The 72,089-nt window shown below is 35.3% G+C and overlaps 4 protein-coding genes across 8 annotated transcripts; 2 read left to right on the forward strand and 2 right to left on the reverse strand.

The window, feature by feature from the left end:
- Positions 1-26,058: 26,058 nt before the first annotated feature.
- On the forward strand, positions 26,059-29,724 carry LOC114277121 (auxin-responsive protein IAA14). Its single transcript, XM_028218964.2, has 5 exons — positions 26,059-26,501; positions 26,967-27,199; positions 27,879-28,014; positions 28,714-28,775; positions 29,365-29,724. The coding sequence occupies exons 1-5, from the start codon at positions 26,200-26,202 to the stop codon at positions 29,400-29,402; spliced, it is 771 nt and encodes a 256-aa protein (XP_028074765.2). The 5' UTR covers positions 26,059-26,199; the 3' UTR covers positions 29,403-29,724.
- Positions 29,725-34,733: 5,009 nt separating this feature from the next.
- On the reverse strand, positions 34,734-38,091 carry LOC114277116 (uncharacterized). The gene is made up of 8 exons (XM_082880516.1): positions 37,703-38,091; positions 37,418-37,552; positions 36,951-37,330; positions 36,687-36,826; positions 36,173-36,366; positions 35,581-36,055; positions 35,355-35,504; positions 34,734-34,913 (listed from the first exon to the last, which is right to left on the reverse strand). The coding sequence occupies exons 1-8, from the start codon at positions 38,089-38,091 to the stop codon at positions 34,734-34,736; spliced, it is 2,043 nt and encodes a 680-aa protein (XP_082736642.1).
- A 14,273-nt stretch (positions 38,092-52,364) lies between these two features.
- Positions 52,365-58,774, reverse strand: LOC114277122 (uncharacterized). Of its 5 annotated transcripts, none has more exons than XR_014335059.1 (4): positions 57,490-58,649; positions 55,258-57,178; positions 53,741-54,493; positions 52,365-53,435 (listed from the first exon to the last, which is right to left on the reverse strand). XR_014335059.1 is itself a non-coding variant. In XM_028218966.2 (3 exons), the coding sequence occupies exons 1-3, from the start codon at positions 58,121-58,123 to the stop codon at positions 55,795-55,797; spliced, it is 1,782 nt and encodes a 593-aa protein (XP_028074767.2). In that variant the 5' UTR covers positions 58,124-58,649; the 3' UTR covers positions 55,190-55,794. The 5 variants fall into 5 exon arrangements, 2 of the variants coding, with proteins under 2 accessions (XP_028074767.2, XP_028074766.2); XR_014335060.1 differs by having other exon boundaries at positions 53,741-54,558; XR_014335058.1 differs by having other exon boundaries at positions 53,741-54,627.
- LOC114277123 (phospholipase A1-Igamma2, chloroplastic) lies at positions 52,500-54,765 on the forward strand. The gene is made up of 2 exons (XM_028218968.2): positions 52,500-53,924; positions 54,215-54,765. Exons 1-2 carry the CDS (start codon positions 52,624-52,626, stop codon positions 54,456-54,458), a joined length of 1,545 nt encoding a protein of 514 aa, XP_028074769.2. The 5' UTR covers positions 52,500-52,623; the 3' UTR covers positions 54,459-54,765.
- Positions 58,775-72,089: the final 13,315 nt, after the last annotated feature.

The raw sequence follows: 72,089 nt of genomic DNA on the forward strand, positions 1-72,089 counted from the left end.
TGTTTGAATAGACCTGCGAGCCTATGCTCTAGTGACTGTATGACTGATTTGGAACCCTCGTAGGGCAACTCCCTATTATGTGTCCGAGAATCTCGCGTAATGTATTACTGTATGCCACATGCCTATAAGAAGGATTTATTTGGAAGTTGCTATACTGACTGTGATGTTTACCTCTCGATGTGACTAATTGCGTTGCCTGTAAACTTAATGGGAGGAACACGTTGTATATGACTTGTACTGCTTCGATATGAATTATAATGATACCAGACCCTGATGTAAGATTGACAATAAATGGACTCAGACTAATTGCGAAACTACTGACTATGTACTAAAATGACTGGAGTATGAACTTCTGTACCTCACCTGGAAATGATAAGAATGGAACTGCTACCTGATCTGATCTGATAGAATCGCGGGTTGATGAAACCCTTTGCGTAACCAATAGAACTTCTGTTTAATGCTTGTGCTTCGAAGTCTTATTTATTATGATTGGACAGAACTTGCATCTGAAATGACCTAGTCGAACTTTCATCGACTTGAGAAAACTCTTATTGAGAGCTATTACCTGATTTGCTTCCAATATGGGGAAAACTGGGTGCCTGCCATGTGATTAATCACCCGGTATTACCGCATAACTATGAACTTGTTTGATTAGGGAATGATTGTTTTGGCGATTACCGTACTTCAGAACTGATGGGATTTGTTGACAGCAAACTAGTTTTGATTATAAACCCTCACTATCTGGAAGTATATGAAATCAGTATGACTGTTTCCGTATTGATACATAGTATGATCGAATCTGTGAGAACTGAAACTGATGGATAGTATGTGAATGATTACTTCAGAACCTTGCCTACTGTAATGGGAGTAATGTACAAATTCGCCTTATGTTTCCAATAACTCCCAAATGAACTGGACTGACTGTGATGGATTACCGAATTAAGGACAAATTGAACAAAGACCGGATGAATGACTCAGAAGTGAATGAATCGAATCTCTGTAACTTAACGGGGGAAATTACTTATGAAATGAGGCCAGTGCAATCTATAACCCCGATAAGTACTTGGTATAAGTAGTGTGATTACCACTACAGTAAAGTTGTGTGCAACTGTATTCATGTTCTGTGTCACGAAATAAGTTTTGTTTTCTGTAATGCTATATGTTGTATACTGATTAAGGGGTCAACCTCTGATATGTATTCGTGACTCTTAATATTATGTGGTATATGTTAGCTGCCCGGTATTGGAGGTTCCTTATGGAACTTGTATTTGTCTGCACTCTGTTACCCGTACCGGAGGCCTTGTTACGAGGGCTCAGCTTCTGCTCTGTATCCGAATCTGTTCCTGACTCTAAAACCTGACTAGGTCTAAGACTCCATTATAATTCGGACCCTAATCTCTGTATGCAATTTATGATTCTATTTCTGTGCACTGCTAAGAGTGAGATTGGGTCATGAAACTGTTATGAATATGATTATGCTCCTGTTAAAGAGTGAAAGCTACTGTTATGTTAGGCGTTATCTCTGTTGCCGTATGTTAACTCGAGTTTAGAGGACTAAACTCTTTATAAGGAGGGGAGACTGTAACAACCCTCACACTGTTTACCGACTAAACACTGTTTACCGACTAATGACTGACTCATTACTGTTAAACTGAATTGATCATGACTGATAATTGAGCTGATTAAAAGTACTGAACTGACTGACTGGAGTCTGGAATTAATTGACTGACTGTATCTGTTTAAATGCATAATCTATCTGTTTGATTGTTTGATTATCTGTTCATGTTTTATGTTTAAACTGCTAATTGAAGGCCTTATCGGCGGCCGAACCGGGAATCGATTAATGTTTTATAATCCTCATAATTAATGTGAGTTTATGGTGTATTTACTTGAAAACTGATTAGGTATGACTAAATTAGATTAAAACAAGCTAATTAAAGAGTTAGGCTTAATTACCAAATTGCCATTGTTAGTGGGCCTCTTATTATAACATATTAGAGCCTTGTGCACACTTGAAACAAACATTTCCTCAGCCTTGTTTGATGCTCTAGCCGACCTTAGAGAGAGAGAGAGGAGCTAGAAGAGTTGAGTTCAACTTGTTTCATGGTGAATTGGCTAGAATTGCTTAAAGAATCGAAGGTTGATTACTAATTTGAGCTCCCTCACTTCTAATTCTACACCTAAGGTAGATCATTCATCATCTTAATGGTGTCTTTGAGTTGTTCTTGCATGATTCATGCTTCATTGTAGAACTAAGTCATGAATTGGTTCATTGTTGTTGAATTGAAGCTTAATGGTTGCATGCATGTACATATATTGAAGTTTTGAGGTTGTAGTTCATAATACCTCACATGCATGTCCATCTTTTGGTCATACTCCATGAGTTCATCTTGTTTTTGAAGGTTTGAGCTCTTTTGAAACAGCACTAAAGCTTTGAAGATGATTTAAGATCATGCATGTCACATTTGAGTTGTTGTTCTTGAAACTTGGTTTGAAATCATGTTTAATTGAACTACCTTTGGGCTTTGATTTCTCAAATTGATCTTTGAAACATGCTATACTATGAGTTTTGAAGTGTTTTCCAGAAAATTAGCCCAAAAGGATCGAATTTGATGCATTGGAACTTGATTTGAGCATTGGAGTTCAAATCTGGATTTTTCCAGATTTTGGTCTCCCGCTCGAGCGGGGAAAGTGGCGCTCGAGCGGGGAATTCGGGCTCCCAGCATCTTGCACTGTTTTACAGTTCGCTCGAGCGGAGTAATGTACGCTCGAGCGGAGACCTTTGTTGCATGACCGCTCGAGCGGGGAAACTTGAGCTCGAGCGGGACTCTGTTTTTCTGAAAATGTTTTAAATGTGCATCTTTGCATCCTTATCCCATTCTAGGCGTTCTTAGGCCTAGTTTAAGACATCTTGTTGAGGATATAGATGTAGAACACGCCGAGACATTAGGGATTAAGTTGTTAATCTTTCCCAACTGTGTAGCTTAGTGTGTGTTCAATCTGTTAACTGTGTAGGGTTGGCGACTGGGGAGACACGCTCTAGCTTACTATAGCCCAGAACTCTGTGAGTAACATTTGTGTAAAGATATGTTCAAACTGATTATCTTCTGAACAATTTAACTGAACTGTTTCTGAACGGTATTGTTAACTGAATGAATGAATGTATGACCTATATTCTGAACTGTATTGTGGCATCCTTAGCAACTACTGTTATTGACAACTACTGTTACAGAGATCTCTGTCGGTTCCCATGTTGGAACCACTACTGTTTACTGATATGATGGCCATCATTCACTGTTTGGTCTATTAAGACCCGGTCTATTAAGACCTACTGTACTGTTTAGCTACTGGATGTACCACATATGACTGTTATAATCTGTGAAACTTGGAGCAAAGTGCTGCACGGAACTAAGTGCTACAAAGTGAGCCACCTCTAGAATCTGTGCGAGACACCTCTTGAATCCATAAGAACTGTTACTGTTACTGTTACTGTTACTGCTACTGTACTGCTACTGTACTGTTACTGTTACTGCTACTGTACTGCTACTATATTGTTACCGTTACTGCTACTGTACTGACACTGCTACTAGTACTGCTAACGGATGTGCCACGTACGATTACTATGATTTCTAAATGACTGTTACGGCATCAATATGAGCCACAAACTGACTGGCCGATATATTGAATCAATGAACTGTTTAAATGTTGAAAAGACATTCATCCTAAACCTCTTTACGTATTATGTTATTCACTGGGTTTTAGCTCACTGCTCATATATATATGTAGGTGTTCAGGCACTGGACCACTGCTAGGAGCGTCAGGCAAGTTTTAGTTTTGTCAAGCCAGCCTATGTGCCTCACTGCGAGGTTCCGAGCCTATCTGTTAAGGCTTAGGGGTGTTTTACAATTCCCCCTTCTGCACTGTCTTACTGTTCTGTAGTAACTGAATGGATTGTATAGACTGACTGCTTACCTTACTGTTATCAGGGGATTAGGTCCCCGTACTGTGTGACTGTAAATTTTGTATAGACTGTACTGTTGTATGTGAATGCATGAAAAATCTTTTGGCATACAGACTGTCACAGCTCAATGGACACTATTTACTTACTGTATTGGCTTCTGCCAGGCCCTGTACTTTGTTTTACTGTATTACTGTTCTGCAGGCCTTCGGTAATCCCGGATTACTGGCCGGTTACGGTGCTAAACCCATAGGCCGGGTTTGGGTCGTGACACCAGCCCGGCCCGTTGACAATGTGAATATTTACATTAACATATTAACATTCATGTTGATAGGAGTGTAAAATTGACCAGCGGGCCGTAGGCGGCCCGAAAGTTGCCCGCGCGCCCGGCCCGGCCTGTTTACAATGTGAATATTCACATTGACATGTTAACATTCATATTGATAGAAGTGTAAAATTGGCCCGCGGCCTGTGGGCGGCCCAAAGCCCGCCCGTTGCCCGGGGCGGGGCGGGCTGTAAATATTCATATTTTAACATTCACATTGGTAAGAATGTAAAATTGGTCCATGGCCTGTGGGCGGTCCAAAGCTTTCCCTTGGGCCGGGGCAGGCCCGGTCCGTTGACAATGTGAATATTCACATTGACATGTTAACATTCACATTGATAGAAGTGTAAAATTGGCCCGCGGCCCGTGGGCGGGCCCGACCCAGCCCGTTGACAATGTGAATATTCACATTAATATATTAACATTCACGTTGATAGGAGAGTAAAATTAACCCGCGATCCGTAGACAACCCAAAACCAGCTCGCGGGCCCGGTCCGACCCGTTTACAATTTGAATATTCACATTGACATGTTAACATTAACATTGCTAGAAGTGTAAAATTGGCCCGGGGCCCGGAGCGGGTTCGACCTGTTGACAATGTGAATATTCACATTGACATGCTAATATTCACATTGATAGGAGTGTAAAATTGGCCTGCGGCCCACCCGAAGCCCTCCCGCGGCCCGGGGCAAGCTCGTTTGGGCCCGGGCCCGAGCCCAGCCCGAGAACTTGGGCTAGGACCTGGGCCATCACTTTGAAGCTCGGCCCGCATAAGGCCCATTTAAGGCTCAGCTCAAGGCCCAGCCTGCTAGAGGCCCGGTGTCTTTTTTGTGGAAAATAATAAAATTTTGAGAGAAAAAATTAAAAAGAATTAAAAAAAATGGCAAGGCTCACCCAAGCTCGACCCAAGCCCAAGTCTAGGCCCAAGTCCCTTGGCTCGACCCACCAGGGCACCCAAAGCCTGAATACCTTTGTGCCAGGGCTAGGGCCTAGGCCTAATTTTTTTGGCCCGTGGGCCGGTCCGGCCTGGCCCGAATTTTGGCAAGCACCTACGAGGCTTTACATGGGTTGGCCCCGGCCCGAGTTAGGCCGACCCCCTACACATTGATGATATGAATATTTACATTGACAGTGTGAACATTCACATTGACGATGTGAACATTCACATTAGGGGTATTTTTGTAATTATGTCACCCATAGGATGTGAACATTCACATTAGAGATATTTTGATAATTATGTCACCCATAGGACTTATTGAAACATAAGAAAATAATGTGGACTAAATGGAACATAAGTAAATGAAAATGATATTTTGGTTTTCTTACCTCAAATAAGAACATTCACATTGACGGTGTGAATATTTACATTGACAGTGTGAACATTCACATTGACGATGTGAACATTCACATTGACGATGTGAACATTCACATTAGGGGTATTTTGGTAATTACGTCACCCATAGGACTTATTGAAACATAAGAAAATGATGTGGATTAAATGGAACATAAGTAGATAAAAGGGTATTTTGGTCTTCTTACCTCAAATAGGAACATTCACATTGACGGTGTGAACATTCACATTAGGGGTATTTTGGTAATTATGTCACCCATAGGATGTGAACATTCACATTAGGGGTATTTTGGTAATTATGTCACCCATAGGATTTATTGAAACATAAGAAAATAATGTGGACTAAATGGAACATAAGTATATGAGAATGATATTTTGGTCTTCTTACCTCAAATAGGAACATTCACATTGACGGTGTAAACATTCACATTAGGGGTATTTTGGTAATTATGTCACTCATAGGACTTATTGAAACATAAAAAAATAATGTGGACTAAATGGAATATAAGTAGATGAAAATGGTATTTTGGTCTTCTTACCTCAAATAGGACCTAATGGAATAGTAAAAAAGAATATGGGTTGGATGGAATAAAGCTCTTAGAAAAAGATTTATCGAAAAAGCTCCCATAAATTTTCTACACTCAAATCATAATTCTAATACTCACAAACTCAAAATACAACTTTATTCTCAAATCATAATTCTAAAACTCTACCAAACGCATAGTTTCACTAAGATTATTTCACTTATATTTTATGTATGATTCTACAATAAATTTAGTGTTCATAGATTTATTGAAATCAATTTTGTTGTTATTGATTGTGTGTTGCTTCTAGATTAAAGTGAAAATTTGGAACTAAGGCCAAGTTTGCCAACTCAAAAATAATTTATCTTTTTATCTTTTTTTATCACATCACCTCTCTACTTTTTTACATATTTTTTTGTAAAAAGACAAAAAGTACACTTATTTAGGTCATCCCAAACAGCTCTTAATTAATAGTAACACTTTTCATGGTTGAAGGATGGTTAATTATAAATGGTATGGATCGGACTGGACCATGCTGTTGGGCCTGTGGGGGCCCACCACAGGTCCCGTTTTGATAATCTGAACCATTCAATGTGTAGAAATCGTCGAGTACTATATGCCTGTAAAAAATCACGTTGATCGGATATCAATAGCTATGTGATCAAAATAGTTTTTTTGTCAATTGTTAATTTGTTCACCGTCCAATTTTTTTAATACGAAACTGATTTGATCATATAACTATCGATATCCGATCAAAGTGATTTTTTACAAGCATATAGTACTCGACAAGTTCTACACATTGACGGTTCAGATTACCAAAACGGGACCCGTGGTGGGCCTCCATGGGCCCAACAGCACGGTCCAATCCGATCCCAGACTAGACAGAAGCCATACCCAATTATAAATAAGATTTCTTAGACCTTGTTTAGAAATTAACTATTTTAGTAGGGTGTTTTTATTTTTTTATGAAAAAAATAAATAGAGCAATAGAGAAAGTGATATAGGGGTGTTTTGAGAAAATAATAAAAAGTTGATTTTTGACTCTTTACCAAGTTTTTTGATTTTTTTGAAAAGTGATTTGAGAAGTTGGTAAAAAATTACTTTTTTACTTTTTTATTTATGGTGTCACATCACATTAAAATGGCCAAAATACCCCTACCAAACTTAGGAAATTTACTTTTTGACCCATGTGGTTGTTTGAACAATTACGTAATTTCATGGAGGGCAATTACGTAATTTCACCACCTATGTTTTTGTCCCTTCTCAAGTCAGCCTGCTTGCTTTTTAGCCTTCGTTTGGGAAGTGGATTGACTTTTTGGTTTTTTGACTTTTTTAGCCTGGGGCTAAAAAACCTAATTTGGGAAGAGTTTTTGACTTTTTTGACTTTTTTGATTGTTTTTGTAAGAGAAAGAGTGCAATGATTATGGGTTGAATGTGATGTTTTATCTTATTGGACTAAAATAACTTATTTTATCTTATATGACTATTTTAACCTAAATCTTGCTTCCCAAACGGAGGCTTATGTTGCTAGTGCCTTTTTAGCAATGCTGCAAAACGCAGCTTCTTGCTCTCTTCTCAAATGGCCACATAACAACTTACAGTGATTTTTGATTGTTTTGGCTAAAAAACCAAAGTCTCCAAGCGCGGCCTAAAGAAAAATTATTAGGAAACTGAAAAAAAAAAAAAAAAAAAAAAAGAAAAAAAAAAGAGGGGGAAAAAGTCTCGAATTGAACACAGTGAGAAGTTAATTGTTGAATAATCCGTACCCCAGTGTACGAATGATTGGTTGTACACAAACATAATTAAGAGCTTCGTAGAAGAATCTTACATTAAACTATGTATGCAATTTTAATAGAGATACACATACAATATAGTGAAATTTCGTGGACATACTTGCTGTTATATGTTCCCTCCACCAAACCGACCCCATTAATTGAGGGCAAGTGACAGAGGGAAGCAGCCGCATGTGAAAAAATGCAAATTTTATTTATTTTTTTAAGGATAATTTATCTTTGTTAAAATTAAAATTTAGAAAAAATAAAATTACACTACAATAAATTAAAATTTTAAAAACAAAAATTTAACAATAAAATTACTTTTATGAACAAAATATTTTTATTATTAAAAGTGTTATTGTTGTATTTTAAATAAATTACACATTGCCCTTTTTATGTTTGGTCACTTTTTCACTTTAGTCCTTAAAGTGTTTTTTTTCTCACTTTGCCTCTTTATATATATATATATATATATATTAGTTTACTCCTAAAGCTAACTTGTGTTAAAAATTAAATAGAAAATGACACATTTGACAGTCATGTGACTTAAATTTTTTTTATTAAATATAACTCATATATCTGGCATAAACTCAAACCCCAATATATTAATTTATTTTTGTGTTATGTGACAATTATTGTGGCATTTTCTGTTTAATTTTGAACAAAAGTTAGTTTTAGGAGGAAATCGAAAAAAAAAAAAAAAAAAAATGAAACATGAAGGACCAAAGTGAGAAAAACAAACTTTAAAGACCAAAATGAGAGTGACCAAATATAAAGGGGATAAAGTGTAATTTATCCTTATATTTTTAGCAATGAAATTGAATATTTAGTGATGAAAAACTATCTGTATGGGATCAAATATTTTGTTTTAAAAAATATTTTTTTTTGGGACCAAATTATTTTATTCTTAAAAAATAGATTTATTAGTGACATTTTTAAAATGGAAATTTTATTTATAACTTCCTCATCATAAGTTTTAGTATTTTTTTTTTTTAATCAAAGGTTTTTTGGGACCAAATTTATTTGACTTTTGGTCAAAAACTAAGTGAAAAATTATTTATTTTTTTCAAAATTTCGTATTTATCATAGATCTTGTTTGATAGATCTCGACGAAATGATTCCAAAAATATATATTTTACAAAAAACTTTAAAATACAACTTGTCTACCATGAAGAGAGGTGGTGTTGGAATTTCATAGTACCAATTGTTAAAAGGGCATTCTTGACATTTATGTTGAAATTTGTTCTTATCTTCGTGAAATTTCAAATCTTAGGGACTTTAACTACCAAATAAATTGTGGTCGTCCTTAAACTCTTACATAAGTATGTAGAGGGATCACTTCTAATTTTTCCTTTTTTGGATTGTCACTAAAAATTATTTTTTTGACTTTTCAAGACTACCTTATAGCGACTATTCTTGCAAGAACTAAAATTGGTCTCCAAATATTTTTTGTACCAAAATTTTTATTTTTGAGAGCAAAAAAGTTTGGTTTCTAAAACTCTTTTTTTTTTTTTTTTTTTGAATGGCAAACAAAAGACTATATTAATATATAAAAAGAGTACAAGGTACCAAACAACATCATTTGCTAGCACCCCCAAAGTTGGTGAAAAACCAACCAAAAAAGCAAAACAAACACCTCAATACAAAGCCCACAGCACAGTATAACAAAACAGAAACCAAGGGCACAGAGCTGCAAACAGAACATATACCAATCCCACAGATCTGCAAACCCACAGACCCACAGAGCTGCAAACAAAATCATATATGCAAACAAACTCAGCCACCAAATCCATAGAGCTACAAATAGAATAGATACAGAGCCAGACCATAAACAGCTGTTGCTGCACACCAGGAGACATGGTTTTCATTGTAAATTGCAACGAATCCTGCCACCTAAACAAACTCTAATCTGCCAGATGTTGTAGATAAAGTCATTAATAGTAAACTGACAATCCTTAGAAGAAGCTTTCAGCCAAACAGCTAATCTAATAATAATTGTCTCCTGCAACTCCTCCATATTTGGCTGAACATTATTGAACAAGCAATCATTCCGATGTTTCCAAATGGAGCTGAGAGCAACTAAAGGGATAGCTTTCCATATCCTCCTTTCAGCTTTCATGAGGCAGTTCCCAGCCCACCAATGCAATAAGCAGTCAACAAAACCAGGCACAACCCATATTATTCCCCACCACTGTAATTGACCAATCTAGACCTTCCAAACCATAGGGCGAGAAATGAGAACATGTTCGACAGATCTGCCTCAGATTTACCAAAAACACACACAGTGGATGCTCATTCACCCAGAACTCCAATCCATTGAAGGAAAACAGAAGTTTTAAGTTTATGTTTCCAAGCTAACCACCAAAAAAATTGAACTTTGGGAGGGAGATAATTAATCCACACCAACCTACTAGAACTCTCAAATACACCAAAACCCAATTCACAGTGCCTATAAAGAGATGCAACAAAGGACTAACCTGTTTGATATGAAAGCCACCTTGGTTTATCTTTTTTACCCGAACAAAGTACAGGTGTTGCTCTTAACACTTCAGTGAGTCGGGATGCCTCATCACCCTCCCACTGTAGCAAAGGTCTTCTTAAACTGAGACCCCACATCTTAGAGCTTCATTTGTTATCAACAAAGAACTTGAGGGAAGCATTTTTAACAGTGGATAGAGAATAAAGTTTAGGGAATCTCTCTTTTAGACAAAAGTCACCACACCATTTATCTCGCCAAAATCCCACTCTGCTCCCATTACCCACTTTAATATGAAGATTGTCAACAAAAAATTGTAGAAGGGGGTTTCTTTGCTCTGCCACATCTAGTATATCAGCCCATACCTTAGACCATCTTATGCCAACAGTTTGATTTGGAAGCCATGCTCATTCTTTAATTTTATATCTATTGCAGACCACTTTTTTCCATACTGCCTCATCTTCATTGGAAAATCTCCACCACCACTTTATTAATAGGCAAGTATTAACCTCTCTGATTCTCCTAATTCCCAACCCACCTTGACTAATGTTTTTGGTCACCTCTTTCCATTACACTAGATAAATCTTTCTTTTCAATTCTGTGCCCCCCCCAACAAGAAAGCATCTTGTAATCGATTGATTTCCTTTGCAACACCTTCTGGCATCTTGAATAGTGATAGATAACACACAGGCAAACTGGACAGCACTGACTTGATTAGTGTCAGTTTGCCAGCAAAGGAAAGAAACCTCATTTTCCACCCAGCAAGTCTAATTTTGATCTTGTCAATGACAAGTTTCCAAACCTTCTTTCTGGTTGGAGAAGCACCCAAAGGTAAACTAAGGAATTTCAGTGGCATACTCTGGGTTTTACAATTAAGCAAAATAGCAAAATCCTTGAGAAAACTATCAGAAATTCCTACCCTACAAACCACACTCTTATGAAAATTAATCTTAAGCCCTAAGACCATTTCAAAACATCTTAAGATTCTTTTCAAATTCATCACCTCCTGCACATCAGCTTCACAGAATAGTAGTGAATCATCAGCAAATTGTAGATGTGAACAACCACCCCATTGACACCAATATGTATCCCTTTAATCAATCCCAACTCCCTAGCTCTGAGCAGTAGAATATTAAGGCCTTCAGTTGCCAAATTAAACATAAAAGGCGATAATGGTCACCCTGTCTGAGACCTTTTTGAGGACTAAACTCTTTAGTTGGTGACCCATTCACAAGTACTGAAATTCTAGAAGTTGAAATACACTCTTTCATCCAAGAAATCCATTTAGAACCAAAACCAAAATTTGATAACATGGAAAAAAAAAAACCCCCAATTGATGGAGTCATAAGCTTTCTCAAAATCAAGTTTGAACAACAACCCCTTCTTCTTGGCTTTCTTCCACCCATCTATAATTTCATTCGCAATCAAAATCCCATCCAAGATATTCCTTCCACCCAAAAAAGCTGATTGAGTTTCACTAATTACTTCTAGCAAAACTGGTTTTAGTCTACTTATAAGAACCTTAGACAACAACTTGTATATTGACCTAATCAAGCTTATTGGCCTATATTCATTTAGATTGAGAGCATTGACCTTCTTAGGAATTAATGTGATGAAAGAGCTATTCATCCTATAAGCCAATCTACCCATACTATAAAACTCCTTCATGAAAAGCATCGCCTCTTCTTTAAACACCTTCTAGTTCTTTTGAAAACACATGAAGTTGAAGCCATTTGGACCTGGTGCCTTATTCTCATTGCATTCTTGTACTACTGCCCATATCTCTTCCTCCAAGAGCTTTGCTTCCAACTGCTGAAAACAAGCACAACAGCTGACACTCTTGAAGTCACCAATTAATACAGGTCTGATACTTCATTCTTCTGAAAAGTGCCTATTAAAATGAACCCATACCTCTTGCTTTAATTGCTCTGGATCCTCAACCACCCTCTTTTCAACTTAAATAAAATTCAATGCATTCTTATTCTACCTACTGCTGGCCATCACATGAAAAAACCTTGTGTTTTTATCCCCTTTTAAAGTCCACTCCAATCTTGACTTTTGCAACCATTCTCATTCCAGCATTCTGCTGAGCTTCTACATTTTACTTCTTACCTCTCTTTTTAACTTCAACTCTGCATCCAACAAGAGTCTATTTTCAGCCAATAAATCCAAAGAATGCAGCTGACTCTCAACTTCTTTAATTTTTTCTGAGACATTACCAAACACCTTTTTGCTCTATTTCTTTAATGCTAACTTCAATGCATGTAATTTCTTTTACAATATGAAACCTGCTCTGCCATTTATTTGTGTCTCTTGCCAAACTTTCACTAGAAAGGATGCAAAATTAGGGTACAGTAGCCACACATTTGTGAACTTAAAAGGTTTGGGTCCCTAGTCCCTATCATCCTCCAATAGTACTAGAGGGCAATGATCAGAAATGAGTCTAGGTAGTCCCTAAAGTTTGAGCTTGAATCTTTCTAACCACTCAAGACTAAGCAGGAATCTATCAATTTTACACCATTTGTTTCCATCAATTGCATTGCACCAAGCGAATTTCCTACCCATCATTTGTATCTCAATCAACTTACACCTATATAAGAAATCATTGAAGTCTTTCATACCCCTATCCCTTCTTGAACATCCCACTCTATCATCCACAATTCTAATTTCATTAAAATCACCACCTACACACCAAGGTGTAGGGAAAGATGCTTTCAAGTTCACTAGACTTTCCCATAATCTCCCTCTCCTCACAGTATCATTAGGAGCATACACATTGATAACAACACATTCAAAAGAGTTGAAAACGGTACCTGCAAGCATAATGAAACTTCTGTTACTGCAACAATTTGAGAGCTGGAACACCTTAGGGTCCCAAATGCAAAGCAACCTCCTTGCCCAACCCTTAGCATCAACAACCAGGAACTCCATTTTATCTCTAGGCCATACTTTTTTAACATCTACACTTGAAAGGCTTGCTTTTTTTGTTTCTTGAAATAAAGCCAAATCAATTTTCCTATCTAACAAGAGCTTCCTAATTTTTCTCATCTTCTCAGGCCTTCCAATGCCTCTGATATTCCAGCTTAACCACTTCACAGCAACAAGTCTAATGCTCTTCAAACACACCCAGTGGGAACTGATTATGCTGCCCCATTAGCCCTAACTCCAATTCTTTCTTCATTCATCTCCTTCATCTAAACAATTTTTTAAAGCACTTCCTCATCTTGCCCCATGCAGTCAATCCCTAAGCTTTTACCTAGAAGAAGTGTGAGTTGAGCCTCATGTAGTTTGCCTTTGAAGCAACTAAGATTAGATTTACCTGAAACAGACTTCAACACAACAACAGCTGCACCTTTGTGGTTACTTTTACAGGATCCAACCCCCCCATGCCCTAATCTTCTAGTAAACCCAGAAAATCCTCCAACTATCATGGAATTTCTAGCACCCACTTTTCCTTTCCCTTTATTATTTCTAGGCTTCTTCTTATTAGAAATATATTCACTAATGGATACACTAAGAGTATCACCATCATCAGACTTAGAATCCAATACAATAGGCCCAGGCTCAGCCCACCCATTTGGTTGGCAAATATCATATCCATGATGTTGAACTGTACCTGGCCCATTGATCTGAGTACTTCTATGTTTATGGCCCAAGAGAACTTCAAAATTGATACCTGATCTAGCCCTCGAAGACCTACTCAAACTTCTCACAAAACTTGGTATATGGGTCTGTCTACCTACTTTTAGAGTCTCATCATTACACCCCTGCTGCAAGCCTTCTTTTTCCTTCATCATTGTCTCTGCCTCACGTGTGCCATCCTCAATTGCTTTTCCAAGACTCTCTGCATTCTTGCTTTTGTCAACTTCAGTTGATTTCCCAATGTAATCTTCAGACTCCTCAACTATTAGGATCTCCATCAAGCTACCAGCTACTTCTATCTCACCTTATTCTTCTCCCCTAGTTAGCAAATCCCCTTCAGCCAGCTCATTGTTATCTTCCACATCATCAACCACCACAACTGCCAAGTCATCTTCATCTTCCTCTTCTCTGGGAACATCAATGGGTTGCACCTCACCATTAACATTAGAGCTGACATACTCACCAACACCTTTAACTCTGCTGCATGTGCAAGTCGCTTTTACCTCCTTGACAATGTGCTCTTCACAAACTCTTATAAGATATATTCTTCCCTTGCAATCCAGATTTATATTTGTATTTATTGGCTCCATGACTCTTGTGGCAATCTTTATCTTTCCACATCGAAAAGTTACACCCTCACAGGTATCTACATCAAAATAAATCACCTCCCTCATAATCTTCCAATCTTTCTGAAGGTATCTGTATTCCATACATTGAATGGTATTCCATAGCAGCTCAGCCATACAAACATCTCTTGCTCACGATATAGATCTGTTGACCATTCCTTTATGTACTCATTCTATTCCTGAAACCAGACAATAAGCTTGCTTCTATTGATTCTCATATCCTCTTTTGACTGGAAAGTTATCATAACATCACGACCTCCACCCTCTCTTACTAACACATCAGTCATTTCTTTTTGTTTGAGTTCTTCTTTGATTGTCAGAATAGATAATATTGGTTTGAGCCTTAGAATGATGCTTTCATACAACCATCAATTGCTTATCTCCTCTATATTACTAGTAATGTTATGTTTGTCGACTGAGGTTGCTCCTTTTAGAACCTCTACAAACGATCTTTTATCAATGGGCTGGTTCAAACTTTTTTTCATAGAGTTTACTGTTACATTTTTTCCCTCAAACGTCCTCCTTATTGCAGGCTTCAACCGTTTGTTTTCTCCATTGTCCTTCCCATACTTTGCAATTTTTACGGTCAGTTTCTATCATCTATCCATAGCCCATTTGCTTTTTGTGCTGCCACATTGGCTACAACATGGCAATCAAAACGCACAAAACCAAATCTTATGTTTGATGATCTCCTTCTCTTTTGAGGAATGAATACATCCCTAACAACCCCAAACTTAGTGAACAACTCGTGCAAACCTCTTGGATTCATTGCTTCAGGTATATTGTCCACGAATAGAGTGAATAGACCTAATCTTCGTCCATCAATCCTTACTCCTTGGTTCCTTGATCTTCCTCTCTGCTTCAACACTGGAATCCACCCTCCTTGCTCCCTTTTGCCTTCCATTTCATTCTTAGTTGTGAGTACTGTAGACACCCTATTTTTAACCGACCTTAAGACTCAGACATCACCAACTGAGCGCTCGGTGATGTTGCATATTGTGCTCATTCTGAGGTTGCGGAGTCTCGGCCGCGAGCCTTGCCTCCGAATTTCGGGGCTCTTTTGTGCTTTGCCTTGGTTTGCGAACCAGGTCCTGTTTTCTCTGTTTTCTCTTCTTGAAGAGAGGGAGAGGTCTCATAGACCATCTCTCAGTGGCCGTAGGCTACGTTTCGTGGTTGTTAGCCATTTTTCTCGTTTGGAGTCCAGTTTTTGGTTTTCTGAGCCGTCGGCCGTGTGCCTCGGTTCGGGACTGCTTAACTACCTTCGTTTGCTCCGATTTTTGGCATACACCTTGTTTCCTCCCTTTAGAGGGACACTGTGGCCCGGGAGACCACTTTCGTGGTCATACGCCACTTCCGGTGCCTAACAGCCTGTTTTCGGGGCCTCGGACTGCGCGTTTTGGCCCTCGAACCCTCATTTTGCATCTGTCTTGGTCCATTTTTGGTAGGGACCCTATTTTCATTGTTAGGGAGGTTGTAGTGTGGTGGGAGGCCACCTTTTCTCCTAGGAAACCAGTTTTCTCTTTTTCTCTCTCCTAAAGCCGATTTTTCTTATAGAAAGCTGGTTTTTCTCACTTTTGAGCCACAATTTCTGGCTTTTCATACCATTATTGTGTTGTGCTCATCTGGGAGGCCACCAATATGGGTAGGCCGACCAGTAATTCTTCTTGACCCTTTTGAACCTTGCTAAAAAGCTAGTTTTTCTCTCTCTTGGGTCACATTTTCTGATTTTCTACCATACAGCTGTGTTGCACTCATCTGGGAGGCCACCTTTCTGGGGTGGCCGGCCAGCATTTCTCCTTGAACCTTTTGACCCCTAGTCGGTCGACCAGGGGGAGTGGCCGGCCGACCACCTAAGCTGGTCAGCCAGCTTTCAGCTTTTTGCTCTTTTTGAGTGCAACACAGCTGTGCCAGCTGTGAAGTACTTAACCCTTCCTTCGGGGTTTTGACCCTCTTTTTGGTCTTTTTAAGTTGGTTTTGGCCCTTTTGCTTAGCTTCTTAGAGAAGCTTGACTCTTTTGTCAAGCTTCTCTAAGAAGCTTTGACCCTCTCTTAAGGCTTCTCCAAGAAGCCTTAGCCTTCTTCCTCTATAAAACCAACACTCCCCCTCTATTTGCAAGGGTTAGAAAGTTTTGGCTGGAGCATACATACAACTCCATCTATCTCTATACTTCAAGCCTCCAAACCCTAATATTCTTACACCATTTGCACTACACCTCATAGCCTACCACCTCCACCATCCGTTCCAGCACCTTGGAGGTCATTTGCAGAGGTTGAGAGCTCACATTCTTGGTCCAGAAGTTTCTGCATTGCTGTGCTAAAAGGGTAAGTCTTCATTTACCCCATTTTTGAACTATTTTGCTCTATACTTTAGCTCCATTTGCAAGCATTTTTGAGATTTTTCATTAACTGAAGAAAGTCATGTTTTGACCTCCTCTTTAAGTTTGATTGAGGTCACTTTTCTATTTGGAGTCATCTTCTTCCTTGCACGCTTCATTTCCTCATGCTTTGAGCCATGCATTTGAGCATTTGCATTGGCCTTGTTTTGGCCTCTTAGCCACTGAAATCCAGTGGATTTTCAGTGGCTTTGATGTGTCTTTGAGCTCCAAAATCATAGAGGGGTGACCCTCTCACCCCTCATTCTCTTTACTAGCTTTGTTGGCCTTCCAAAGGAGCTCCATTTTTAATGTTGTGAAGTCACATTCTAGGACTTATTTTGTGAGTTTTATGGTCTGCATTAGCTCTTTCCGGAGCCCTTTTTGCCATATTTTATGTCTATGATGCATGTGTAAAGCAATCCTATTCAAGGCTTTTCAAAGGGGCCTTTCATTGCATGCTTCCTAGACCAATTCCAGGGCCTATTTAGTGAGTTTTAAGGTTTTCATAACTCATTTACAAAGGTGGTTTTGACCTTTTATGTGTCCATCATATAGGTGTAGAGTAACCCCTTGCATGGCCTTCCAAAGGAGCTCATCATTTTTGCATGCATTGACTGAGTTTCAGTGATTATTTGGGCATATTTTGACATGACATACATCTGTTTTTGGCTGGTTTAATGAGCTTTCATATGCTTCACATAGTTGTAGAACAACTCATGGTTCACTAGTTTTCTTTGCATGCTTTGTTGGACCTTGATTTTAGCACATTTTGGCCATGTCTTAAACTGATAATGTGCTTATTTTGGACTGCCCTAGCTTTGTTTTTGGGTCTTGTGGTTGAACGATGCTCGTTTTGCATGCTTATAGTTCAATACCCATGCTTAACTTTGAGGTTTGAGGTCCATCGCATGCATATACTGAGGTATTTTTATGCCTTGGGGTCATTTTTCATCACATTTCAGAGCTTATACAAATTTCATGTTGCCATGTTTTCATCTCTTTAAATGTGTTTGAGAGTCGGACTCGTATGCCTTATTTACCGACCATTGAATGAGCTCCATTCCATTGCATTCCGAGCCATCATTTTAGGCCATTTTCCCACTGTTTCAGACCTGCCTAGGGTCTTTTTGGGGTTGGTTTTTCCTTTGGTGGATTGCTTTGGGTACCTCTAGTGTAATGCATTTCACTAGTTTTGGTACCCGGGCCCCCTAGCTTGCATTATGTGCCATATTTGCATATTTTGGGACCATATTTCATGTCGTTTTAGAGCTGTAATTTATGCTATTCCATGCCATCTTTTATCCCTTGTCATGCTTTGGTAGAGTGGCATTCCATGCCTTAGGTTCGGTCCTTGGTATTCGTGCATGTGTGCAGACATTTCAGTTATCTCATTTTCATCTAATGGCCACTGATGTGAGTGTGGTTGAGATCCACTCATGTTGGTGTAAGTTCATCGTGCATTGTGTATGCCATTTCGGTCCATAGCATTGTGTATGCTGAGTTGCATGTTAGAGCATTGTGTATACCATGTTACATCGAGCATTGTGTATGCCATTTCATAGCATTGTGTATGCTAGGTTGTATGCTAGTCGCATTGTATATGCCATCTCATTTGCATCGTGTTTGGGATAGGAGTTAGCTCAAGCACGAGAAACGAGGGACGTTTCGTATTCCGAGTGACGGAACGTGTCTCAATTCCCGGTCGCCGACACTTCGGATTACCCATGATGGAGTTTAGGTCTTGTTGTGTTTATATGTGCATTCATTTCACATCGAGTCGTGCAATTCGACTCCTTGGCCATCATGCATCGAGATGCGTGATTGGTGGCACGAGGATTGAGGACTACACTCCCTGAAGAGTAGTCATGCATACATATGTGAAAATACTTTGCCATGCCCCTTTCTTGCTCTTTGTTGCAGCAAATCAGAAATCAACAGCCTTCCGAAGCCTCGCACAACATTCCGGGATTAAGTGGAAACAGAGGTGAATCGGGGCATCACAATGGATTTCCGCGCCAAGCAACTCAAGCATGCATCTTTCATCATTCGGAACAGAGCCGAGGCGGTCCATAGCTTGCATGCTAATTTACTTGCTTTCCTAGTTAAACTGTTAATTAATTAGGATTTTGTACTTATTCGGACTGTAATTATTATTCAGACTGTATTATTTATTCGGACCCTCCGAGCTAATAAGTGTGCGTGCGTGTGATGTATGTCTTCCAACCCCACGTCTTTCTCCTTTTTATTTACCCGCTTATGATGGTTAGATTAGGGCATGTTTCAATTAGCATACTTATGCTTGCATGTTTGCATCATTCATCTGTATTGCATGCACCGGGCTCGGCGCATCATACTAACTGCATTGTATTTTCAATTCCAAGTTGAATACATGTTAGCTGTAGCATTTCATATGCCATCCTTAGAATAGCTGAGCCTACTATAGTTGCATTTTGCATGTGTTGTATTAGGCATTTCAGCATCGTTAGGATTCATGTATGGATTTCTAACATAGCTTTTGTTTTAGCTTGGAGTACTCGGTAAGTTTTGTGCTTTAGCATCCTTGCATGTGTGTGAGTGACTGCCATGATAGCATGCTTACCATGAGGCTATGTGCTTATGTGATATACCTGCCTGAATGCTTGTGGGTGAAGGTTGGGTTATTTGGATTGGAACAATTCATCGATTGTGAGTTTTAAAGCCCACTTGAGAGTGGCAAATCCACGTCTTAGCCTACTTACGGGTAGCACCATCAAACCATTTTCAAATAAACAAACATGAGATATTTTGTTCCAATTCAGGCGATCTGGTCTATATTTATATGTTGTGCGCATCACATAGTAAATCCAGGCTAATAACCGGAATAAGAACGCATAATGTTTTCAAAACTAGATATCATGGTTAGTAGAGGCCGATCTTTGATCGGGCGAGCGGGGGTGCTCACGAAGTGACCTTTCCCAATCGTACCCAAGTTCCCGAGCCGAGACAACTTTGGTGATGACGGACACGTGGCCTTAGGCAACGAGTCAAAGTTTCCTAAATTTCCAAAAATAAAATATTTAGGTGGCGACTCTGTATTTGGCAAAGCAGTCCATGTTTGGCACTTCTTTCAAAAAAATTTATTTTTAAAAACGATTTGTCGGATTTGGACTCTTTGATGATTCATCGGTCTTGCATTGCACTCTGCGAGATTAGATACAGGACCGTGACTTTGAGTCCTGAACTGTAGTGAGCCCATATGAACAGAACGGGGGATTCATCCTCTTGGGACGTTCGAGGACGTCTATAAGTACCAGAAAGGCTTGCCGAAGCTGGTGCTCTTAGAAGTTATGTGGTTCAACTTATACGTCCATGAACAAGATAACAACAATACTTCACTATGTAGGAAACAAGTTTACAATAATTAATTGTCTCTCACACTCTCAAATCCCCTAGAATATACCCAAATTGTCTCTCACACTCTAAAACTCGTATTTGTTATAATGTTAGTTTCATACTTTTGACATAATTATATTTTTTCAAATTTTAATTCACATAATAGTTAGATTATTTTTTTCATCAATAATTTGTTAGTCGTATGAATGGAAAAAAATATTATTTTCATTTATTTTCTACTAAATGTACATTTATTTATTGATTTCAATATCTATCCACCATCTACATTAGTTTCTACAGAAAATATCCATCTATTTTTTTGCATAGGTTTGTGATCAAATCATGTGGATATTGATATTTGACCAATTTAATCTTCTACATGAATGATTCGTTTAGTGAACTCTACAAAATAAACAATGTAGATTACTAAAATAAATCTAATAAGGGCCATAAAAAAATAAACTACAACACCTATTCCATTTTGATAGAGTGAAGAGAAACCTTCCTTTAAATTTAAATTTCACATAGTAAAAAATGAAAAATCAAATTAAAACAAAATGAAAAGAAAAGTAGATGTCATAAGGCCAACATTATACTACTCAACCCAAAGTTGCCCTATTTTCTTTTGATATAATTAAATTTATATTTCAATGACATGAACAAAAGAGAATGAGTGAGAATCTTATAATCAGGCATATTGTCTAGTGTTTGTGTAGCATCATTTTGTGGTGTGAAATTGTAAATTTAATTTTTAAAGAGAGAAGTTTAACAATTTATGTGATATTTATTTCTTTCCAATGATGGAGGCAGTATATAGATGGAGTGAGGCTTCGTTTGTGAACAGACTATTTTAGTAATTTTTTAACTTTTTATGAAAATATATACAAAAAAATAAAGATAGTGATGTAAAAACTTATAGTAATTTTTGACTTTTTGACTAAAATGATTACTCCTCAAACGAGGCCTAATAAAGCTTGTTGGCCTTTGTGGTTGTTGCCTTTGAAATTATTGTTGGGCTAATAGTCACAAAGATATAATATAAGTGTTATAATTAGCATTCCATTAATTATTTTGAACTTCTTATTTTTTAGTTTTTTTTTATTACAATAATAATCTTAAGTGAAATTACTAAAAATGACATTAATAATTTTGGGACACTTAATCTCACAATTAAGCCCACATGCCTATTACATCATGAGTTAGGACTTATGAGAGTATCCACCTCCACCACCACCCATTCATCTTTCCAAAATCTCACCTTCAAAATCTATCCACCCTCGAAACCTTGAAAGCATTTTGGCGGCAAAATTCTGGCGACAACGATGGTAACCATTTGATTAAATACATTTGTTCGGCAATGATAATGAGTGAATTTTTTTTTAGCAACCACAATTCCATGAGACGAAAGGAGTACAACAATAAAAACTTAGAAAATATTCATAGTTTTGATGGTGTTCTTAACTCAGAGAAGATTGGCCTTATAAATGTAAGTTTCTTGAAAAAAATTACAAAAATAATAAAAACTGTTCATTATTTTTTTGGAACTGAACTCCCGAACATATGGTTGAAATTCGGAAATATAGGCCTGAACATTATTTATTTATTCGGGAATAGATAACCGGACATTTCTTATTTGTTCTGGAACAGATAACCAAAGCAGCAATAGAAGCAAACAAACAAAGGAGGTCGGACCACACTTGGGTGGTCAATCGGTGGGTGAAATCCTACTCAATTTTGCTTACACAGAGAGCATACAAATACAGTGAGGCCATGGATGAATCATATAAAACCAACCAAAGAAGTATGAAAAAGGATTCTGTTGTGTGTGTGAAAAGAGATAAAAGAAAAAAAAATCAAATAGATTGACAGATCTCATAATGAAGTAGGGAAAAAACTTCTTAATCACCACAAATTTTTTTCATTGGTTTTGGGAAGTTCCACCCTTATGAATTTTGTTAGGATTTTGAAAGAAATGCTTTTTGGGGTGTAGGGCATGTGGGGCGTGCATTTGAATGGGTGAAATATTTTATAAGGATAATTTTTGTATTATTTGGGAGGAGAAAATAAATTTTTGGGGTTTTACAATTTATAGCTCCAAAGAAATTAGGGGTCCAAAATAGTTTAATTACTTTCTTACTTGTTCATTATAAAAAATAAAATAAAAATTCTCAAAATGATTTACATTCGTGAACGGATGTGAGTTCTTTCACGGGGATGTAGTTTCTATGAGAATCTTATTTGATTTAGAAGGTAATTAGAAATTATATTTCATTCTAAAACAACATAATGAAAATAAAATTTGAATAATGAAAATAAATTGTTTGTCACAAAATTTATTTGAGCTGATTTCTGAGAGTTCATGGCAACTATTTGGTACAAAATTCAAAAATTAGACTTACTTTTTAAACTTAATGGTGAGATAGTGTATTAAAATATTTAAAACAACACTATTTCTCTCATATCTTCTCTACTTATCAATCAATTATAGTACTTAACATTATTGGGTCTAAAAAATAAGTTTGTATATAATTTTCTTAACTTTTAAATAAGTTTAAAAAATTAATTATTTAAAAATTAAGAGAAAAGTGCTTTTAATTTTTAATTTTTAACTTATAATAAATAATACCTCAAATTAATCGGTAAATACCGAGTTATCCCAAAAAAAAAAATTACATCAAGCATACTCATTGCGAAAACTTTAAATTGTTTGAATCATTTAAATAACTAAAACTCAACTTAAAAAAATGAAAATGAAAATTAAAGTGAAAAAACAAAACCACTTCCAAATATATTCATACAAGAAAAATGCTTGGGAGCACTAATTAGTGCTCCCACTAATTAGGTGGCAGTGGGTCCCGTCATTAATGATGTGATGTTTTGGTTTTGAAGTTGTATTTTTTTTTTTTTTACTTTTTTAATACATTAGTGCTATTAGTAGTAATATTTTTAATAGAATGAATCATTGTTGATTCATACAAGAATGATAACTGTCACTTTCAAAAAAATGATTTTCACTGTCAAATACACGAAAGAACTGTACTTTCCTATTTGTTTATTAATAGTAAGATATCAAAGATACTTTTTAAAACAATTCAATGATTAAGACTTGAGAATCCAGACCTCTCATCAAAATCACCCATTTCTTTACCTATTCTATATTTTTTCCGCTCTACTTATTTCCAAAATAGTCATCGGGAGTTTAGAAATTAGTTATTTTAATTTTTTTTAATAAAATCACGTGTAAAAAAAATAGATAATGATATGACAATTTATAATAATTTTTAACTTTTTAGTTATTTTCTTTGCTCGATTACATAAAAGATTAAACTAGGGAATTAGATTTCCTAGACATAATTTATTTATTTATTTTAAAATAATGTGCAGTTTCAAATCAACTATTATATAGTAAGCTCTATACTTAAAAATGAATTTAAACTGCATATTATATAGTATTGCTCCAAATGGATTAGGATCATCTGCTATGATCTCTCTGTAATAATTTTATTGAGATAATTCAACGGTCTACGTTCAAAGTTAAAATAAAACAATATTGTTTCAATATGTGTATATGTTAAAAAATACATGGCATTTTGATGATATTTTACTTCCATTTAAATTTATATTATTGAATTATGTATTTTATTAATGTATCTTATTGTAACAAAAATAATGATAGAAAAATCCTTACTCGCTTTGTAGAGAGTGTGTTGTTGTCTCTGTTTGTTTCACATCTCTGTACATGTAGAATTTTCCTTGCACAAATTCAAAATAGTTGTTATGAAAACAACTTGAATTGAATACTCGAAAATGCTGTATAAAAATCCTATGGTAGGGCAATTCTATATTCATTGTTCAATAGAGTGATCAAAGAAAGCTTAACCAACAAGGAGGGCAGATTGATTGTTATTCTTTTTGGACCACAAGGCCACTAGTTCCCCTAATCATGCTATCCCCATTTTTTTCTTTCTTAATTAATAGCCTCTTATTTCAAAAGTTTGAAACAAAATTAATTAATTATTTAATAATTTCGGAGTACTATGTAGTATTGTTTAAATGGTACTCTCAATCAATGACGTAACAAAATACTTTATGAGTTAGATAATGATGACTTATCTTTATTCAACAGTGTTAGATTCACATAAATAAATCACATTGTGTGTTGTGTGACTAAGATTTATTTCAAGTGTGGGTACGCCAAACCAAAAATAAATTTCATCCTTACGATGCATTTTCTGTACACTTTTCTATGTTTTATTTTGGTACACATAGCATCATTAATCTGTATTAAGTAGTTGAAAGATGCATACACTCATCTATTGTTTTTGCAGTTTATCATTTGTCGGGAGTACTGTGCAGTAAATGTCACATTGTATCTCTGTTATCAGAATCTTACGATTCGCGATTCGATTCACGATTCGATTCATAATTTTTGCAAAATCGATACGAATCTATAGGTGAATCTCTCTGTTATCAAAATCTTACGATTCACGATTCGATTCGCGATTCGATTCGAATTTTTTGCAAAATCGATACGAATCTATAGGTGAATCTATTTTGGAAGTAAATCTCTAATGAATCGCACGATTTCACAATCGATTCACAATTCAATTCACTTTTTACGATTCATTTAATTTTTTAAATTATTGTGTCTGATATATTTTCAACTATTTCTTTCTCCATATTTTTAGTGAAAATGACATAATACAACTTCTAATAGTGTTTAATACCAAAATAATCAACATATATACATAATTTGTTATTATTTTAGTGATCATGAAGTTTTCAATAAAATCCAATCAGATTCAGTCAGACCCAACATATTTTTAACATTTCTTCTCATTTTTTTCCCCTTTGAAAAATCATACTATATCTTCTAAAGATGTTTAAGATTAAAGTTACACTATGAATTATTTATTGCTATTTTATTAAATTGAATATAATTGAATATTACATATGTGAGGTCAGTTATATCTTTGAAAATGTTTTAGGCTTTACAATAAAATATTCTAAATAATTTTTTCTTATTATTTGTTCACTGTTACTTAGAAAAGTATGTATGCTTATTGTCCAAATATCAATATCGTTGTTAATTATTGTTATTTTAGAAATTGATAATTTGTTTATTTGGTTATTATTTTTATTAAGAATGGTTGATAAGAAATATCTAAAAAGAAAAAAAGTATGATGGTGATCTTACATAAGAATTTTGTTAACTTTTTACCTATTAAAATACGTGATTATCATTCAAAATAACATTTTTATTGATTTAAGTCTAAATATTTCATATTCACAAGATATATTTAACATCTAAATGTGTAAATATATATTTTTAAGTAATTTTTAAAAAGTGACCGAATCTTTACGATTCACGATTCGATTCGATTCACGATTCGGTACAAGGTCATTTCGATTCACGATACGAATCTCGATTTGACAACTATGCATTGTATTATCAGAATACTTAATAATTTTCCTATAAAGTTAGGGGTATTTTAGTAAATTTACTCAATTAAATAATGACAATTGGCATGTCCTTGATCCAAGAAGAACAACATACAATGGATGCCCACGTGTCAACACGCTACCCCTTGGAACCTGATAGAACAATGCAGCTATTGTTGTTATATATGCACATGAAAACTATATACACTGCTCCCCTCTGTTACATTATTGCGCGCTCTCTCTCTCTCTCTGTCTCTCTCTCTCTCTGGTTGTTAACATAGAAGTAGTAGAAGGAAGAAGAAGCTCAAAAAAAGAAGGAATAGCCGGGGTTTCTATGGAAGTTGGCCGGAAAATGTCCAACTTGCTCGGAGAAGAGCGAGATGGGTATAGCTTGAATCTCAAGGAGACTGAGCTCTGCCTTGGCTTGCCTGGTGGAGGCGGAGGAGCTGAGGCGGAGATGGTGAAGATCACTGGAAAGAGAGGCTTCTCCGAGACTGTTGATCTGAAACTCAACCTTATTCAACCTAATAATCAATCAGTTGTGGATCTGAAGGAGAAGATGAAGAACAGTCCACCAAAGGAGAAGATGAACCTCCTTCCCCCCTGCACTAAGGATCCGGCTAAGCCACCCGCCAAGTAAGTCTTTTCAAGCATCCTTTCCTATTCTCATGCTTCCGCCACTACAATAAATGTACGCAGTCTTATCCCAACGTGTAGATAGATTGTTTCCATGATTTAAGTCAGTGACGCCCAAATTATACTAAACCAACCTTATGAGAAAGGTTTTAAATGATAGTGTAAAACTCTGTTAAGATACATATTGATATGTGCTGTATAGTGATATCGACTGATGTTAGATAGTATCAGTTAATATCTCAACTATCAACCAATATATTGCCCGATCTCTAACAATATTGGTTGATATATGGATCAAAAATTTAAAATTTTGATATTACGAGTTGATCTGATACGTAATAACCAATATTTAAAACCTGACAGCGAGGGTTACCCTAATGGCAGAATTTATAGCAGAGGATTTTTTAGGGTTAAATGAATTAATAGATACATATGAACACTAACATAATTTCCTTTGGTGTTTAGGGCACAGGTGGTGGGTTGGCCGCCAGTTAGGTCATTCCGGAAGAACATAATGTCTCAGAAGAGCACCACCGAGGAGGTAGAGAAGACTAGCAGGAGCAGTGGTGGCGGTGTAGCATTTGTGAAGGTTTCCATGGATGGCGCACCTTACCTTCGTAAGGTGGATCTGAAGATGTACAAGAGCTACCAAGAACTTTCTGATGCCTTGGCCAAGATGTTTAGTTCCTTCACCATGGGTATGTATATATAATTTTATAAACAATAATTGCATGCATGTAACTCATGAAGAAGATTGAGAGTCGTAATCAAGGTTTTAAGTAACTGTTGTGGTCGATATAATGGTAACTGTAGTGATGGTGCAGTTTCAAGAGTCTTAAAATTTTATTTTTTTATGCCTGATAGTATGTATGATCATGTCTTTTGTTTAGCAGCTAGAGATCTAGAGCCATTTTTATGATATAGTTTTTAATTTTCTAAGAAAACTATTCATATCCAGTTCTATCATGAAAGTAATTCCATTTTGAGTTAACAGAAAAACAGAACAGCATATTCTTTTCTTCCATTATTTTGGTAGCATAGTAATATAAGAAGAATAATATTACTACATGGCACAAGAAAAAGTGGATCTTAGAATCATCATGGTGATGCTACAGCCTAGCTAGCTTGTGAGTGTTTGTGTCCCATTTGATGGTAAGAGAAAAGACTATATGCAGCAACAAAAAGTAGGCCAAAATTGTCAAAAAAAAAAATAAATTAAATGATGCAGATTTAAATTTAATGTATTATGAGTTACACTCAGAATGAATCTAGTCTAGAAATTTCATCTCGTGGCTAATTTTTCAATCACTTTTTTATTTTTATTTATTTATTTTTTTGATTCCGTAGCATTATTGAGTAATAATTTCATTAATGTAGGTAACTATGGGGCCCAAGGAATGATAGATTTCATGAATGAGAGCAAGTTGATGAATCTGTTGCACAGCTCCGAGTATGTGCCCACCTATGAAGATAAGGATGGAGACTGGATGCTCGTGGGGGATGTCCCATGGAAGTAAGTTTTTCAATTTTTTTTTCCCTAAAAAAGCCCTAAAACATGTAACCATATGGATAATATATATATATATATATAGGGAGTACCAAGTACAGATCTACACAAAGCCATTGATGTCAGATTCTTGATGAATCACAGAACACCTTTTGCACATTAACACTAGGGAAAATGTTATTTATGATTAAATTTTACTCTAAAAATTACTTCAAAAGCATGGTGTATGGTGTAAGTTAAAGTTCATGAGATGTGACAATGATTGTGGTCTATAGATATAATTTTTTGGATATTTTATTTTGTGTAATTTTTCTAAGTATGTAGTGTTATTGTAAAATTAATCTCTTGTGCAGGTAACACAAAGGAATACTTTTACAATTTTGCAAGATACCCACAAATATTATTAAATTCTTTTATGCAGTTCGAAATGTGTGAACAATATTTATTTTAGATATGACCTGCAATTTATTAATTTTAAATTCATATCATATACTCTACTTTTGGGTAAAATTTTAATTAATTTTGTTTAGGTAACTAAGAATTATTGATATACTCTTATGGCTGACAATGTGAAATGTCACAGCAATGGTCCAGATTATAATAAAAATCCGAAGTGAATTTCATGCCAAAACTTAAAAATAAAATAAAATAAAATTTGTTGCATGAAAAAAAGTTAATGATCCATGTTTTATTAACTTCATACAGGATGTTTGTTGATTCATGCAAACGTCTTCGCGTAATGAAAGGATCTGAAGCAATTGGACTTGGTAAGCACTACTTTCGTATGTCAAAATTTCTAGTATACTTTTGTATCAAATATTTATGTGCAATCTTTTATTATTCAAGCTAAAAAGTTGATCAACTATGTCAAAACATTGAGGATTAATACTTTGGGTTGTATTTGGATCACGAATTTATATAATTTTTTTTTCTTTCTTTTTCTCTGTACAATTTTTTTTTTTCTTTTTTTTTTTTTACAGATTCAAGATCCAAATAGAATCTTAAATTTTAATCCATTTTTGTTGCAAAAGTAACATATATTCATTTTAATTATAAATACATAAAACAATGCATAATTTGTTTAACAAAATTATTACAATTTAACTAATAAGGTAAACCTTATTAGTTCATAAATTTTGTACTGAATATTCAACCAGACAGTAACATTTTTTTAAATAATATATTATTTTAAGTTTGAATGATAAAACCTAAATATGTCACATCATTATATATAAAAAATTTATGTACAGTTTTTATGTTTAAGTACCATTACTCTCTTTAAGTAATGTTTTAATTAATTAAATTGTTTTTAATTTTATTTATTTATTTATTTATTTTTTTGTTTTCAACATTCAGCACCAAGAGCCATGGAGAAATGCAAGAGCAGGTGCTGAACAGTACCACAATTGCCTGCTCTTCCTGAATGTAACACACTTGCACAAGGTGGATCAAGCAAGGTGATGTTTGGATGTGTCTGCAATAATATTTTGATTTCATAGTATATAATATAATATAATATCATATAATATATATCTGAAAGATCTGAACATTTGTAATCGACAAGAAGCAATAGGACATGTCTGGCTTGTTTATTAATTATGTCCTGTTAATTTTTTTTTTTTTTTTTTGTAATGTTGTCTTTGCTGGCACAGTTGTTGGTGTGTGTGTGTGTTTTTTTTATTCCAATTTTAATGCAATTTTTTTTTTCTTCCACAAGATTCATCAAATCATGTATTCCTTTTGTTTATTCATTAATCTATTAAATATTATCATTATTTTCTGGGTGAGAAAGCTAATCAATGAAATCAATGAACCCAAGTGAGGGAGGGAACAAGACCATGTGCATGTTGATGAGGCATATGTTCATAGTCATTAATTTACGTTTATCACTTGTTTATTAATTTTTGATAATCAAATATTTACATGATTAGTGATGTAGATTCCTTATTGAATCGCAATAAATGGGGTTGGAGCTACAATGTGCCATGGTGGGTAGGAGCACATGCATGTGTTGCCTTTGTGTGTACATATATTTTAAAATTATTTTTATGGGATCACTAACATTTGATAGGTTAACGGTATTTGAAGTTTCCATTCTAAGAATGTCAAATAAATTCTATGGACTTTCTTCTTCTCCCTCACGAACATTTGGTGTCATTGTGCCTCTGTTTGGGAAGATGGGTTGTGTTGAGTTTAGGGTTATTTTAGTTACAAAAAAAATAAAATAGATTTTTTAATCTAATAAGACAAAATATCATATCCAATCCATAATCATTATATTCTTTCCCTCACAAAAAGTCAAAAAAATCAAAAAGCTCTTCCCAAACGAGACTTTTTAACGATGCTTTTTAATCTCGGGCTAAAATAGTCAAAAAGTCAAAAAATCAATCAACTTCTCAATGTTCTTGGATCTCACATGCTTTATCTACTGGAAATAATTAGAGTGTTATACAATATATTTTTTTTCTTTTTATTTCACCACATACATATATAACAAGATTTCTATGATTTTTCCTTATATAATTTTTTTCAATTGCAAATCCAATCACAATCATCAAATTAAGCACTTATATAAAAAGTGACTAAAACTTGACATACAGCATTTTTGTAGATAAATATACAAAAAATGGGATATATATATATATATATATGGTGAAGGAAACAAAAAGTCTCTTTAACAATAGTCTAGATTACTTTTTTTTTGATAATCAGTTTGTGATCATCTCAACTAATCTTGGTACATTGAAATTAACAATGAGACAAATTTTCAGTTGCCCCTTGAGATGATTCGAATTCAAAAGTTTGAATTTATTCTTGAGTGTTTACAACTCGATTAAATTTAATGAGTATCATATATGAAAGTTTGCATTATCATAAGAACAAAGGATAAAATGGATAAAGAAATGAAAAAAAAATAAGTACCAAACCAATGCATTACACTATTGTGATGTAATGTATGTTTACCATTTTGCCCTCCATAACACATTGGTCATTCTGCAATAAAATTAAAAATACTAAAAAATTATCAAACATAATTATCTAAAAAATGAAATGCATAAGCTTTTTTGTTGATTTATTTTATTTTGTAAGTCAAAAAATACGAGGCCAAATGAAGCAAAGGAAGCAACCATAAAATTTGATCTTTGGCAAGCTACTAAAAAGTTAGTTTTTGGCTTTTTTAGCTAAAAAAGTTAATTTTTTTACCCAAGTCACTACCTAAAAAGTTAACTTTTTTTGCTAAAAAAAGTCAAAAGTTAACTTTTTACCAACTTCCCAATCGAGGTTAAGCTTTTGATAGGAAGAATAACATTAAGGTCAATATGTCAACAATTATCAACCTTTTAAGATTATTACAAATCCCTAACTATGTAATCTTATCATAGTATAGGAGTCACTCTCAATCCTCAGATTATATCATTCTGAAATTAATCTTGCTCCCCTAGTGGGTTATATTTAGGGTGTAAGTCAATCTACTTTGCTCCCCACCAAACAAATTTATTTTTGTCCACCAAAATAAATAAATAAATAAATAAAACTATGGATATTCATCCACCTATTGACAAGATGGATCAAGGAACCACCTGTTGAACACAGCCATACATTTCTAATCAAAGTATTTTTTGTGAATTACAGTTTTTTTATTTTTTTTTTGGATAAATTACAAATACATCTTCTGAAATTTGTTTAAAATACAGATTATTTCTAATGATTTTAAAAGTTACAAATATTTCACTGTCAGAATTTTTCATTTAACAGTATTCATAGAAAAAAAAATTTTCTTAACTATCCTCTCATATAACAATGAAATTACAAAAACTGTTAATTGAAAATATCATTAAAAATTATTAATTGAGTTAACAGTTGATGATTATTTGTTATGCAATTTAAAATTTTAGGAGACATGATATAATTTCCAGAATTATATGAATAATTAGTATTTTAAGTAAATATTTATTTTTTATTTTTTATTTTTTAAGTAAAGACACTAATAATACTTAGATAACAGAGATACACCGAACAATAGTTGAAACATTTATTTAAAAAAAAATAAATAAATAAATAAAGAGAAAACTATGGGCATTCATCTCCACCGCTGACAAGATGTACAGAGAACCAAGTTTTCAAAACCGACCTTTCATTTCCAAACATGGCCAACATGTTTAGTATTTTTTTTTTTTCATTTTCATAAAAAAATATATATATTTACGGAAATGTTTTCAAAAACTACTTTTTTTAAAAAAATAATAATATAACAATCCACCTTTTAAAAAAAACCAAATATATATTTTCAAATCTTCGAAATCTATTTTTGAAAACAAAAAATAATAATAAAAATAATATATAAAAATAAGAGAAAATTAGTGAAACATTTATCTCCAACTTTGTTTAGTAGGAAAGGTCCAAGAATTTTTTTTTATTAGCTAAGGTCCCTCAACATTTTCACAGAGAAAATTTGACTCAGAGAAATTTCGGTTCCGACTCAGAGAAATATCAATTTTTATAGAGAAATTTCAAAATTTCTCTGGTATGATCACAGAGAAATTTCTTGAGTTGGGCAAAATATCTCTGAGTCGAATTTTTTCTGTGAAAATATTGAGAAACCTTAACTATTATTAAAATATTGTATATCATTTATCTTATAAAATCTTAATATCAGGTACCTTGAAAAAAATTCTCTAAAAATAATGAATGTTTTCAAAATTATCATTATTTTTGTTTTTGAAAATACATGAATAATAAAAACCAAAAATACAAGAATGACAACAAACATTTTTAAAAAGTCGAACACACTGCAGTAAAAGGGTGGAGGGTTCAAACATAACGAAAATGAATTTGTTCATACACTTTGAAAATGTGAATAATACATAAGTTGTGATTGATCCAAACACAACAGGTCCTATATTCAAAGTATGTTGATCTCATTCAAAGTTATGGGCTCCACTATTTCAGACCAATCATAAACTGTGCATTATTTACACACTCAAAATCGGATTCAAACATAGCCTAAGTATCTATTTGAATGAATGTAAATTTCAAATTTTAATTTAAGATTAAAAATATTAGTTAACCAGCTATTACAACTGAGGAAAAATTATTAATTTTTTAAGAAGTTTAACTCTTTTAGCAGCCGTACTTCGATTGTGTCTCTTTGAATATAGAACTTGGGCGCAAAAAAAAAAAAAAAAAAAAAAAAAAAAAAAAAAAAAAAAAAAAAAGAAGAAGGAGGAGGGAGAGGTATCGATGATTTCCTTTTGTAGCCCAATGGGCCTAATATTGGGCCACCTAAGTCAAAGAACATAATCAAAAGAAAGACACTTTCAAAGTGGAAGAAAAAAATTCAATCATACATTAGTGGGGAGATTCAAACTACTAATCCCTTAATGAAATACAAAAGCTTTGGACAATTACGCAAGCCCCGTTAGTTGTATTTATCTACTTAAAACATCTACAAACTCATTGTCTTTCAATCTCACATTATTTCATATGAATGAACAAAAATCACAATGTTAAATTAGTACAACAGTTCGACACCACTCCGCACTCTGTTGACTTAAACTTAAGATCTCACATTGCTGATATCTAAATGCTCTTTATGAACACGTGAGTTACAACCTAAATCTTGATTTAGTTATAGTTGTTAGCCTACTTGTAATTTGTGTTTTTTATGCTTTTGAAAAAATGTGATTTTGGCAATCACATGCGTACGTGTTACGAATAGTAAGAGAGGCGTTAAAGATAGTATTTAGTTCTTTAGAACAAATGTTAGAATGAAATAATTATTTTGTCAATGTCAATTCCTTCATTTGATTCACTAGAAAGTGATAGAATATACATTTTAGATTAAATCATTATTCATTAATATAAGAGAATGATATTTTCAATAGGAGATTAAGGTCTTCAATTTTTTTAGACAAAAATGCCCCCTTTACACTTTTGCTTTTACAAGAAAATTCATTTGTTGAAATTATAATCTCATGACAAGAAATTCATCTTTTTCTCTTGTCTCTCCTCTGTCATCAAGAAAATTCGTTGCTAGCCACACACTCTTACATTGATTCTTACATTTCACCAAACATTGGGAATGACCATTTCTACTTTATTCCATTCCAGACTCACTCCAATCTCTATTATATTCATGCCCGAAATTATTTCAGTTAATCAAACCCCCTTAAGCGTGTGTTTGGATTAAAAATTTGGGGAGAGATTTATGTAATTAAACCAAACCAAACTAAGTATTGTGTCTCAATCAAGTACAACTAGCTACATAAATCTTTTTTATCCATTCAGTTCTATTAAGAGCTATTTGCTTAGTTAAATGAAATATATTCTTTTTTTTTTTTTTCCAGTACTACCTCCTATATCAACTTAAGTTTTTTTGTAGAGGAATTTGTGTAAGAAAAAAATAAATAAATAAAAATGAACAAAATTTACCTTGTATTTTGATCTTTCCTCTTTTTTTTTTCACAAATCTTATTTCAAATTTTCTATCCAAACACTGACCAAATATATTGTGAGAATTATCAACTCATGTAGCAATTGAGGATTGGTTCCACACGCAGGGACGCAATGCAGCTAGAGCAAAGATATAGGTACTTGATTTTTTACAAATTATTTAAAATGAGTTTCTAATACTATACTATGTGAGTCCCACTTGTAACAAAGTGTATGAAAAAAATGTGTAAAAAATTAAGTACATCAAATCTAATCTAATATTGTTGATGCAACTAACCAGCTTCAACTGATGGAAAAGTAACATGCACAGGTGTCACCAAGTAACATCCAATTGGTGAGAATCCAATAGATAAAGCAAAAGCCACAGCTGGGCACAAACAAACAACCATAGCCACTGTTGGGCACAAACAGACCCACAAAACAGCTTCAACACAACCATAAGCAGCCAACTTCTACTGAAAGGCAGAGTAAGACCAGAATAATTAGCAGACTAGCAGATCAGCAAGACTATTAGCAGGTTAGCAGACCATTAGCAGACAACTTCAACCCTCAGACCCTCTTTTTAGCACAACAGAGCACTACAGTAAGGCATACAGATTAACTAAACCTAGCTTGATAGCTTGACAAATCAACTCAATGGCAGCCCCTTATTTGCCTGCAGTTGAGAACAATATCGTTGACAGAGAAGAGGAAGTCCTTGAGAGAGGCTTTGAGCCAAAAAGCTAATCTGACTTTGATGAGTTCCCACAGGTCAGCCGAGTTAGAATGGACATTAGAGAAAACACACTCATTCCTATGCTTCCAAAGAAACCAAAGGACAACTAGGGGAATGGCTCTCCAAAATTTTCTGAGTAAACACTTAAGATTCACCCCCATCCACCAATTAAGCAGACCTGCCACAAATATTGGAATACACCATTGAAAACCCTAATCATAAAGCACAGAGGACCAAATGGCCCAAGAGAAAGTGCAATATAACAGAACATGATGAGCAGATTCTGGAGTAGAATTGCAGAAGATGCAAGAGATGGAATAGTTGTTACCTAGAATGCCAAAATTGTGCAAGAATTCAGATGTTTTAATTTTGTTTTTCTAGGCCAACCAACCAAAAAAGTGGACTTTGGGGAGTAAGGTGTGATTCCATATAAACTTGCACATGCTGAGAGAAGGCCCAAGAAGAGATGTGCTAAAGGAGTATAATGAAGACATAGAGAAGATACTAGAACCAGCAACTGCAACAGCCCAAGCTAAAAGACTGTCAACACACTCAAGACTTAATGTAGGAGCAGAGAATAACAAGGCAAGTAGTCTAACTTTAACAGCCAATTCCCAAGCATATAAAGCTCTTATATCTAGGAAGTTCCAATTATTAAAGCTAGTTTTCATTGCATAAAAAAAGTAAAGGGAACCAGACTTGGCAGAAGAGAGAGTGAATAGAGAAGGGAACACATCTTTGAGGGAAGTGACTCCACACCACTTATCATGCCAAACTTTGATTTTGCGGCCATCTCCCACCTTGATTAGGCAATTATCCAAGAAGTAGTTGAATATGTTCCTACTCTGAACCCGTATGAATGTAATGTCCTTCCACACCCTAGAATGTTTGTAGGAAGATTTCACAAGAGGATGCCAGCAGTCTACCTCTATCTTATATTTACTACATATAACTTGCCTCCATAGTGCATTAGTTTGAATACCAAATTTCCACTACCATTTGAGAAGCAGACAAGTATTGACATCCCTAATCCTTCTGATGCCCAGACTCCCTTGGGGAACACTCTTTGTTACTTTTAACCATTTCACCAAATGAACATTCCTTTTTAATTCAATACCACCCCACAGGAAAGCAGCCTCAATTTTCTCAAAGTTACGAGCCATACCTTCAGGCATCCTAAAGAGAGAAAGCTAGTACACAAGTAAACTTGATAGGGCAGACTTAATCAGAGTTAATCTTCCAGCGAAGGACAACATTTTCCTCGCCCATCCTGAAAGTCTTGCTGTAACATTTTCAAGCACAGGTTTCCAAGTTGATTTCCTACCTAGGTTGGCACCTAAAGGCAACCCTAAAAATTTCAAAGGTAAATTAAGCACCTTACAATTCAAGAGGTGTGCAAAACAATGCAGTGACTCCTCCGCCACACCAACTCCACAAACAACACTTTGTGGTAATTGATTCTCAAACCGGATAGAACTTCAAAGCATCTAAGGATTCTTTTGATAATAACCACTTGATCCAAATCTACTGCACAGAAAAGAATAGAGTCGTCATCAAATTGAAAATGAGATAAAATGAGCTTATTAGCTCCAACCAAAACTCCTTTAAGTATGCCAATATTAATTGCTCTGGTAAGAAGAATATTAAGCCCTTCAACCACAATATTGAAAATGAATGGTGATAATGGGTCTCTTTGCCTAAGGCCTCTTTGTAGAGAAAATTCACTAGTTGGTGATCCATTCACTAGTATAGAGATCCGGGGCTGAAAACATACAGGCTTTCATCCAAGAGATCCATTTAGACCCAAAACCAAAACTGGACAACATGAAGAACAAGAATTCCTTGTTTACTGAATCAAAGGCTTTCTCAAAGTCCAACTTGATAATTAGCCCTTGCCGTTTGGCTTTCTTCCAATCATCAGCTACTTCATTTGCAATAAACACCCTATCAATGATATTTCTTCCACCTATAAAAGCTGTCTGAGTCTCACCAATAATTGAGGGCATTATTGGCTTCATCCTATGCACAAGGACTTTTGCCAAAATTTTGTATAAAGAACCAACCAGGCTAATGGGTCTATAATTAGTCAGATTAATGGGATTGATAAGCTTGGGAATGAGGGTAATGAAGGAGTTGTTGATACCATAGGTGAGCCTATTGTTTGTGTAGAAATCTCTAAAAAATTACATGATCTCCTACTTCATAACTTTCCAATATTTTTGATAGCACAACAAGTTAAACCCATCTGGGCCCGGAGCTTCGTTACCATTACTCTCTTTGATGGTTGCCAAAACCTCTGCTTCAGTGAAGTCAGAAACTAGGTGGAGAGATACAGAGTTGACTTTAATTGATTTGAAATCCCCATCCAACACAAGCCTATTCACCCAACTTTCCTTGAATTAATTCATGAAATGAAGGATCACCTCATGTTTGACTCTACAAGGTTCCTCATAGGACACACCATTTACTGAAATGGAGTTGATCATATTTCTACTTTGTCTAGTACTTGCAATAACATGAAAATACCTAGTATTTTTGTTCCCTTGCAGGGAACAATTCAATCTGAATTGCTGATGCCATAACCACTCCATCCTTCTATAGAGCTTCCACACTTCACCTCTAACCTCCCTTCTTATGTCCTTTTCTGAAACAAGTAGGTCTCTAGCCTTTGCAGTGATGTCTAGTGTATGCAATTCATCCTCTGTAGCCTTAAGCTTAGATGAGGCATTGCCAAACACTTTCGAATTCCATTTCTTTAATTCCAACTTAAGTTTTTGTTGGATTATATAACCAATCCAACCCACAAAATTAGAACTCTTCCAACAAGTAGTAAAGAGATGAGAGAAACTGGGATGCAAAGTCCAAGCGTTGATAATTCGGAAAGGTTTGGGCCCCCAATTTCTTTCATCTTCCATTAACAATAAAGGGCAATGATTTGATATGAGCTGAGGCAATCCCCAAAGCTTCATGTTGAAGTGAATTAACCATTCAGGGCTTAGCAAGACCCTATCAATTCTGCTCCATTTCTATGCCTCCTGAGCATTACACCAAGTATATTTTCTACCATAAAAAGGAAGGTCATTCAGTTCACATGCATCTATAAACTCATTAAGTTGTTTCATACCTCTATCTCTTCGGGAACAACCAACTCTCTCTCTCACACATATGCCTTATCTCATTGAAATCCCTTCCCAAGCACCATGGAAAAGGGAAAGAGACCTTAAGGTTAAGAAGAGTATTCCAAAAGGAGGATCTGCTGCTAACCTCACTGGGTGCATATATATTAAGCAGAACACAATGAAAAGAGTTATATAATGTACCTGAGAGTAAAATAAATCTCCTATTGCAGCAGCTGCCAGCTAATTGGAAAACACCTAGATCCTAGATGCACAGAAGTCCTCTTGCAGATCTTTCAGGGTCCACAGACAAGAACTCCATATTCCTATTACCCTAAAGCCGCCTAACCACAGTGCCTGAAGCCACTACCTTCTTAGTTTCTTGAAAGAATGCGACATCAATGTGCCTATCTTTTAGGAGGTTTTTAATTCGACCCCTCTTCTCAGGCTTGCCAATACCTCTAACGTTCCAAGATAGAAGCTTCATAAAGAGACAAATTCACACACTATAATTCCCCAGCTACTACTATTACGGCTTAGCCTTACTCTCCTTGATAATTCTCTCTTTGTCCTTAAGCTCCAGATCATTGATCTTATCCATCACTACATCTTGTTTCCCTCAGAAGTTTATTCCGAGTTTTTGCCCCAGTTGAATAGTAGCTTTAGCTTCTTTGAGGAGATGGCTATGTGAGCTTGAATAACCCTTGGAGAGATCTGATTGTGCAAGGGCAGCTGCTGCTGGTTTAAAGATAACATATTTGGAGGTATGTTTGCTGATAGTTGATGCTTTGTGACCATAAAGTCGAGCAAAATGAGAGAAGCCCTCTAGTTTCCTGGTATTCCATAGGTGACTGAGGGTGGTAGTAGGTGTTTTGAATTGGCCTTGACTCAAAGTTTTCGACCCACTGGTAGCTATATTTGTATGTGGCCCAGGGGATGTGGAAAGTAGCAAGCCATTTGTAATGGGCCTAATGCTCTGAGATTCATTTGGGCCTTGAGCAAACTACTCACTTAGTGGGTGGGCCAAGTCCACCTCAAGAGTAATAACAAGCCCAAGTCCCTCTCTTGGTCCACTAAGACTTTTGAAAAAACCATGTGTGAAAACTTGCTTAGTACACTTCTCAGACTTATTATTGCTCTTAGGACAAGGTGCACGCTCCTCCATCATTGCCTCTTTCACACCTACAGCACTAGGCCTGCTGAACTCAACATCACACTGTGTCTCCTCAACCATTGTGCCCACCTCCTCTTCACTGTAACATTGAATAAGCTCGTTCCTTTTTGCCACCTCATTGGGGAGAAGCCACAACACCAGACATATCATATCTTGTTACCACCTCATTTTCATCTCCCTTCTCCTTGTAAAACTCCTCAGTAGGAGTAGCTTCCACTACCCTGTAAAAATTAACATTAGAGTCGTAATCTTCCACTGCTAAACTAGAGGTCTCCTCTGAATTGCCAAGATGATCTTCATAGACAAGTATTGGGTGTAGTTTACCCTTGCACTCCAGGTTTATGGTTTTGTTAATGAGCTCCATGCACGAAGTAACAACTTTGACACTAGAATAGGAAAATGACTTCGGACGGCTAATATCACCCTCCAAATTAAGGATTGTCCCCCACAAAGAGCCAATGTTGTTTAGTGTGTTCCTGTTCCAGAGGTTTAGGGGTATACCTTCGCACCTCAACCATACACATCTCTCTTGCTCTATATGGACTCCTGGGTTCCGTTCCAACACAAACAGACTCCAGGCTTGAAACCATTCCTTGATACTATGTATATTGAGCTTCATCTCCTCCTGGGATTTGAAGATCAAGACTACATCGTAACCTCCCCCCTCTCTGACCACAACTTGATCTAACCCCTTCTCCTTCAGGGCCTTTTTGATGCTGTGAATGGAATAATCCGAGTGCAGCCTGATGAGTACACTTTCATAGAACCAACCATGACCATCTTCATTGACTTTGATGGTCGTGACTGCTGTTCCAGCTGCTGATCTTGTGACCTCTTTTAGTACCTTTGCAAACGATTTGTGGCCAATATAAGGTATTTTACCCTTGCTTCTATGTAGGTCAAACGCCTCTCTGCTGATCTGGGGCTGACCCCTGTTATGCACATGCTTTGAGTTCTTGTCATGAATGACGTATTTCACTTCGAGTACCCTGTCATCCACCAAAAGTCCATTTGCTTTCTGTATGGCGATATCTGAGGCTACAAGGCAGTCGTATCTCAGAAAGCCAAATCTTGAGTTTGTCGTTTTCCGTCTTTTGAAAGGGATGAAGACATCTTGGACGATGCCAAACTTTGTGAAAAGTTTGAACAATGATTTAGCATCCATTGACCTTGGTAGATTGTCCATAAACACAGTAAATAGACCATTCCTTGCTATTTTTCCCCGAGTTCCGCCTCCTCTTCATTGATTCACCACCAGAATCCAACCGCCATTTCCTCCTATTTCTCCATATGCTTTTGTTTATAGATTCGAAGACTATCATTAAGGATTACCACTTGAATGTCTTCCCCATCAAAATATCCTAGGATTTATAGTTGAAGTGTAACTGCATACAAATTATATGTGATCGTACCTTATATAAAAAGGCATAAAGGGATGCCCACTCAGTTTCTTTTTGTCAAGGGGAACCAAATTGACAACCCCGAATAAGACAATCAACTCAATGGACCTAAAACTAATGATTTAAACCCCAGTTGGCCTAACCCAATGTCACTTGGTTTTTGTTAACAGGCTGGTCACCAACAACACAAAGGCCTATGATAGTTGTAATGGTTCTTTATTTGGGCGACAATGGAAGGTTGGACCTGATCAAGGTATGTTCATCAACTTGGCCATGGAATCTTTTTTTTTTTTTTTTTTTCTCCCAAAATTATATATATTTTTTGGGTCTTAATACACTTTCGGTTGTTTAATTGCATCTTAAGATGTTTGTATTTTCAAACTCCTACCATTTGTACCATCTCTGTTTGGATTCAATTTCAAAATTAATTAATTTTTTTTTAAAAAGTAAATTATTTTTGACAAAATTAAACACTGAAAAGATATTTTTTAAATTTATTTTTGCCTTTAAAAAATTTAAAATCGTATGAAAATGATGAGTATTTTATATTTATGGGCGAATTACACTGACAGTCCTTGTTATTTGGGATTTGTGTTATTTTAATTTTTGACTTTTCAATTATAATACATTTAATCCTGAATTTTAAATCTTATTTCAAACAAGAATAATTAAAGATATTTCCTTTTCAAACGGTCCTTTTCAAGAATAAAGTTGTCATATAACTTATTTTGTGTTTATTAACTTGTATGTTGCTTGAAATGTAATAACATTTTTTTTAATGAATAACGTTGAAATTTTCTTGGTTATAAAGTTATGTTTGGTTTAGTTTTCAGAATATATTTTCAATTTTTTTTCTAAGAAACTAAAAATTAAATTGGTGAAAAAAAAAATTAAAAACACATCATTTTTATATAATTTTATCTTTTGAGAGGGTAGAAATAGTTTTTTTTTTAAATTAGTTTATGTTATTTCAAAAGTCAAACATGACAACATTTTTGATGTTATTATTAAACAATTCATTAAATCAAAAAATCCAAAATTAAAAATATTTTATGTATTAAACATATCGATTACATCTATTATATGATAACCAACAAATAAATAAATGTTAATAATAAATACAACTATCCATTATATGATAATTATCCAAAAATATTAATAAAGATAACAACCCATTACATGATCATCATCCAAACACATACTAAAAATTAATTTGGTAAAAAAATTAAAAAAAATGTAAAAGATTTATTATTTGTATATAATTTTATCTTTGATGGATATAAATAATTTTTAAAAATTCAAAAATGTATTTTTTAAATTTATTTTTGTCAAGTTAGTTTATATTTGACCAAATTGACTTTACCATTGAAATGGAGCAATGAAGTTTTCAATTGTCTTTATTTAGAACGAGATTCAAAATTCAAAATTCAAAATCAAACGTATCACAATTAAAATATCAAGGATCAAAGTGATACAAACACTAAACTATAAGGACCGTTAATGTAATTCGTTCTTGATTTATTATTTTTACTAAATTAATTTTAAATTAAAAAAAATCAAAAAATATATTTTGAAACTAAACCAAATAGAGAATGATAGAAAATCTGTAATGATTGACCAGAGGTTATGGATAAGGTTATTCTAACTTCATGCCACAAAAGGATGCTCCTTTGGGGCATCATTATTTTCTCAAACTCTGACCCGACATAATTGATTGTCAGCCAAATTTAATACAACCCAAAAAAAAGTAACCCCTCATTGGGACACTGGTAGATGTTAACTACTTTGCCATAACAGGTGTCCAAACTATTATGCAACAGGAGTACTGTGCATCTGCTAACACAACCTCTAAGTATCAATCCCAAGTACTGGGTGTGGGTTGGCTTACCAACAAGCCACCACCCCTCTCCCCTTGGTTTTTTTCCTTTTAGTTAGTGCAACAACCTAAAGTTATTTTAGAAAGGTTGTTAAAAGTCATCTTTTAATTTTTAATTTATTTTGAATCACATCATCTTTCACATTTTTTACACATCATTTACAGACACCACCTGTATTCTTTTGAAATCACATTTCATCCCCTCTATTATATGAACTCACACTATTAATAGTTTGTTTGGCATAAACTAAATAAGTATACTTATTTAAATAAATACACTTATTTGGTCACATTACATCTCTATTTTTTTACATATCTTTTGTAAAAAGTCTAAAAAAAACACTTATTTAGATTATTCCAATTTTTTTTATAGTAAGTTTACCATTACACCCTTACCATCTCCTCTCTTCGAGGTATTTTGAAAAGATGATTAAAAATTAATTTTTTAATTTTTTTTTAACTTTTTTTAAAAAATCATATAAAAAATATGAAAGATAATATGACTTAAAAAATGCCTTCAAACCCACTTCTTAACAAAACTTTACTCTCTCTCTGTTCATGCTCTTCATCACCACTATCCGTCTACCAATTAACAACCACCATTCCCACCATTACTCCTTCAAAGTCAAAGCCCACCAGAAAATTCAATTACAGTTTGAGAGAAAAAGATAGAAGAAAATATATAAGGAGAGAGGAGAGGGACGCTCAATGGCAAGTGGTCATGCAATAGACGATCAAAACCCAACAATCACAATCAACAATCGGAGGAGAGTAAGCTTGGGGAAGAGAATGAGAAGGGGGAGGTAGGGGAAAGAATGGACGGTGATGGTGCTTCGGTCAAGAAGATGAGGGTGTAATGAGAAGGTGGGTCTTCCTTTCTTATTAATTTATTATGTTGATTTATGCTTTTGGTTCCTGTTATGCTCTGTAATCACAAAACGTATTCGAAATTGATTGAAAGACATATCCTAGCTTCCATTAACTTCCAATAATGGAGTATGTCCATAACAACAAAGCTGAAATGGGAGTCCAGTTTCAGGAAGAAAGAATGCATCTAGAATGGATATCTATTTAATTTTATACATTCTCTTCTCACAAAGTGAATTGGAACTAAACCAAAATTCTTGCAAAATTTAACAATGCAACTATTTTTTTATTTGCAAAAATTATGACTGGTTCTAAGTTTGTGAAAGTTCATTGATTTGAGTTGCATGGAGTACTTCTTACAAAACAAACAAGTGGAAGAGAGGAGAGTCGAGAGTGACTGAAATACAGACTAGAACGGTCAACTTGGCATTTTAGCTTATATTTTTGCTGATGTCATCGCTTTTCTATCCAGTCAACAAACAGAAGGAATAAATTGTTCAATGATGATACATCTCCTAATTTTAAAACTCTAATTGAGCTATAATGATGTAACAGAGAACAAAATAATAATAATAATAATAATGTCTAAGAGTTCTAATTTGAGAGCTCTAATGCGAGTACGGATTTTCTCGTTACTTTCTCTACTTGGCTCTCTCCTTGCAACGATTAAGATTCACTTTAAGAGAATCTAACGGCTTAGATCACTTTATTAAAAAAATTAAAAATTAAAAATTAAATTTTTTTTGGAGTGATATGGGTCATTGGATTCTCTTAGGGTGAATTTTGATCGTTGTAAAGAGGGAGTCAAGTAGAGAAGGCAAAGAGAAACTCTTTGTTCAACTAATGCAGCTCTAATGATATGGAGAGTGCCTATGTGAAGGTGGGGCCCACTCTCATTAGAGCTCCCTTATTAGAGTTTCTAATTATTTTTCTAAATTGTTATAAAAAATTATAAAGTAAGGTGTGGGATGGGAGTGTGATTTTGAATAACAAAGGGGGTGGAAGTGTGATTATAGATATGTTGAGGGAGTGTCAATGTAATTTATCCTCCTTTAATAACACTAAAAGGTTTAAGAAAAATTTAAAAAAAAAAAAAAAAATAACACTAGAAGTTTTGTTGTTGTTGTTGTCGTCGTTTTTTTTTTTAATTTTTAATTATAAAGCAATTAATAGATGATGAAAACAAATCTTATTACTTGTTTTCGAAGGTATTGGATGACTAGAAAACAGATAAATCTAACAAATCTTGTCTGTAATGAATTCATAACTGTAATCCATAACAATGCACTACTCATCTTACCACAATAAAAAGAAACATAATCCTTCAAAGTAAAAAAAAAATTAAAATGTCAGAAAAATAAAAATGGAAATGTTTAGTAATGAGTTATCGGATATATATTTTTTGTTCGACAGTAGGTTATTGGATATGTATTTTGTTCAGTAGTGTGATTCCGGGGGCTGTTTGATTTTGTTTGATTCTAGTACACCGAATAAAAGTTGAACAACTCTCTTCAAAAACAAAACGAAAACATAAAAAACAAAGGGGAAAAAAAAAAAATCACCATTATTTCACTTTTTTGGTGGCCCTTCATCACCATTATTCATCTATTGCTTTATTTTATGATCAAAACACTATAATTCTCACTTTTTAAAATTAGTTGTATAGTAGGAAAAAAGAAATGAGAAAGGAAGAAAAGAAGCATGGATTGAAGTGTAATAAGTGTAAAGAAATAATTAAATCTATTTAATTTTTATCTTTTATCTTTAAAAGTAATTTCACATATGCGTGAAATTGAAAAAAAAAAAAAAAAAAACCTCAAATGGAGATGATAAAGATATGAATGTATTGTGCAAGTAAAATTTTCCTTTGATGGTAGCTATTTAAAAATTAAAATAAAATAAAAAAGGGTTTAGGTTATCATACATTGCAACTTGTCCTTTGCTTACAAAATTAAAAAATGACTTGTAATATTATGGTATAAATCCACTCATTTCTAGAGGGGCGCACACGTGTGCATATATCTATACTATATATATAAACAAATGTAGTGGAGTATGAGAATTCTCCAAACTCTTAATACTAAATTCTTATGGATTCTCTCTCCTACGTGTCACTTCTCAAGTCTTTCCTCCCACTTTTCCTAATTTTTAATCATTTGTCAATTAACAAAATCTCAAAAGCTAAAAAGATTATATATATTTAAATAAAATGATAAATATTTAAATATGAACAACAAAGATGTAGAGATAAAAATATAAAATAAAAAGATAACTATTCAAATTTCAACCACAAAACAATATAAAGAGTCAAATAAAAGATAAAAAAATTAACTATATGAAAAATATTACGAGTCAATTAATTATAAAAATAAAAAGTTAACTATTTATATATGAACAATTAAAAAAAATCTCCAAACTCTTAATATTAAATTCTTATGGATTCTCTTTCCTACGTGTCATTTCTCAAGTCTCCCCTCTCACTTTTCCTAATTTTTAATCATTTGTCAATTATCTAAATCTCAAAAGTTAAAAGGATTATATATATTTAAATAAAATGATAAATATTTAAATATGAACAACAAAGAGATAGAGATAAAAATATAAAATAAATAAAATAAAATGATAACTATTCAAATTTCAACTACAAAACAATATAAAGAGTCAAATAAAAGATGAAAAAAATAACTAAATAAAAAATATTGCGAGTCAATTAATTATAAAAATAAAAAGTTAACTATTTATATATGAACAATTAAAAAAAATTAAATAAAAAAAATATTAGGAGTCAAATGATTTTTAAAATAAGAAGGTAATTATGTATATGTGAATAACAAATAAATATACATGAAAAAATATACAAAAATAAAAATATAGCTATTTTATGAAAATTCAAATAAACAATAACAAAATATTTAAATAAAAAAAAAGAATAAGATTGGGATATAAATATCCCAAAAAGATGATAATTTTTTTAACGATCTATATTTATCTTTTGTTAGTTTGTTATAGAATTTCTATATATTGCAACTTAATCTTTTTAAAGTTTATCTTTAAGTGGAACTTAATATTTTATCTTTTAAAATCATCAATTACTTATCCATACAAATTTTAAACATGATAGAATTCCATATATATCTTTTGTTTAAGCATAATTTTTTCAATATAAAAATAAGTTCCTGCAAAATAAACCATGAACAGAAAATTAGGGGGGAAAACAATCAATATTGAGCCATTTCTGATCCCTTTTCGGTGCCTAAAAATCTTAAATATTTGGTTTTACATATGAAATGTGTATTTGCATGAGTTTTTGCATTTGTAAGAAAGTGAGTTCATATAAATGGATATATTTTTTTAAATTTTTTTTTGTTACAATCTGTATTTTTCCTTATTTCTTTCTTTCTATTAATAATGTGTCATTTAATTGAGATTTTATTCTTTTTTTATATTTATAAAAGTACTGCTTATCAATTTGTAACTCTCTTTCTTATTGATTATTTGTGTTTAATTTTTTTTTTAGTGTAGATGTTAGATTGAAAATGAAGAACACATCAAAATTTATTGGATATGGGTTATACTTTAAATGTATTCATCAGTTGATTTTTTATTGTTGATTATCCTGTTGAAGTAATTCATGATTAAATTTATTTTTAGTAACTTATTTCCTTTGAGAACAAAACCACAAATTTCTTCTTTTTAAAATTTTATTTATTTATTTATTTGGATTTAGAGTTTGAGCAAATGGACAATATCTCATATTTAAAATGTTAATTTTTTTTAATAATTTAAATATTTATATTATTTAAGTTTGTCAATTCAAGTTAAACGCATTTTCAAACCTTTTTATTTTTTATTTTTTATAATCATTCCAAACCTATTTGTGTTTAATGAATCAATATAACGAAAAAACAAATAGCATGTAAAAAAATTTTAACCACTAATTGAATATAACGGGAATTAAAATTAATTTTATTTTAATTTATTATATTATATGAGATGATTAATGTAATATCTACTATTCATTAAGCAAAATTAGTGTTACTTTTATTTAATATATTAGTCATTTTGGTTAATTATAATATGCCTTTGTTAATCTACTTTTGGTTGTCCGAAGTAATTCTTACATAAATTAGCTATTATATATGTGATGATTTACTAATGTATGATAGTTTTTTAAAATTTTCAATAATGTGAAATATTAAATATTTTTAATGATGTGAAGTAAGATTTATATACACAAACCAAATAAAAATATTAAGAAATATAAACAAATAGCAAATTTTTTTTATAGTAATTATTGACTTTCTAAAATCCTGTGCATTGCACGGGTGACCACTAGTATATATATATATTAGCGGTAACCTGTGTAATGTATGGGCTCATATGGTTTTAAATGAATAATCTAAAAACATAATTGCAAAACATATGAGGTGTTATGATTTTAGATTTAATATCATCCGCATTAGTTATCTTTTTTCATTTATTTTCGATGGACTTTTGATAACCAAAACAAAACGAAAAAAGTAATTTAATTAAACAAACAAATAAATCATAAAAAAAAAATTGCAATTTTTTTCTTTTTAAATGGGAAAAAAAGTTACAGTTAAACATCAATAAGTACATATAATTGAGAACTCTGTTTTTCTATGAAGGGGAAAAAAAAAATATTAAATAAAAAATTCTGTTGCCAACCCACAAACAAAACAAAATAAAAGACTCAATTACTAAAGTTTCTTATCCAAATATATATATATATATATATATATATTCAATACCGAATGTAGAAAATAAAAATGCATTGGAATTGCATAAAGATACACAAAATTAAATGTTACATAAAAGCATACAAATCTCAAAACTATGTGAACCTATCACTAAAATATTTTCAAAATATAAAATTTTAAGCACAAAAATATAGTAAATACTCGATGACTAAGTTAAATTAATCTGAAATTCTCAAATAGGAGATAATTTTGTAGTTTAGTGGGAAATTCTTTATGAAAATGATACACAAATAATATGCTTACACATTTTTTTTTTTCAATTTTGGTACATAATATTTAACATTGATGCAATAAAAAGAAATTGTAAGATTCAAAATCTTTCTAGCCGTCAAACTCGAGTATTATATTAAAAATAAATAAATTTATTATGTCACTTGCACAAAAAAAATTAATTTAGACAAAAATTACAAATGTGTGAAACATTACACTCATACCTCAAAAATATAAAATTTTATAATATATATATATAGAGAGAGAGAGAGAGAGAGAGAGAGAGATATAGATAGATAGATGGGCTAATCACAAGAGACCAAGATCATTGGGGCTGAGCTCAAAAAATAATTTAAAATTAATAATTTAATATTCATGTCATTCATGTTGATAGCTAATCTCTAGACTTGAATACAAACAACTCTATTTGATTTGGTCAATAATTTTGCATGTGTGTACAATCAATTGAGACATAACCGTTTATATAAGAGGAGAAAGATGTGAGATTGGATAATATAGACTATCTTTATATATTCAAATCTAAATTAAAATTATCTTTATTTTGAATTTTGGATAAATTATCAATAGGTCTTAATAATTGGACTTAATTCCCATCAAGTCCTATTGAAAATAAGTCTTGATAAAATTATCGCTAAAAATAATTTTTTTGTGACAATTTTTTATATCGTTAAAAATTGACAATTAGTGATTTTTTTTGTCATGATTTTTATAATTTGTCGCTAAAACTTACAATTAGTGACTTTTTTATGACTAATTTTTCTCATAGAACCTATTAGACAATAAGTTCACTTATTAGGGCCTATACGTAAATACTCCTTCGTGATAGATATAGATTATCTTTATATAAATTTTCAATTCAAATACTTTTTAATTTTCCAACTTCTTTTTTTTTTCTTCTTATTGATAAGTTATAGATTTTGAATTCAAATAGTTTTGAATTTTTGGAGAAAACTTCGCTTAGAAATAAGTGCCCCATAATTTTTTTTTAAATTTTTTCTTAAAAAACAAAAAAAGGAATGAAGATTTTTGGAGGCCTATAGATTATCAAGTCAAATATTATTGAATTTTCAGAAATTTTTTTTTTTTCTTGTTGATAAGTTTGTGTTTGAATAACTATTATTCCAAGAACATATTATTATTATTAAATTATTTTAAAAAAGAGTTTTTATTTAAATGGAAGTGATGGGAGAGGCATTAGTGAGAAACTTAACTTAAAAATAAGCCTCACATAATTTTTTTAAATTTTATAAAAAATTAGGAATGAAGGTTTGTTGGACTAAGAGCAAATACATTTGTTTATATATATAATATAGATTTGTATTTTATGTAAATTTGTAAGCACATTAAAAGCAGCAGTTCTCATCTCTTAATTCAAAGTTGACTAAGGAGAGCCAACTATCCTTGCCTTGTTTCACTGTTGATTTCCACACCCCAACAAGAAAATAATCAATACAAAATGTGATTTTTTTTTATAAAAAAATTTCTTTCCCATTTGGGTTGTCAACTCAGTAATTCAATCATAGAAAAATAATAAATAAATAAATCAACTTGTTCATCAAAGCAACCCAATGCAGTTTCAAACACAGATATGTAGGTCCTATTTCACGCAATTTATTTTAACTTAAAAATTAATAATTAAAAAATAAAAACTAAAAGAATTCCTTCATCACTATATAAATGTTTAATTTTTTTAACTTAATTAAATTTTAACCTATTTTTTTTTTGTCTCATAAGTAATAAACATAACAGCAGTGCTCCGGACTCTCATTGGAGGTGACCCCCAACACCCCCACATACAAAAAAATTCATCCAATCAAAAATCAGTGGGGTGATGGAGGTCTAAGTCATTTTTGTAAACATAAACCGCACCAAGTATTCTTGCACAAATTTCCAAGACAATTGTTCTGCCTGAAATGGCACCTTCACATCCGTCGGTGAGACAAAATGTATCATTTTTTTAGGCACGGGCTCCCCTTCAGCCCCAGATTGGATAGGAGGGAACTGTTGGGCTTGTGAGAGCTCATCACGAGTCCCGTTTGGATAATCCAAACCGTTCAATTTGTAGAACTCGTCAAGTATTATATGCTTATAAAAAATCACATTGATCGAATATCCATAGCTACGTGATCAAATCAGTTTTGTATATAAAAAAATACACGGTGAAAAAATAAATAATTGATAGAAAATTGATCCGATGAGATAGCAATCGATATCCGATCAATGTGATTTTTTACAGACATATAATACTTGACAAGTTCTATACATTTAACGGTTCAAATTATTGAAATAGGATCCGGGGTGGTCCTCCACGGATCCAATAGCACCCTCTAATTTGATCTGAGACTGAAAGCCAGACCCATTTTTTTAATCAATCAAAAGTGTGCCCTTCCCCAGCCCCCCTCCCCTTCTTTCTTTTTCGTTTCCCATTTGGGTTGTCAACTCCGTAATACAATTATAGAAAATTCAACTTGATTCAGCAAAGCACCCTAATGCATATACAAACAATAGACATGTAGGCCTTGTTAGCAAGTTGAAAGTCAACAATTAAAAAGGAGAAATTATAAGTATCGCTCCTTCACCTTCTACATAATCAAAATTTTAATTTATTTAAATTATTTTTAACTCATAAGTTGTTCCTACATAATCAAAATTTTGATTTATTTAAACTATTTTTGTTTCATAATAAGTAGAATTGCACCATACACTCTTACACAAATGCTGTTCTGCCAGAAATGGCACCTCTACATCCCTTGGGTGAGACGAAATTTATCACTATTTTATACATCAATAAATAGATTTTTATTCAGTTCACTCTCATATAATAATATCAATCAAGTTAATTTTCTCACATTAAAATACAGCAGAGAAATGTTGGCTTCACAAGAAGGCTAACACAAAGTAAGATTCTCAAACATTTAAGATGTTTCATCATTTTGATTACTATATTATCATTTTTTATACATTGGAAGGTCAACAGTTAAGGCCAGCTGTCATCTGAAGTTTCAATAAATGACAAACTACATCAGCAAGGCCAAGCTCAGAGACAGGGACTAACATGTTATTCTAAGAACATGTTAATAAATTTGCTACTTAGATTACAAAACCTCATATGTAAGCTTTCACCTAGCTAAACAATCCCGAGTCGTACATAATCCTGTCCGAGTAGATTCAACCCTGTTTAAGTACAATCATGCTAGTGTCTGTGATCTATTCTGTGTTTAGTTTCTGTGTTCCTAACATTTTTGATATTATAATATCAATCAAGTTTAATATCCCCAAAAAGAGCACAGCAAGGATAAAGATGTATTTTTTATTCCGTTCAGTGAATTTCATTCGAAAGACTAGGAATGACTCCGTTTTCTCACATTAAAATATTTTTTAAGAGCAAAATGTTGGATTCACAAGAAACTAAACATGGTGGGATTCTCAAATTTTTTTAAATATATCATCATTTTGATTACTAAGTTATCATTTTTATACTACATTGGACTGTCAACCAGTTATTAGATTGGCTGTCATTTGAAGTTTCAACAACTGGGAAGGCCAATCACAGACATGGATTACATATTATTCTAACATGCTCATAAAGAATGAAACCCCACAAGTAAGCTTTCACCTAACTAAATCAACCCTGAGTTAACATAACCCTGTCCGAGTTATGTAAAAAGTCAGATTCAACAACAGATGCCAAACTCAGCAGAGTCATAGAGGGAACTCAACAATATCACTGAATCATAAAAGAATTTGAGACCAATATATAATTCAACATACATAAGTTTAACAAAAAATGGTCACTACAATCAACCTCACAAGTATGTTAGAAATAATCATTATAAAAAGACTAGAGATGACCAAAGCTTACTTGAAGTTATCCATATTGGCTATATATAGCTGCAATAGAGAATGCATATAACATCACACTTCCTTCTTTTGTATTCCAACTTCAACAACCCTATTTCAGTACAATCATTATCAGCTTGAGCTGCCCTACCACAAAGTTCAATGGCCATCCCTCTATCCAAGATGGGCATGCCTATCAAGCGAGGCCATAGTGGTACCTTCCGGTCCAAAAAACCCATTACAACTCCAAATTCAGATCGGAAATGGACCTCTCTGGGGCTATCAAGAAGAGGAGACACAACTAGAATGCCCATAATAAGTGGGGTGACATCTCGAAATGACTCCACCATTGCAGTCTCGGATCTTGAAAAAGAGAAAAAGAATGGATATTTGGGTGGAGAAGAATTGATAGCTGAAACGCCCAACAGAAGGTTAGCAGACTCTTGGGAAGAGATCCACGGTCAACATGATTGGGATGGCATGCTTGATCCCATTGACCCCCTCTTGCGATCTGAGCTAATACGCTATGGGGAGATGGCACAAGCATGCTATGATGCATTTGATTCAGATCCGTACTCCAAGTATTGTGGAAGTTGTAAAACCGAACCTAGCAAGTTCTTCCAATATCTTGGCTACAAACAGTATGGCTACAAAGTGACCCGTTACAACTATGCCTCATACAACGTCAATCTACCATTCTTGTTCAAGAAAACCCTCTCGCCCAATGGATGGAGACCATCAGCAAATTGGATTGGGTATGTAGCAGTTTCAAATGATGAAACTTCAGCTTATTTGGGGCGTCGGGACATAACCATTGCTTGGCGGGGCACAGAAACAAAGCTCGAGTGGATTGCAGACTTCACTGACTATCTAAAGTCAGTTTCACATGAAAAGATCCCTTCACGAGATTCAAGAGTCAAAGCTGAGGCTGGATTCATCCAAGTCTACACAGATAAGGATATCACTTGCAAATTCTGCAAGTACTCAGCAAGAGAGCAGATTTTAGCAGAAGTCAAGAGATTGATTCAAAAATATGCAGATGAAGAACTGAGCATAACAATCACTGGGCATAGCCTTGGAAGTGCACTAGCAACCATAAATGCATATGACATAGCGGAGACCGGGGTAGATGTCATGGATAATGGGCGGGTTGTGCCCATATGTGTGTACTCATTCTCAGGCCCCAGAGTTGGGAATGATAGGTTTAAGGAGCGGCTTGAAGAGCTAGGGGTAAAGGTGCTAAGGGTAAGGAATGTTCATGACAAGGTGCCTAAAGTACCTGGGATATTTTTCAACGAGCAAGTGCCTCCGATGATGCAACAGGTGGGTGAAATGTTGCCTTGGTGCTATTCACATGTTGGAGTGGAAATTGCTTTGGATCACAAGTGGTCTAACTTCCTGAAAGAAAAAAGCGATCTAGCATGCTACCATAACTTGGAGGCTCTCCTGCATTTGCTTGATGGGTTAGTAATTTCTTCTTTAGTTGATTGGTTAGCTTTGAAGCACGGACACCTCTCCGGAGGTCACATACCAGTGTCAGACACATTGGGGACACGCGGTCTCTAGCGTTTCTGTCCTGCATATTTTGAAAACTTGCATGTCCGCAAACCCATGTTGTGTATGTGTCTGTGCCTGTGTCCGTGCTTCTTAGTTGGTAATGCTATCAACAAGTGAGCTGTCCAAGCTCATCATGAATGAATCCCGAGAAAGGCTGATAAAGTCAATTAAAATTGTTTTATACAAACTGAAACAGGTACCGCGGGAAGGGTCAAAAGATTGTGCGTACCGACAAAAGGGACCTTGCACTGGTGAACAAATCATGTGGCTTCTTAAAAGATCATCTTCTGATCCCACCAAACTGGTGGCAAACTGAGAACAGAGGTCTGGTTGAAAATCCTACAGGCTTCTGGAATCAAACTGAGCGGCACGATCTTGAGGCACATTTACAACTGGAGGATGTACAACATTACCTCTGGCCACTGGGTCTAGGGGTCTAGCTTCTGGTGATTAATGTAGTGACCAATCTAGAGCCCTGGAACAAAAGGAGTACAGGCAGCCGGGTGTTTCTCTGAATGCAAGTTCCATGAATTTGAAGACCTTTTGGGATAAAAGACAACCATTTTTATGATGACCTTTAATCAATTAATAGCAACAGTTGGCAGATTCCTGTGTGTAATGAAAAGTGACAATAACTCATGGTTGTTAAACTCGTGATTAACTGCAATTTATTGTGATTCGTTACAATTGTGATTCAGTTCATATTTAGTTTTGTTTGCACAATGTATGAAATGGCATTTTTTTGCCTCCTTATCAGTTTTTTTTTTCTTTTTTTTTTTTAAATTTTTAAAAAAGATCAATAGATGTAAGTGGTTTTATATATGCAATTTAGTTACACTGTAATTTTACATGAATACACATATATAAATTATCTATCATATCAAATAAAGTGAATCTTACAATTCAGTATTGGATACGATTCACTACCCCTTGTAAAAGAAATTATGTACCTTAAGGTCATGTTTGTTTGGGTGGACATGAGCTTGGGATTGGATTAATAGTCCAATAAAATTATTAATCCGATATTTGGTTAAACAATTGAAGTATGGATTAATTATTTTAAACTTGACTATTAGTTAAGATAGGATACATAATCCAATGGATTGGTAGTCCTAGGACTATTAGTCATGGGAATACTAATCCAGTCCGCCCAAACAAACACGGCCTAAAAGGACATAAAACAACCATAAAAATAAAATTTAGCTTAAAACAGCTATTGAAAAAGATGATGGAGCAAACCTCAAGTCCAAAATGAAAAGAGGAACTACACTGCTGTCAAATTTTCATCCAACAGATAAATAGTAAAAACGCTGTACTGTGAAAGCATGATCCATCCACCAGTGATCATAAGATGCTGCATTTTAGATGAAAGCATCTATCTACCACTCTTCTAGGTCCTCATCAACTCCAAGGCTGCTAAATGATGAAATTCAATCTTGATGGCATAGAGTCCTATGAAGCTTGAAGCAAGAGGCAATTTGCTGAGGAAAACATTGCATACCATCAATGTTCCTGAGCACAAAATCAAATTTTGGTACTTACTCTTCAGCCTTCAAATGATTCACAAGAGCTTGATGGGTCTCATATATCTCCTCAGTTTTCATGACTCACGAGGCCTATCTTGAACAAAAATCTGCAGACATACCTTCAAGTTCGATCCAACAGCAACCAAATGGTTTTCTAGTCCTTTTCTCATTTACCAGTTTCCTCTCAACATCTTTCCACCTTCCCTTGGATGCATAAATGTCTGATAATAAAATGCAGAAAAGAGGCCATTTAATCCAGTATCGCTACTTCACGTTCTTGTTGTAGCGACAACATTCTCTCATTTGCTGCATTACGAGCACAAGGTATGTGGAGCCTAAAATTACAAGGTGCACATTCAAAGCCTGAACCTTTGACAAGTTCACCACAACGGTTGCATGGGGAGATATCCTTAGGGTATCGAACATAAGTAAGAAGGTGTGGGTGGCCTCCAACATTGAGCTCATCCCCAATCTTGATAGCTGAGTATTCATCAACTTGGACGCATATTGTATGAAGAGACTGGTCACAAACACTGCAGTGATAGAACCAACACTGTGGGTTTATTTCACCCTCACAAATGTCACAATAATACTCTTCTGGATTGCCAGAATAGGTTAGGTTGTAAGGGTGTTTGTCATATCTGTGCCTAACTGTACGCAGCAAGAAGGCACACCGTGTGTCTAACTTGAAATCACAAATGTCACATATGAGCGCAACTCCAGAACAATTATAATTACATCCACTGCACCGGAAATCCAATGTTGCCTCGAGAGCAAGGGTGTGCATATGGGCTTCATGTTTGAAAATAAAAAGGGAGCTGCCCTGCAAATCAGCTTTACGGATGCATTGTATCTGAAGAGATTGATTACAATCACCACAGTGATAGAACCAGAATTTTGTGTTTAGCTGTTCCTCGCATATTTCACAGTAATACTCATTTGAATTGTCTTCGACAGCAGAGTAGGCTAGGGTGAGGGGGTGTTCATCACATTTGTGCCTAACTGTGCGTGGCAAAAAGGCACATCGCAAGTGTATATTGAAATTGCAATTTCCACAAACAAACGCAACCCTGGAACACGTATACTCACATACAGCACACTGAACATTCGAAATTTTCCTTAGAGCAAGGGTGTGTTCATGAGCTTCATGTACAATAAGACCTTGCAGGAGAGCACACTCAATGTCTAGGAAGAAATTGCAGGCTAAACAACTGAACAAAACCCCATTGCAACGCATTTTGCAACTTTGGCACGAGGGGGGATCAGAATATCCAGACCGCCATCTATTCAAGATGAGTGGGTGTTGGAGGTGAAGTGGATGTCGCACTTCAATGGGTAACTTAGCACAACACTCATGGAGAGAGAAGTTGCACTCAGTGCAACGGTATAATGGAGCTGAGATGGGTTTTGAACACCCATCACAAACCAGCAATTTACTCTCGGAATATGATCCATCATTGATCTGCATATCAGCAAAATATAATGGATGGGGATGACAAACATGATACATCTGTGCTGGCTTCGTAAAATTGGGAATCCCATTAACAGATTCATCAGTCAATGGCAAGCAAATCAGATTGCCCTCAAGTTCTTTGGCCTCTATTTTTTGGTCAATCTGTCTTATTTTATGATCCCTACAGTCACAAAATCAAGAAAAAAAAGTCAATCAAATATCCAATATCCAAATTAGCACAAAATCAAGAATAGAATGTCAATCAAATATCCAATATCCAAACAATCAAATATTCAGGCCTTGTTTGGGGAGTAGCTATTCAATTTAGCTCAAAATCAAGAATATAATGCCAATCAAATATCCAAATTAGAACAAAACAAGAACAGAATGTCAATCAAATATCCAAATTAGAACAAAATCAAGAATAGAACAACATTTAGCTCAAAATCAAAATAGAACAACATTGAGAGAATAAATAAAAGAACGGCTAACCGAGACAGCTTCGATTTCGATGTGGCGCAATTCACATGAGCACAATACTTGCATTCAGCACAACAATAAACCCAGTTCGCTCTGTTCACTTTCTTAGAACAAATGTCACAGTATGATTTGAATCTATAATCTTCGTACGGAAGAGAATAGGTAAGAGATAGAAAATGATCGTGATCACTGTGTTTAATTGTACCCATTAACGAAGCACATTTCTGATTAACCCAGAATTGACAAGTCCCACACTGATACGACGAACCTTCGTGTTTAATTCCACAAGCATCGCACAAGAACAAGGCTGGCCTTTGAATTGGAATCAAAGGGTGTTCGTGAAAATTGAGTTCGATCTTCTGAACCAAAAACGCACACATCAAGTCAAGATTGAAATCGCAAATGGAACAATTGTAAGTGAAGCCATTGCAAGGTCGTCGACAAGCACTGCAATCGTTGCGAGGGTACGGAGGAGATGGGAGGAGAGTGAGAGGGTGGTGGAGGTGTAAAGGGTGGTTTGTTTGATGAGGAAGTTGGGCACAGTCTTTGTGCAATGAGAAATAGGAACATTGGGAACATTTGTAGGAAGGTGTACCTGAAATTGGTTGTTGACAGCCATAGCAGTGGATTTTGACTCTGTTTTCATTGAGGTCTTCCAACAAGATCAATGGATGTTTATGGCTAAAATGATCAATCTCCATATCGCAATCTGTGTCTGTTTGTTTCTGTTCAAAAAAATCCGAGTTGCTAATAATATTGAGCTTGGTTGAATTGTAAATTGAAGTGAAGAACTAATAAGAGATCAATCAACCTTTTTAAGGGTTGTTTTGGGGTCAAGACCTGGGGGTGCTCTCTTCAAGCTTGAAATTCCAAGCTCAAAGCTTTGAAAATCGTGTAGTTTTATGCAACCGAACTAGTTTCAAAGTCGTGATTTGCACACATCACTTCATTAAAATCGGATTTTAAGTACACGATTTTAATAAATTCATGTTTCTATTACATTACTCAATTTTATTTATTTATTTTCTTTAATTCGTATGATCAAATACAATTTCGACTCTAAATTTTTGTTATGAAAAGATGACTTCAAAACAACTTGATTTTGATAAATATATTGAAAATAACGGACTTTGAGAAATTTGATCTACAAAAGCTTGGGATTTGAAAAAAAAAAAAACTATATTATATATATATATATATATATATATAGAGAGAGAGAATAAAGCCAAATCAAAGAAAGCAAGTCTCTTGTAAGCCAAGACACTTGAACCACAGCTCTCCAAGAAACTAGGATTGCTGATTAGGGATTTACTTAGATTTATATTGAAAGGAAAAGCAGAGAATGCGTGACAGCATAGATATGCATATGGAGAGATAAAGGGAGAATTTGAGATATCAAAAATACTTGGGACCTCTAATTGGAGGTGCCATTAGTAGGCCTGCAAACGAATCGAGTCGAGTCGAGCCGAGCTTTGCTGAGCTCGAGCTCGGCTCGTTTACTTATCGAGCTCGTTTATTGAGCTCGAGCTCGGCTCGATAAGGAACTGGACTTGAGCTCGGCTTGGTTCGTTAATTTTAATGAAACTCGAGCTCGGCTCGGCTCGGCTCGATAAATTTTTTTTAATATTATTTATATTATTTAATATAAAAAAATATATTTATATTATTATTTTTATATATATTTATATATTATTTAATATATAAATAATATATTTATTATGTAATTTAAATAAAGATAAACGAGTCGAGCTTATGCGAGCTCGAACTCGGCTCGTTTACTAAACGAGTCGCGCCGAGCCGAGCCGAGCCGAGCTTGTTCAGTCCTAGCCATTAGTGATGTGGCAGTGGGTCCCACCCACTGCCACTGTAAGTGCTGTGTCTGTTTTTTTTTTTTTTTTTTCCTTTATCACTTCATTAGAGGTGTGTTTAGAGCCTTTAAATTAGAGGTCTCTAGCATCACTATTTGGGATATTTCTTGCTTAATTGGTTGGGAAGCAAAAAGAAAATAGAAGACAAAGGAACAGTGAAAGAAGAGACTTGTTTCTTCTTTTTTATTTTTTTGGGTGCTTTCGAAATTAAAGATAATAGAGTTTTACATAGAAAAGCAACAACAAACAACAAAAACAAGAGAGGCTATATCCTCTCATACAAGGTTCCAACCATGTCTGCTATGAGAAGTGGTCGAATTGCATCGGGTGGGTCTTCCATGTTGACCAGGTCTTCGAGTTGTTTTGCTCTAATTTTTGTTGGAAATGGTTATAAAATTCTGGATAAAACCAAAATTTTTTCCTAAGTTCGGTCTATTTTTTAGGTGGGCCCCGAGTGTCGATTTACTCGGGTCAAAGTGGTAACGCGTTCTATGCCGCGTTGTGATTCACGTGGTATATTTGGTTGCTCAAAACCATTACCGAGTGAATGGGAAATTGAAGCCAAAGTGTGCTCCATAGAAATGGAGTTTTGGTGGAAATTTCTTAAGGTTGTAAATTGGCTTGTCCCACATTGATTTGGTGGGAGGTTTTGAAAGGGTTTATAAGGCTTAGGGTGTGATACTTGGGGTGTGCCCCAAGGGGTACCCAAGTGTTTTAGAGGGAGAGGTTATGGGCAAAATGGGCTAGACCCATTGGACCCAAAAATCACCACACGCGCGCGCCGCCGCCGCCGTCCGTCCGGTCGGGCGGGCTGGGCCTGGGCTTGGGCTTGGGCGCGGGTGTGTGGTTCTAGTCTTTTTGGGCCAAAAACTTTTGAATTTAATTTTATTTTTTATTAAAATAAAATCCAGAATTCAAATTAAATTGGTTTGGATTTTTTGTACATCCAAACAGGTTCCCGTTTTCAAACAGAAATAAACTGTTTTGGAATTAGTGTACATCCAAACAGAGCCCTTCCCGTTTTCAAACAGAAATAAACTGTTTTGGAATTAATGCACACCCAAACAGGGCCCTTCCCGTTTTACTATCTGTTTGAATTAATTCAAATCTGTTTGAATTCAAAACCCAACAGGTATGATACCTGTTCAATTCAAAACCAAGAGCCACCTTCACATCTATAAATAGGACCACCCTCATTTGGATTTTGTAACTCTAATTTTCGTCCTTCATAATTCTGCAAACTTCCTCTTCATTTTGCTGCATTATTTTCTTGTCAGAGAGAGTATAAACACTTAGTGTGTTCGTAAGGCAAACAATTTGTAGTGCTGCTATTGTTTGTAGTAGATCATTTTATCCTGGGAGATAGACGTCCACATTCTGAAAGCACCGTGGAGAGGACGAATCTGTCTTAAGGACACAGTGTCAAACACTGGACTTGATCAGAAAAATAATTCGAAGAAATTAATCAAGTAAGTTGTTTAATTTATTATTCTGTTTTATTTGTTTCTTTAAATCAGATTTTAATTTTGTTTTGGTAACAAAATAAAATCTGTTTTTATTTATTTATTTTTATTTCGAGTTTGATTTTTGTAATCAAACAAATTCTCTCCTTTTCTTTATTTCTTTTATTCTTGTTGTTGTTTTGTACACAACAGAATTAAATTTTTTTAAATACAGTGAAGATTGGCCAACAATTTTCACTAAAGCATCAGTGCATCTGTTGGTTTCACGGTACACACATGTTTGAGGGTGCATAGCTTCGGCCAAGCAGGGACTTGGAATCTTCAATGAGGGCTTTGAACGGACAAGTTTGTTGGGCTTCGTTTTGTATCAAATCAATTCCCTCATTGCAATCCACTTTGATCTCCATATCAGTCCAGTTGTTTTCAAAAATGATTGTTAAAGCACGATATACACCCCATATTTCTGCCTCTAAACTGGTTCCTTTTTCGATCTTCCCAGAATAGCCGAGGATCTACATTCCTTTTTCATCTCTAAACAGCCCTCCATATCCCACTTTTCCTGGAAGAATCTTGGCACATCCATCTGTGTTGAGCTTGAATTTTCCTGCAATAAGATGAATCCATTGAGTTAGTATGGGGTTGTTTTGCTTAGTAGATAAGGGAAAACTAAAGGCATCATGAATCTCAAAAACGTAACTAGTTATTTGGTTCATGCTCTCACTTGGCTTAACCTCCACATTATCAAACACTTTGTGATTTCTAGCCTTCCAGTTTTGCCACAAGATGACAATGAACCAAATATTCCAATGTAAGTTTTGGAAACACATACCTTTATTTTTTGCATTTTGGCTAAGCCATTCGGGAATAGGCTTGTCGTTTGCTTCCCCTATCCACTTATTATCTTTGAAAATTACCCAGAGTTGTTTGGCATAAGCACAATCTTTCACAAGGTGAGCCATATCTTCACCACACAGCCCACATCTTGGGCATAGATCCATAGTTCTAAGGCCCCTAGTCACTCTCTTCTAGTTTGTTAGCAGGCGGCCATGCATACAAAGCCAGAGAAATCAGTTTAATTTTTGAGGAATTTTGAGCTTCCAGATCCATTTCCAGTTTGTGTGCTGCTCATCTGTGCCACTATGAGATCATATGTAGATTTAGCTGAGAATAGGCCATTACTCGATTCGGTCCAGCTTTGCTTTATCTGGGTATATAACAAAGTTAAGCAGACGGATGTACAAAATGTTCATTTTGTCTTGATGCGAGATCAACTCCTCAATGCTACTAATATCCCATTTGCCTTCATTGCCAATTATGCTTTCTACCTTGTCTTGGTTATCGCAATCAGGTCCTGGATAAATTTTAGATTATGGGTAGTCACCACACCATCTGTCCTTCAAATTGATACTTGTCTAACATCCCCAATTGTCCACTTGATGCCTTTCCTTAGAATATGTTTGTTTTTGACAATGCTTTTCCAAAGATGCGAACCTCCTTTTTTGGACGGCCAATTGAACAAAGAATTGTTGCGAATATATTTTCCTTTCATGAGTTGTGTCCATAGGTTGTCCTTTTTATATAGCATATTCCACACCAGATTGGTTATAAGTGCAAGATTTTGACTTTGAGCTTTCCTGATTCCCAAACCTCCTAACTCTTTGGGCTTGCACACTTGGTTCCAGTTAATAAGGTGGATTCTTTTTTTTTTTTTTGGGTGTCACACAGACCCCCCCCCCCCCCCCCCCCCCCCTCAACAAGCAATTTCTATTGGCTTTGTCAATTTCCTTACAGATGCTTCAAGGTAATTCAACAGTTTGCATCACATAGGATGGCATGGTAGAGGTTACAGATTGGATGAGTGTGGACCTTCCAGCCAAGGATAGTGTGTTAGCTTTCCAACTTGAAAGTCTCTTGTGCATTTTCTCAGTAACGAATTGAAATTGGGATTTGGACACCTGATTATGCAATATTGAAGTTCCAAGATATTTCCCAGGTCTTGAGTGAGTGGAATATTGCAGCAATGGCTTAAATCACGAGCTTTGCTGTTCAATATTGAGGCTGAAACAAACATTTTCGACTTCTGAAAATTTATTTTCTGACCAGAAATCTCACAAAACTATTCCATGACTTCCCTGATTACATTACAATTCTTCAGGTCCACTTTGGCAAATAGAAGGAGGTCATCAGCAAAGAATAAATGGGATATAGGTGGACAAGTTTTAGCCATTTTGATACCCTTCCAGTCGCCCTTTTCCACTCTGCAATTTATCATGTTAGATAATCGCTCCATGCACATAATAAAGATGTAGATGGATAGTGGATCTCCTTGTCTAATCCCTTTACCCATAGAAAAATCAGTTAGAGTTTCCCGATTCCAGAGAATGGAGATATTGACAAAAGTAACACAACTCATGATCAGTTTAATGCACATGTCATCAAATTGGAAATCGATTAAGGTTTAGTGAATAAACTTCTAAGAAATTCTATCATAGGCTTCCTCAAAATCTAGCTTTAAAATCATACCACCCCATTTACTCTTCTTTTCTTTTGCTTCAGTGTGTGAATAATAATGTTGTCCGTGATAGATATCCTAGGAATAATGCTGCTCTAATTAGGGCTCATGATACTATCAAGAAAAGGTTTGAGACAGCTAACCAGGATTTTGGTCACTATCTTGTAATGGACATTGCATAGGTTAATGGGTCTTCGAGTAATTGATTAGGGTTAATTAATGGTTTTGTATAAGAGACTCTGCCTAATGTGAGTTAGAATAAAGTTCTATTTAACTTGTTTGAGAAATTATTGTGTTGGTTAATTATACTTAGCAATCTTTAATTTTTTATGTGAAGTGTATATAGTTTTGTGTAAGAGACTCTTATGGGTACTACCTTTTCTTCACACATTGTCATTTCAGTCCCTAAATAGGTAATTTCTGCATTTGACTCTTTTATTCTTTGTGTCATTTTAGTTCTTACAATTTTAATTAACTCTATTTTAACTAGGTAATGGTATGGCGTGTATCATATGCAACTTACCTTATTTGTGAGGTAAAACTGTTAGATCTTAATTAAAATAATATCACAGACAACACTACAATATGTGATAACTAAGAAAAAAAAAAAATTGAAAAAAAAAAAAAAAAACACACAAACACCCTAACTAGGGCTGCATGGTAGAATTTCCCAGTTTATGCTTTTAAATTTTATATCAATTTAGTTTAATTAATTACCACATATACCCCCACCCCCTTGTTCCACCATATGAATTGTACATATCTATTACACAAAGAAGGTACTCTATTTATAGAGGATGCCTTGGATGCCTATGAACAATAACATAATGCACTAACATAATGCTACACTAACATAATGCACTAACATAATGCTACACTAACATAATGCACTAACATAATGCTACACTAACATGATAATGCTACACTAACATAATGCACTAACATAATGCTACACTAACATGATAATGCACTACATAATGATACACTAATATACACTAACATAATGAAATAATAATTGGAGAAAGTGAGAGAAGATAGAGATGAGCGAATAGAGAGAGAGAGAGAGAGAGGCACAATTGTTTCTATGAATTGTACATGTCTATTACACAAAGAAGGTACTCTATTTATAGAGGATGCCTTGGATGCCTATGAACAATAACATAATGCTACACTAACATAATGCACTAACATAATGCTACACTAACATAATGCACTAACATAATGCTACACTAACATAATGCACTAACATAATGCTACACTAACATGATAATGCTACACTAACATAATGCACTAACATAATGCTACACTAACATGATAATGCACTACATAATGATACACTAATATACACTAACATCCCCCCGCAAACTCAAGGAGGGGAAGCATCAACCAAGTTGAGTTTGGAAACAAGATCATTGAAGCGGCCAGGAGGATGAGCCTTAGTGAAGATATCAGCGGGTTGATCGACGGAAGCGATAGGGAGAAGACGAACAGTACCACAGGTAACATGCTGGCGAATGAAATGACAATCAATCTCAATATGTTTGGTGCGATCATGAAAAACATCATTGTGAGCAATCTGAATGGCACTCTGATTGTCACAATAGAGAGGGGTAGGATCAGAAGAAGAAACACCCATATCAGCAAGGAGCCAGCGAAGCCAGAGAAGTTCCTGAGTAGTATCAGCAAGAGCTCGGTATTCAGCTTCGGTGCTAGAGCGGGCAGTGAGGGATTGTTTTTTGCTACGCCAAGCAAGAAGAGAGTCCCCTAAGAAGAAGCAGAATCCCGTGGTGGAGCGTCGATCCGTAGGATCCCCAGCCCAATCAGCATCGGAAAAGGCACGCAGTTCAAGAGAGGAGGAAGCAGAGAAGTGAAGACCATGGAACAGAGTGCCTTTGAGGTAGCGAAGGATGCGGAGTAGAGCAGTATAGTGGGGAGTGCGAGGAGCCGACATGTACTGACTGACAATGTGAACAACATAGGCAATGTCAGGACGAGTTACTGTGAGATAGACAAGGCTGCCGACGAGTTGGCGATAAAGAGTAGCATCAGAGAGAAGAGTCCCATCGAGAGGAGTGAGACGAATCTGAGGATCAACTGGAGTAGAGGTAGTTTTGCAATCAGTCAGACCAGCACGAGCCAGAAGATCGGATGCATATTTGGCCTGGGACAAATAGGAACCAGTAGAATCATGAGAGACTTCAAGGCCTAAGAAGTAGTTAAGAGTACCAAGGTCCTTCATCTCAAACTGGTGGTGGAGAAACTGTTTGAGGTGGAGAATACCAGCTTCATCATTACCAGTGATAATCATATCATCCACATACAGAAGAAGAAGAGTGGTACCATGAGAAGTAGTCCGGATAAAAAGAGCAGAGTCATAGGAGCTAGAGGTGAACCCAAAATCATGAATGGTAGAACTGAACGTAGCAAACCAAGCACGAGGTGCTTGCTTGAGGCCATAGAGAGCACGCTGTAGTTTGCAAACCTGATGAGGGGGAAAAGTGGACCCAGGTGGAGGTTGCATGTAGACCTCCTCAATAAGATGACCATTGAGGAAAGCATTTTTGACATCCATCTGAAAGAGCCCCCAGTGGCGAGCAGCGGCAACAGCAAGTAAACTGCGAACAGAGGTTAGCCGAGCAACAGGAGAGAATGTCTCCTCATAATCAATACCATATTCTTGGTTGAAACCCTTGGCAACAAGACGAGCTTTGTAGCGTTCAATAGAGCCATCAGAATGTGTTTTGATTTTGTAAACCCATTTGCAGCCAATGGCAGTCTTGCCAGGAGGAAGATCAACAAGATCCCAAGTATGAGCTTTGTCCAAGGCCTGTAGTTCATCGGTCATAGCTTGCTGCCAAAGAGGATTAGTACAAGCCTCACGATAGGAGGTAGGTTCATAAGTAGAGAAGGCAGCAGATCCAACAATATAATCACGAAGATGGATAGGAGGTTGAGTGACCCGGCGTGGTCGACCCGTAGGAGGATCGGTGAGAGGAAGAACCGGTGGAGAAGGAGGTGTGGCAATAAGAGGTAGACCTTCAGGGAGAGCAGGCTGGACAGGATCAGGAGTGAGCAAGGGCGTCTCGATGGAGGAGGAACCTGTATCAAAATCAGCAGAGAAAAGATCGACAGAAGGATTAGTAAACAGGACAGTAGTGGAGAGTGCGGGTAAGTGAAAAGAGGATAGCGAGGAAAACATTTGGTGCTCCCAGAAAATGACATGGCGGGAGATGCGAAGACGTTTAGAGAGAGGATCCCAACAGCGAAAGCCTTTATGTTCAATTCCATACCCAAGAAAACAACAAAGACGAGAACGAGGTTCAAGCTTGGTGTGTTCATGGGATTGAAGTAGAACAAAGCAGGCAGAGTCAAAAACCCGGAGATTAGCGTAAGGAGGGGGAGTGCCATGCAGACGTTCAAAGGGAGTTTGATTATGGATGACAGGAGAAGGAGCACAGTTGATAGTGTAAACAGCAGTGAGGGCAGCTTCCCCCCAAAAGTTTTCAGGGCAGGAAGAAGAGAGAAGAAGGGCGCGAGTAGTGTCAAGAATATGCCTATGTTTCCGTTCAGCACGGCCATTTTGCTGGGACGTGCCAGCACAAGAACGATGAGGCAGTGTACCATGATGCTGAAGAAAGGAAAGGAAATCAGAATCCCGATATTCCATAGCATTGTCAGAGCGAAAAATTTTGATGGTTTTGGAAAATTGGGTGTGGACCATTTGGGCAAATCTATAATAAATGTGTTTAAGTTCAGACCTAGTTTTCATGAGAAAAAGCCAAGTAAACCGGGAAAAATCATCAATAAAGACAACAAAATAGCGGGATCCCCCCATAGTAGTAGTAGGGGAGGGCCCCCAAATATCGGAATGGATAAGATCAAAAGGTGCAAGGGAAACTGAAGTACTTTTATTAAATGATAAAGCAGGTTGTTTGGCAAGTTGACAGGGGATACAATCGAAATTATCGGGAATTACATGACCCAACTGTCCACTAGAAACCAAAGACCGTAAGCGATTAACAGAAATATGCCCTAAACGACAATGCCAAAGATGAAAGGGAGATAATGAGGAAGTAGATGTAGGAGCAGCAATCGGAGGAGAGGCAGGAACATGAAGGTGAATGAGTTCATAGAGACGTCCATGCTTACGGCCGATCCCAATAGTCTGCCCCGTCTGAGGGTCCTGTACCAAACAATCAGTAGCAGAAAATGTGACAGTTAGACCAAGTTCACATAATTGACCAATGGAAATAAGGTTTAAGGTAAGAGCAGGGATATGATAAACTTGAGGGATAGATAAAGAAGAGGTGGAAACAGTACCAACATGACGGACAGACATGAGGGAACCATCAGCAGTATGTATTGAGGGAATATGAGGAGATGAAGAGAAGGAAGAAAAGATAGTAGAACTGGAGGTCATATGATTACAACAAGCAGAGTCAAAATACCAAGAAGAGTTACCTGGGATTACAGACAAAGCAGTAGGAGGAGGTGTACCAGATGGGGAGAGAAGTTGTTTGAGCATGGCCTCTACATCCGTTGGAGAAAAGCGAGGGGTAGACGGAGCAGACGACTCAGAGAACCCCGCAGAGGTGACAGCATCAGTGTGGGGAGACTGATTCCCGGAAGCAGCAGCAGCAGTGGGATGAGGCTGATTCCTAGAAGCAGTAGTAGCAGTGTGATGAGACTGATTCCCGGAACGATGAAAGCTTCCCCGGGCAGAGCCACCGCGAGAGGAGTGGCTATTTGACGATGATCGGGATGGATTGCGAAAACAATCCTGTTGCAGATGACCAGGACCAAGTTTGTTGCAGTAGCGGCAGGATCTGACGGGGCAATTGACCAGGAGATGGGTTGAAGGAAGACCCCGATTTTGACAATAGAGGCAAGCAGTGGTCCGTTGGGTAAATGATGGCCGGTACGGAGGAGTGGCCAGAACAGAGTCCACATGATGAGTTTGAAGAGTACCGAGACGCGTCTCCTCTGATAGCAACTCAGAAATTGCTTGTTCAAGAGTGGGCAATGGATGGCGATGAAGCAGAGAGGCACGTACGGGCTCAAAGGAGGAAGTAAGAGCCATAAGAAAATGCACCAACCTTTGCTGGTTGCGATAGATAGTAAATAAAACAGCATCTTCAGGGGTATGCCAAGTTGGTTCTGAAAGAGCAAGCTGATCCCAAACAGAGTACATTTGAGAAAGGAAGTCATTAATGGACTGAGTGGATTCTTGGCGCATGCGATGAAGTTGGTTCTGAAGTTGATATTGGTGGGCAAGACCAGTAGTCTGGTATCGTTCTTTCAAGAAATCCCAGATGTCTTTTGCAGGAGTAGTTACAGAGTCAAGCTGAAAGCGACCAAACTGAAGACTGATAGATGTAACAGAGGTATTACGAAACCAGGTAATGATTTGGTAATTCTTACTGTCCCATTCCTCAAGTCGGTCTTCAAATGTAGCAGTAGGAACAGTAGTTTCATTAGTGTCACTGTCTTTCACCGGTTTAGTCACATCCCCGGTAACAATTCGCCAGAGCTTCTTCCCTTTTAGGAAGGAGGACATGGCTTGGGCCCACAGAACATAGTTTGAACCATTCAAAATAACGGAAATAGGATGGGAGGCATCATGACGATCCATAATACTAGTTGAATAGGGTTTAAAGTAATATGATAGACCTGTAGGAGCAAAATTAGGTAAAACAGAGTGTACCAGTGAGTCCGGAAGGTCGAAAATAGCCAGGAAAGGTATGCTGGACAGAGATGATGTCAGCAAATATGTCAGCGGCGCACGTTAGCAGAGTGCAGGAAGGAACACGTTAGCAGGAAGCGGCGGTGCACGGTAGCGGCAGGCGCAGACGCGGTGCACGGTAGCGGATTCGGCGCACGCGGGTGCACAGTAGTGAAACGGCGCACGAGAGGCGCACAGTAGCAGGCGCGGCGTACGGGAGAGGCAGGGCTGACGTCAGCCGCGGGTCGTGTGGGCGCGTGTAGGCGCGTGTCGGAAGGGAGAAACAACGGATGGTGCGTGCGGGCGCGTGTGAGAGTGGTGGCGGAAATGATGACGCGCAGTGGACACTGGCGGCGCGTGTGGGCGCGTGAAAGGTTTTCTGAGGCCGGGCTTGGTGCCGTTGGAATCGTGAGGAAATTCCGAGTGGTTTGATGTAGTGCCGCTGTGGATGGGACTAAACACCAAAATCGCAAATTGCCAGAAATGTAACACTGTGCTCTGATACCATGAAATAATAATTGGAGAAAGTGAGAGAAGATAGAGATGAGCGAATAGAGAGAGAGAGAGAGAGGCACAATTGTTTCTATGAATTGTACATGTCTATTACACAAAGAAGGTACTCTATTTATAGAGGATGCCTTGGATGCCTATGAACAATAACATAATGCTACACTAACATAATGCACTAACATAATGCTACACTAACATAATGCACTAACATAATGCTACACTAACATAATGCACTAACATAATGCTACACTAACATGATAATGCTACACTAACATAATGCACTAACATAATGCTACACTAACATGATAATGCACTACATAATGATACACTAATATACACTAACAATCTGCATTGCAAAATCAAAATTTCACAAACCCATCTATTATTGTTGCCCCAAATGATACAAAATAAAAAATTAGAATTTCACAAACCCCTTAGCCACCATTGGCATCCCACCTATTGCAAAATCAAAATAAAAAATTTCAAAATTTAACTAACCTCCTACTACATCGCAAAAAACCCAACGAGAGTACACCGGGCAGAAGGGATTTCAATCCCCGTAGCTAATATCGTCGTTCGAGGAGAGCAGCCAAGAAGCTTCTTTGTGATCTCTTGCTGTGCTTGACGAGGTGGGATGCATATCGGAATCTAGGAGAGTGGGAAAAGGAGGAAAATGGACAAGAGGTTGCTGAGGTAACATGTTTGGATGAATTCAATAAAAGGAAATTGAACTGTAATAGACTGTTAGTCTTGGAATAAATAGACAATAGTCGTTAAATTATTGGGTAATGGTACTAAATAAATTATCAAATGTCTAATATAAGTGTGAGATTCATAATTTTGTGAACTTCATACTCATGTGAGATATTTAGTTATTTATTTACTTTGTGGACCTCACACTCATGTGAAATATTTAGTCATTTATTTAATAAAAGATTTGAGACTTAAAGTATTTTCTTAAATTATTTTGTTGAAAATAATGTCTATTTCATATTTATTTTGTCATTGGATTTAACGTGTGAAAATAATTATCTTTAATGAATCGTATGTTTTTTTTTTTTTTTTTTTTTTTTTTGTATTACAGGAAAATCCTCCCTATTCTCCCGCACGTCCAAGGCAGCGCCCTTTACAGAGATCATCGGGATGTCCTATTAGCCGTGACCTCTCAACACAAGTTTCGCTTAAGTCAGGACTCGCACACGCCCAGGAGATTGCCGGGTGTCCTATTAGCCGTGACCTCCCAACACAAGTTCCGCTTAAGTCAGGACTCGCACACGCTCAGGAGATTGTCATGACCTCCCAAGACATGTTCCACATAAGTCAGAACTCGCACACGCCCAGGAGATTGGCCCAGGGTGTAGGAAATTGAACCTGTGACCTTGGAGACTTAAACCCTAACCCTTAACCACAATGCCACCCACCCCTGGGTTACTTATGTTTAGTTAATAAATTATGAAGATGGAAAAATTTTCAAAAGTTCAATTTATTCCATTTGATAGGACAATTTAAATTAGGATTTTATATTAAGATCTTGTTGTAGCATCTCCAGCAATGGCTAAAGAAAATAGTAAGTCAAAATTCACTTCTTTTTTTTTTTTTGAATAAATTATTAATAGGTTTTTATTAAAAATAAGTCCAGATAAAATCGTCATTCAAAAATTTTTTTGGTGACAATTTTTTATGTATCGCTAAAAATTGACAATTACTGACTTTTTTTGTTACGATTTTTATAAATTGTCGATAAAATTTATAATTAGTGACTTTTTTGTGACGAATTTTTCAAATTGTCGTTGAAAATTAAAAACTAATGACTTTTTTGTGATTATTTTTTTAAACTATCGCTAAAACTTATAATTCGTGATTTTTTGTGATAATTTTTAAACTGTCGCTGAAATTTAACAATTAGTGACGTTTTTTAATAGTGTTTGATGAAAAATGTCATTAATTCTCACAAGACCTATTGGACAATAAGTCCACCTATTAGGACCTACACGTAAGTCTCCCATTACTTTTTTAATACATATAATCCCACAACACTTTCTACTTCAACATCTGTCAAGAAATCAAGGAAATTTTGGCTCGTGATTGGGTCTGTGATCTCTAACCCATTTGGCGAATGTGAAGATTTCTTTGCCAAAAGTGCTCTTTATCAAATTTCCCAACGTGAACATCTTGTCTCCCCCCTAGGGAGTTGGCTAGGTTGATAGAGAAGGATACACCAGAGCTTGTTAGCTTTGGGTTTGTTGATATTTAGGTCTTGTTTGGGGTACCTAAAAAAGTCAAAAAGTTAAAAAATTATTATCTTATTTAAGTCATATCATCTTATTTAAATCACATCACCTCTCTACTACATCACTTCAAACCCAACTCATATTTCATAAAAAGTCAAAAAGCACACTTATTTAGATCATCTCAAACAACCCCTTAGTTTCAACTTCGGCTCCATTTGCACAAAAAAATAAAAAATAAAAATAAAATAAATAAAAATCTATTGTTTCTTTAAAGAGTAATGTTATGGTATACACTATCAAAATAGT

This window comes from Camellia sinensis, chromosome 7 (assembly GCF_055761805.1).
Source record: "Camellia sinensis isolate YWXY chromosome 7, ASM5576180v1, whole genome shotgun sequence".
Taxonomy (NCBI): domain Eukaryota; kingdom Viridiplantae; phylum Streptophyta; class Magnoliopsida; order Ericales; family Theaceae; genus Camellia; species Camellia sinensis.

Bases quoted from the DNA above. Each gene is read 5' to 3' on its own strand.
- LOC114277116 (XM_082880516.1), bottom strand. From the start codon at position 38,091: ATGGAAGATGAAAGAAATTGGGGGCCCAAACCTTTCCGAATTATCAAC. The intron at 36,367-36,686 runs GTTATTATCAAA...CTTGTGTACTAG, and splicing joins CAGTAGATTTGGATCAAGTG to CTTTCTCTCTTTAGGATGCC. The intron at 36,056-36,172 runs GTAGTGGAAATT...CAAACATTCTAG, and splicing joins ACTTGTCTGCTTCTCAAATG to GGTGTGGAAGGACATTACAT.
- LOC114277121 (XM_028218964.2), top strand. From the start codon at position 26,200: ATGGAAGTTGGCCGGAAAATGTCCAACTTGCTCGGAGAAGAGCGAGAT. The intron at 27,200-27,878 runs GTATGTATATAT...TCATTAATGTAG, and splicing joins GTTTAGTTCCTTCACCATGG to GTAACTATGGGGCCCAAGGA. The intron at 28,776-29,364 runs GTAAGCACTACT...TTCAACATTCAG, and splicing joins ATCTGAAGCAATTGGACTTG to CACCAAGAGCCATGGAGAAA.
- LOC114277123 (XM_028218968.2), top strand. From the start codon at position 52,624: ATGGCCATCCCTCTATCCAAGATGGGCATGCCTATCAAGCGAGGCCAT. The intron at 53,925-54,214 runs GTTAGTAATTTC...AAACTGAAACAG, and splicing joins CTCCTGCATTTGCTTGATGG to GTACCGCGGGAAGGGTCAAA.
- LOC114277122 (XM_028218965.2), bottom strand. From the start codon at position 58,178: ATGGAGATTGATCATTTTAGCCATAAACATCCATTGATCTTGTTGGAA. The intron at 57,179-57,489 runs GTTAGCCGTTCT...TTGTGACTGTAG, and splicing joins TCGAAATCGAAGCTGTCTCG to GGATCATAAAATAAGACAGA.